The sequence below is a fragment of the Notolepis coatsorum genome (assembly GCF_963971535.1).
Source record: "Notolepis coatsorum genome assembly, chromosome: 5".
Lineage (NCBI taxonomy): Eukaryota > Metazoa > Chordata > Actinopteri > Aulopiformes > Paralepididae > Notolepis > Notolepis coatsorum.
This window is the reverse complement of record NC_140169.1, coordinates 137,541,772-137,613,860: the sequence shown is the minus strand read 5'-3', so window position 1 is coordinate 137,613,860 and position 72,089 is coordinate 137,541,772. Positions and strand designations below refer to the sequence as shown.

General features: G+C 44.9%; 3 protein-coding genes and 1 pseudogene across 5 annotated transcripts in view; 1 reads left to right on the top strand and 3 right to left on the bottom strand.

The window, feature by feature from the left end:
• LOC311228769 (flap endonuclease GEN homolog 1-like) overlaps positions 1 to 1,858 on the bottom strand; it is a 6,986-nt gene extending 5,128 nt beyond the window's left edge. The window contains exons 1-2 of the mRNA XM_084314709.1: positions 1,765 to 1,858; positions 1,098 to 1,276 (exon numbers count right to left, since the gene is read on the bottom strand). Coding sequence (XP_084170835.1) covers positions 1,098 to 1,258 — 161 coding nt within the window. The 5' untranslated portion in view covers positions 1,259 to 1,276; positions 1,765 to 1,858. The remainder of the gene's footprint in view (positions 1 to 1,097; positions 1,277 to 1,764) is intronic.
• Positions 1,859 to 6,382: 4,524 nt separating this feature from the next.
• Positions 6,383 to 7,612, bottom strand: LOC311229201 (vitamin D3 receptor B-like; the record flags this gene model as incomplete). The annotated part of the gene is made up of 1 exon (XM_084315271.1): positions 6,383 to 7,612. Exon 1 carries the CDS (start codon positions 7,607 to 7,609, stop codon positions 6,383 to 6,385), a length of 1,227 nt encoding a protein of 408 aa, XP_084171397.1. The 5' UTR covers positions 7,610 to 7,612.
• A 5,893-nt stretch (positions 7,613 to 13,505) lies between these two features.
• On the bottom strand, positions 13,506 to 14,711 carry LOC311228750 (vitamin D3 receptor B-like; annotated as a pseudogene). The gene has a single exon. The product of its transcript is annotated as a vitamin D3 receptor B-like (transcript).
• Positions 14,712 to 41,199: 26,488 nt separating this feature from the next.
• On the top strand, positions 41,200 to 70,275 carry cd164 (CD164 molecule, sialomucin). 2 transcript variants are annotated; one of them, XM_084315163.1, is made up of 6 exons: positions 41,200 to 41,401; positions 42,165 to 42,236; positions 63,515 to 63,589; positions 64,687 to 64,836; positions 65,306 to 65,389; positions 66,068 to 70,275. In XM_084315163.1, exons 1-6 carry the CDS (start codon positions 41,326 to 41,328, stop codon positions 66,232 to 66,234), a joined length of 624 nt encoding a protein of 207 aa, XP_084171289.1. In that variant the 5' UTR covers positions 41,200 to 41,325; the 3' UTR covers positions 66,235 to 70,275. The 2 variants fall into 2 exon arrangements, with proteins under 2 accessions (XP_084171289.1, XP_084171290.1); XM_084315164.1 differs by lacking the exon at positions 64,687 to 64,836.
• The last annotated feature ends 1,814 nt before the right edge of the window (positions 70,276 to 72,089 follow it).

Here is a 72,089-nt window from a genome sequence, read left to right as displayed (position 1 = left end):
CCCCCCGAGCATTTCCCCGTTATCGATCGCCATCTGGTAGATCGATATGTCCATTGGCTGATGATAAATCCCCTTATTGCATGGTGAAATCTGCGATCCGAAACAGACAATAGCTATCGCTTCAGATGAGTAGAAAACTACATTAGAGATCCAAAAAGAAAAAAAGACAACTTCTGCCACAGGGAACACTCTATTATCACGATAGCGCCCCTAAGAGGATCTGGCCGGTATTGCACCTTCTCGAATTCACAGACTAGGGTAGATCTGCAGTGCCGGTCGGCGACCTTGAACAGGTTATTAAAATAGAATAAAAGCAATAACAACTTGCCATGTATTTATACGTGATTCTGTCCACAACGCATGGATTCGAAACACGTATAAATACGTGCTTCGTCCCCAATGTGTTAAGGGGATGCAGACCAGAGAAAGACGTTTGTCTTGTTTACATCAGGGTCCCCCATTTTCAATTAATCAGGACCATAATGTTTTTATACCTGTATCACTGTAAATAATAATAATACAACTCTGTACATACATCTGATTATGACTATTAGTCAGTAGTACTCATTTATATATTGTATATCCAGTTTAATCACCCACGGTGTATGTATATTACTATTGCATTTTACCGTTACATTTGCTGGTTGGATGTCAAACTTATTTTCGTTGTACTGTACTTGTGCTGTATGATGTCAATACATTTGACTCTAATCTAATCTCAATGTAGCGTTATGACACCACCCAACCACCTCCAATGTACAGTCCCCCCCCCCCCCCACCCACCCAACTCCACCTACCCAACCTCCTCCAATGTACAGTTTCTTCGTCAAATTATCTCTTTTTTAGACTCTTTTTGTATCACAAACAGTACTGGATTTGTAAATCTGGTCATAAATGTATAGATGTAGCAGTACTGTCTATCTGTATGTCATATATGTCCTGATTAATTGAAAATGGGGGACCCTAATGTAAACAAGACGAAAGTCTTTCTCTGGGTCTGCATCCCCTTAACAATTGTGTGTATTGAGCTGTACTGTATTGTACCCATTCTGCAATCTGTTAATAAAGTTTTCAGTCAATCAATCAAAGACATGTACCGTAGGTGAGGCTTTGTGACTCTCCCCATCATTGCTTGGACGTTCTGTGCCTCGCAGACCCACAGGCTGAGGTCCACTGCCAGGGTCTTTCCCGCCAAGCTGTACAGCGGCACCGACTCACAGACTGGCCCGAGGATGGACCACAAGTCGTGCACACCCATTGCGAAGAACCCAGTGTGCTGTGTGTTGTAGAGAGCACACGTGCATTCATTATTCAATATGTATTTAATCTCGAAAGATCATTCATCATGGACTCTTTTTGTATCACAAACAGTACTGTATTTTCAAATCTGGTATGTCATAAATGTATAGCTGTAGCAGTACTGTCTATCTGTATGTCATCATGTATGATGAATTGAAAATGGGGGACCCTGATGTAAACAAGACGAAAGTCTTTCTCTGGTCTGCATCCCCTTAACAATTGTGTGTATTGAGCTGTACTGTACCCATTCTGCAATCTGTTAATAAAGTTTTCAATCAATTCAATCAATCAAGCAAATTGGGAGCAGGCTCTTGTTTACAATGTCGTCGAGAGAGGAACAATACATAATAACACACAATCAACATGACTCAGTCGCGATACGTGATGTTTTCGACAGTATTGATGATGAAGTAAATATATAAAATCAAAAACTGTAAGTGAACAGTTACTTGAACGTCAGTTTACCTGAAGTTTCCGTAATTCTGGCCACGGTTTTGCAGGAAATTATATAGTTAGTAAATCAAGAAGCTAGTTTAGCTAAGTTACTACGTTGGTCCCGTTTTCAAACGGTGGCGCCATTAGGCTACGTTCCAATTCCTCTGGGTTACTACTTCACCCCCGCTGGTGCTGGACACACACGGTGACATAACTAGAAAAGTAAACCACGAGCAGGTCGTGAAGACACACAAGCCGATGGGCTGCATCGGGAAAATCGTAAGCTAGCTCAATTGTTTACATACGCGATAACAACAAGGAAGAGGGCCAAAAGAAGGGTACATTTTTTTTAATCGAACGAGGCCAGCTGCATCCCCGGAGCTGTTCTCTCACGGGCAACTTCCGCCAGCCACACGACATTTCTGCCGCTGACAGGACACGCGCTGATTGGCGGAAAGTACGGAAGTATCTCTAAGTACGTCTGACGTATCTCGAAGTACGTCTGACGTTTCTCTACGTCCGTTAGCGAACGTTAATTGAACGTCAAAAGCAAGTACGTCTGCGCTGACGTGCGGTTGTTGAGTGATTGATTGAAGAGTTCCTTGTTCCATGAGAGGGGGGGGGGGGGCTTGTATTGATCAGGTTAGTAGATATTGTACCGATCAGGTATTACAGATCATATCCGCATGAAATAAACTAAAATATTAAAACCCATTTAGACTGTTTCTCATTCCTGTGTACAGTAAATGACCAAGTATGGTTTTGTCAATATTCCAATGTAGTTTTGCTTGTACAGTTGTACAGTGTCCCCCACCCACCCACCCCTCCTATCATAAACAATACTGTATTTGCAAATCTGGTATGTCATAAATGTATAGATGTAGCAGTACTGTCTATCTGTATGTCGTGTATGTCATATATGTTATGATGAATTGAAAATAGGGGACCCTGATGTAAACAAGACGAAAGTCTTTCTCTGGTCTGCATCCCCTTAACAATTGTATGTATTGAGCTGTACTGTACTGTACCCATTCTGCAATCTGTTAATAAAGTTTTCAATCAATCAATCAATTTATTTATCCTTTATTTATCCAGGAATGTCCCATTGAGATACAAGATCTCTTCTTCCAGGGAGTCCCGTCAATCAGACAGCATTTGCTCTGTACCTACCTGTATTCCAATAATGGATTTGTCCATACCTGAGATCCATAGATGTCCCTAGATGAGAGGTTAATGGTGGTACCCAGTGTCTCAAAATACTGAGGATAAGGTGTAACAAATACAAACATAGTTCAGTTATTGGGTTGTAATGCTAAAATGCGTTTAAAATCTAATGGCATTACATAACTATTTACAGCTTTTAGGTAACACAAGTGTTATTGATCTAAGCGATTTGATTTTATTTTATTACGGATCCCCATTAGCTGGTGCCATGGCAACCAGCTAGTCTTCCTGGGGTCCACACAAAAAAACATACAAAAACAATTATTGAAAAACAGAATTATTAAAAGCCAGTACTCAACATACAATACACAATGAAACTAACAATTAAGATGGCTAAAATTACATGCAAGCAAAGAAACAGAAAACAAAAAAACAAAAACAAAACAAAATGTGTTAAATACAATTTAAGATTGTTTTTAAAATTTAATATTTTTAAGAATTGCTTTTAGAATGCTCATCAATGTTACTAAAACATCAATTTCACCATACCTTTAAAAAGAAAAGAAAAAACACACAAAGTAATCAGAAGAAGTTTTGGATAACATGGCTGCAGCATACACTCATGCATGACATATATTAATTTCCTTCCGGATTATGGCTCCTTTGAGTTTCTTTTTGAAACTGTCCTTGTTTTCCGTCCGTATAAGTAATGGGATCCTATTCCAGTATGTTTTTTTTTTATCCACTTTTTCTCCCATTTTTCTATATTTTCTCCCATCCCAATTTCGTATCATCCAATTCAACCCTCCCCTGTCACGAACGCTGTTTCTTGCCTCCCACAAGCCGGCTGCAATGTGGACTAAGTCATACATAGCACAAGTCCCCTCCGGTACTTGAGGTAACAGCAGTCGCATCTTTTCACCTGCGCAGCTCGATCTCTCAGTGGCGAGGAGTAACGCGTGGGAGGCTCACGCTGCCCCCGACACTTCCTGATTCTACTGCGCAGGCGCACCAACCGACCTGTAGGAGTCGCTGTCCACAACGCCCGATCCCCACCCATCAGTTTCCCACCCCCTAATACGGCCAATGTGTATTAGTACGGACGACCAGCTAAACTGAAAGCAAATGTGGAGCGCTGGGCTCGAACAGGCAAGCCCAGCGTCTCCAGATTTCGTGGAGAGCGCCTTGCCCACTACGCCACGTAGCTGCCCCCTATTCCAGTATGTTATGGCTCTATACATTGCAGTTTTCTTTAGAGCGTTGGTTCTAGGCAGAGGTAGGGTGAAGCGACTACTTGAAGCATGTCTGGTATTATGGTCATGTCTATCATTGGTGGATAAAAGCATAGAATACAATTGAGTGGGTTTACCCAAGGTACAAATGTTCTTTAAAAACCTAATCAAACTGCATGCTAGTCTCTCCTCCACCCTCATCCACGACAGTCTAGCATGCATTCCCTCCACACTATTCCTTATAGAGCAGTGAAGAGTGAGTCGGGCAGCTCTATTTTGAGTGAGCTGGAGTTTACTAAGCTCTTGTTTTGACGCGCTAGACCAAATTGCTGGGCAGTAGTCAAGATGGGACAAGACTAAAGATTGTACTACCATTTTAATTGTTGTATTCGTTAGGAGGTAGGCATTTATTCTTATTATGGAGATGTTTCTACTCATCCTGGTAACCATGTTATTAATCTGGGTAGACCAAAGTAGTGCCTCGTCAATAGTTACACCCAACAATTTGGCCTCCTTCACTTGTTCAATACCAGCGTCTTGTAATGAGAGACTCAGTCTATGCTCCGACCTTAAGGCATATTTATACGTCAGACGTACTTCGAGATACGTCAGACGTACTTCGAGATACTTCCGTACTTTCCGCCAATCAGCGCGTGTCCTGTCAGCGGCAGAAATGTTGTGTGGCTGGCGGAAGTTGCCCGTGAGAGAACATCTCCGGGGCTGCAGCTGGAGGCTACTCCATTTCTTGGCCCCTAGCATTTCTTGGCCCCTAGTTTTAAATGTTTATTCCACCCAAATGCTACTTTGTCCAACTACCTCGTTTACTAATGTGCGGGCCGGGGCTCCACTTCACTGGTCAAACCACTTACTCGTGAGTAGTACGTCCGTCGATGAAGAAAAGCAAGGTCCACAGGGTAAAGTAAAGATAGCCAAATGGTTTATTTGCGAAGTCTCTCTTTACAGAAGTGGTCCTAAATCTACTTTCCTGAATATTCCTGTCAATACTACTACAAGTGGCTAATTCTCACCTCAAAAACCACCCAACCCAAAATAAAAAATAAAACCCCAAAAAGAAGATCTCAGTAAATGACAGACTAGATTCTGCCTACTGCTGTATAAACTCCCCAACATGTTTCCTTCATCGGTTCTGGCCAGTCAGGACAGCTAGCATGTAGAGCGACTGTGCGCGCAAAAAGGCCTTGGTGTGACGGTATGGTAGCTTTGCACCGGAGCTTATTTTCGGAGAGAGTAGTTGGACCCTTTGGCAACATGTGAAAAGGCGTTGCGTTTCTGACGCGGCACGATGCCTTTTTTTAGAGAGAAGTCACTGAGCGGAGAAATGATGGAAAATTGGAAAACGCGGAGACGTAAAGAACGACGACGAGTTTGCAGGCACTGTGTTCGCACCGACATACTGAAATGTCATATTGGTATGGTTTCTATGTTATGTGGAAGGAAATAAAAAACAAAATAAAAATACAAAATACATTTTTTTACTGCTTCACATTTAGAATAGAATAGAATAGATCTTTATTTGTCATTGTTGGTACAACGAAAATTTGTTAGGAACATCACCACTGGCATACAAACATAAGATATAGCATGTGCAAAATAATAATGTCAATAATAATAGTAATATAGTAATAAAGTATCAATGTCCTCAATATAACATACCATCATTGTCCCAAGTGCATTTAGGTCATGTGAATACAAAAAAACAAGACTCCCAAAGAAACCAAGAGGTAGCTTAAAACTGAATGGCTAAATGGATGAGTGAATGGATGAGTGAGTAATGTTTGTCATGTCCGGGTGGACGACACACTGTCCGGGGGCGTGTTAAGCAGCGGTTTTGTCATCTAAAAAAACAAGACAGAAACACTGTCATATATATATATACTGTGTATATATATAGGCAGAGGTTCTATGTATGGTTATAATTGGATTATGTGAAGTTCCCTTGTTTTGCTGCATCTCTCTCTCTCAATCTCTACCTCCTCTCCAGGTGACCTCTTCTGTCTCAGGTGTTTATACCTGGATAAACTCCTTTCAAACCAACTGACGCACACATGCATACACATGCACGCACACACGCACGCACGCACACACAACCACTTATGTCTCCCTCCTCCGCACCACCTGATTCCCCTGCCTGGCTACAGCCTCAGCGCCTTGCCTCCTTCTCTGACCCTCCCCCGCCTCCTCTCCCCGAGGCTCCTTCCCTCCTTCTCGGACCCTCCCTCGCCTCCTCTCCCCTAGGTGGCCTCGCTGCCGAACACCTCCAGCACCAGGGGCGTGAGCTGCATGCTGTGCTCGGGCTGGAAGGAGAGCGAGCGGTACTGCTTGGAGTGCTTCTCGTTCAGGCTCCGCAGGTCGGCCAGCTTCTGGATCATCTTGGCGTACAGCAGGCGCCCGCCGGGGTGGTGCAGCCGGATGTAGGCCTGCAGGGTCTCGGCCAGGCGTTCCTGGAGGGCCATGATGCGTGCGTGGTCCTGTACGCCCGGACGGTCTGGGGAGAGCAGGCAGATGGCCATGAGCATCACATGCTCCTCCTCTTGGAGGTGGAGCTTCTTCAGGCCCACCTGAAACTTCACCAGGGGCTCCAGCAGCTCCAGCGTCTGTCCCGCCTTGGTGACGTCGCTGATCTGGTATTTGAAGTCTGGCGCACCGCAGTTCCAGGACATGTCCTCCAGGCTGAAGCTCTGGTTGGAGCGCAGCATGATCACCTCGATGGCGCTGTACTTCAGCAGGGCGATCTGGTCCTCCTCCGTCAGGTCCCTGAAGCCGGGGATCATCTTGGCGAAACCGACGACTTTCTGGATGCTGTAGGAGACCAGGTCGGCCAGGTGGGGCAGCATGGAGAGGCGGGTGCCGTCCTCCTCACTGGAGTCTGGACTCCGACCCTGCTCCTCATACATCAGCTTGGTGTCCACGGATTCTGGAGAGTGACTGAAGGAGTCTGACGAGGGGTCGGACAGCGAGTGGACTGCACCCTCACGCACCGGAGGCCTGAAGCGGGTGAAGTCGGAGTAGGAGTCGTCGTAGGTCTTGTGGTGCGCCTCCACCAGCGTGGCGATGACCTGGCTCTGATCGTCCGTCAGTCGGGGCCGCTGTGCCTCCCTCACGGCCTCCCGCTGAGCCTCCTCCTCCTTCCTGGTCTGGATCAGGTCCTTCTTCCTCTGCAACTCCTCGTCGGTCAGAATTAACTCTTTCATCATGCCGATGTCCACGCAGCGCTTCAGCCGGCACGCCTGGCAGTGGCGCCGGTTGTCCTTGGTGATGGTGCAACTGCCGTTGAAGGGACAGGTGAAGCTGTCCTTGCCCTTCATGCTGCGTCGGAAGAAGACCTTGCAGCCTTCGCAGGTCATGGCGTTAAAATGGAAGCCGGTGGCCTTGTCGCCGCAAACGCCACAGATCCGCGGAGCATTCCTGTCAAACTCATCAGGGGCCACAGTGGAGGTACTCGCAGCCGTGGACTCCATCTTACTAATGTGCGGGCCGGGGCTCCACTTCACTGGTCAAATTACTTACTCGTGAGTAGTACGTCCGTTGATAAAGAAAAGCAAGGTCCACAGGGTAAAGTAAAGATAGCCAAATGGTTTATTTGCGAAGTCTCTCTTTACAGAAGTGGTCCTAAATCTACTTTCCTGAATATTCCTGTCAATACTACTACAAGGTAAGAAAACTGTTTTTTCCCAGTCTCCAAAGTCACCGCCGACTCCACACAGGAAAATTCCTTAGTAGTGCGCAAGCCGTAAATCTACTTGCTGGTTTTGGCTTCAGGTCCTTGTTGAGTCCATCCTTTCGGGTCCATCCAGTCCGGTCGAAAATGTAACTGCCACAGAGAGAGAATCGTGGCTATATATAGAGACCCAAACGTTCTAGAATGTTCGGTTATGACATCATACAGGTACATCACGAATGTTCCAGAACGTTCTATCATGATGTCACGCTTGAGTTCAAGAATGTTCTATGTTCTAGAAAGTTCTATTATGACATCGCCACAAACGTTCCAGAAGCTTCTATGTTCTAGAAAGATCTATTATGACATCACCACAACGCTCTAGAAGGTTCTAGGTTCCAGAAGGCCCTATTATGACAAATACGACGGTTCAATGACTTTATCTAAATCCAATCAATATTAAACCTTCACGTAATACAATAACCGAAATATATATAGCTTCGGCTCTTACACCGGCCCCTAATTGTCCTTCTAATCTAGAAACAATTAGCCACTACTAAACCCCAAGGAGCCGAACCAAACTCTGTGCCAGAGGTCACTAGTACATGGCACACCGGGGGAGGACAGTCTTTACCACCGCCTCATGCAGCCTCTTGGAGAAGACAGACCTTGGTGATAGGTCTGTCCAAAATGCTCGTCTTTGTCTTGACACGAACCCGACGCACGAGCCCATGCTGGTCAGGAACCACCTCGATGACCCAGGCTAGTACCCAGGTGTTGCGGGGGGCCGAGTCGTCGATGATCAGGACGACATCTCCCTCAGCGAAGTTGCGTGACACACGGGTCCACTTCTGCCTCGCCTGGAGCTGAGGTAGATATTCCTGCGTCCATCGTTTCCAGAATAGGTCGGCCATATACTGGACTTGTTTCCATCTCCTGCGGGCGTAGAGATCTTCTTTCACGAAAAGACCGGGAGGCAGGGCCGGCTTCGACTGGAGTAGCAAGAGGTGGTTGGGGGTAAGCGCTTCCAGGTCGTCCGGATCACTAGAAGCCTTGGTTATCGGTCGACTGTTAATGATGGCTTCGGCCTCACACAAAACGGTGTGTAGGCCCTCGTCGTCCAGCGTCTGCTGCCTTAAAGTGGTGCAGAGGATCTTCCTGACCGACCGGATCATCCGCTCCCAGACTCCGCCATGGGACCCTGTAGGAGGGTTGAACATCCATTGAATTCCCCTCTGCATTAGCATGGTCTCGATCTGGGAGTGGTTCCATTGTTTCATAGCTCTTCCTAGCTCGCTCTCCGCTCCCACGAAGTTGGTCCTGTTGTCTGAACGGAGGACTTTCACCTGTCCTCTTCTCGCGAGGAAGCGCCGGAGAGCATCGATGAAGGAATCTGTATCCAACGACGCGGCCACCTCCAGGTGGACGGCACGGAATGATCATAGCAGATGTTGTGATTCCTACCGCTGCAGGAGTGTTTGTCGCTCCAGGGTCTGGACGAGCCTCAGAGCGAGCTCCTTACCGACACCTGGTATGCCCTAGAAAAGTCCAAAAAGATCTGATTAGATTCAAATGTATTGTCATCATACAGCACAAGTACAGTACAACGAAAAGAGGTTTGGCATCCAACCAGAGTGCAAATGTAACAGTAAAGTGCAATAGTAATATACAATGTACAGGTGATTAAACTGGGTATAAAATATATAAATGAGTACTACTGGGTGTAGTGCTAATCTGATATATGTACAGAGTTGTAATACTAATATGTACAGTGATACTGGCCAGCAGCGTAACTAGTAAGAGTAGGTAAGGGATATGGTAGGTAAGGGATCAAAACAACAGCACTCTGTGTTCAGAAGCACAGTACTCTGCAAAAGGAAGCTTCTCTTTGGGTAGGAGGTGATTAGAACCAAGAGAAAGACAAGACAGTAGTCCACAGCCTTCTGCTTATCAAAGAGATAAAGCCTTTATTGACTGGCTAGTTTATTATAGAACAATAAAAGAAAGTCACATTATATACATGTTTTGTCATATTTTGTCTTGGTATACGCATATTGAAGTATGAGAAGAGACTGCTATATATTCATATTTCATATTGGTTTGTCGTGTATTTATCTAAATGAAACATGAAATATAGCAACTAAAACTGTACAAAATAATAAGACGGAAATGCTGATTTGACAGAAAGGAGCAGGAAACACCATGTTGGTTATCTCTGTGGCACTAGGCCTAATGATAGGAGGATTGAGAGGACATCGGCTCGCCCCTCACCCAGCCATCTGGCAGGAAGCGAGGTTTGTTTATAGTAAGTGGTAAGAGATAAAAGAGGAACTAATTATCTTAGAACAGGAAGACCAACTGAAAATTACAGTTGAAGTCAAAAGGGTTTATTGACACTAAGCTAAGCAATTTCAGGTTACAACACGGCAGCTGCTCACTAAGGTCCAGAGGTCAGAGAGATGACACCAGACTATTTGGAAGTCTCCCAAATTTAGACTGTGTAAACATTGTGTCGCAAGAACAGTAGGACGTGTCACTATTTGAAAGGATCCCCTAATAAGGTAATGGTTAACTGCTAAAACAGCCCGGCGGATTCTATTGTGGAAACGTTGTGTCAGCAGACCAAGGCTGACGTGTCACTCAGCGAGGAGATCCTTTGGCCAATGGAGAAGCCCGAGCCCTGGAAGACACGTCTCCGGGGGCTTTGGGGGAAGTTCCTTCTTCTTCCCTTTATAAGCAGGGCTGATGGAGATGGAAGGGGACCTGAGACACAGACCTGGAGATGGACGGACACAGACAGACCTGGAGAGGAGGAGATCCTGCCACGGAGAGAGACGAAATCAAGCGCTCCTTGCTTGAGCGCTGAGACTCACCCACCGGAGCTCGAGAGCCGAGCCGGAGACTCAGAGCCACTGACACCCGATGATAGACGATCGCCTCGCAGCAGGAGAGCCTGCCACGAGGGTAGACGAAACCAAGCGCTCCCAACCCGCTGAGGATCCGAAAGCAAGGTTGCCTTGGCGACCACCACAAAGAGAAGCCGCGTGTTGTCATGGGAAACCCGAGAGACAACAACACCACCACCGGAGAAACGGCTCTGATCGGCCCTAGCTGATCAGATCATGGACAAAACTGCCACATCAAAGAGACGATTAGATTACAGTAAAGATCTTGTACTGGTTTGATTCATAGCTGTGGTTTATTTAGAAATGGAAATAAACACACCAGTTTGTTTTATTCAGACCACCTCGTCAGCTTCTTTCCTTAATTGAACCGAACATCTGAAATACCAAACAATGCAGAGAGAAGAGTAGACTATACGATAACTGAACTTAGATAGAAATGAAGCAAAAGATACTTCAGGTTGATTTGGCTTCTGTATCAAATACACATGTTAGGAGTTCTTCAATTCTATCCCCTTACCTTAGGAATGTAATCACAGCCGAGAAGGATGGCCAGACCAACAAGATTCTCTCTGGAGAGATTTAACTTGGTTTGCACCCGAGATGTCCTGTAGCAGTCCACCTGAGGGTCCTGGCAGGGATGTTTTGTAATGATTAATTAATTAGAGCTGGGAAAATCCATAACTATTACTATTGTTATTAATGGGGGAGAGGTGTTTCATGTTTGTCCACAAGAGATCAGTAAAACTTCAAAATAACACATCAAGTTAGTTTAGACAAACAGACAAAGACCATCAGATCAGAATATTCATTTATCTGTAACCTGCTTAAAAGGAACACATCAACATGCCGGCTGGCAGCACATGCGTAGTCAAGATGGGACAAGACTAAAGATTGTACTACCATTTTAATTGTTGTATTCGTTAGGAGGTAGGCATTTATTCTTATTATGGAGATGTTTCTACTCATCCTGGTAACCATGTTATTAATCTGGGTAGACCAAAGTAGTGCCTCGTCAATAGTTACACCCAACAATTTGGCCTCCTTCACTTGTTCAATACCAGCGTCTTGTAATGAGAGACTCAGTCTATGCTCCGACCTTAAGGCATATTTATACGTCAGACGTACTTCGAGATACTTCCGTACTTTCCGCCAATCAGCGCGTGTCCTGTCAGCGGCAGAAATGTCGTGTGGCTGGCGGAAGTTGCCCGTGAGAGAACATCTCCGGGGCTGCAGCTGGAGGCTACTCCATTTCTTGGCCCCTAGCATTTCTTGGCCCCTAGTTTTAAATGTTTATTCCACCCAAATGCTACTTTGTCCAACTACCTCGTTTACTAATGTGCGGGCCGGGGCTCCACTTCACTGGTCAAACCACTTACTCGTGAGTAGTACGTCCGTCGATGAAGAAAAGCAAGGTCCACAGGGTAAAGTAAAGATAGCCAAATGGTTTATTTGCGAAGTCTCTCTTTACAGAAGTGGTCCTAAATCTACTTTCCTGAATATTCCTGTCAATACTACTACAAGTGGCTAATTCTCACCTCAAAAACCACCCACCCCAAAATAAAGAATAAAACCCCAAAAAGAAGATCTCAGTAAATGACAGACTAGATTCTGCCTATGCTGTATAAACCCCCCAAAGTGTACATGTTTCCTTCATCGGTTCTGGCCAGTCAGGACAGCTATGTAGAGAGACTGTGCGCGCAAAAAGGCCTTGGTGTGACGGTATGGTAGCTTTGCACCGGAGCTTATTTTCGGAGAGAGTAGTTGGACCCTTTGGCAACATGTGAAAAGGCGTTGCGTTTCTGACGCGGCACGACGCCTTTTTTTAGAGAGAAGTCACTGAGCGGAGAAATGATGGAAAATTGGAAAACGCGGAGACGTAAAGAACGACGACGAGTTTGCAGGCACTGTGTTCGCACCGACATACTGAAATGTCATATTGGTATGGTTTCTATGTTATGTGGAAGGAAATAAAAAACAAAATAAAAATACAAAATAAAAAAATGTACTGCTTCACATTTAGAATAGAATAGAATAGATCTTTATTTGTCATTGTTGGTACAACAAAAATTTGTTAGGAACATCACCACTGGCATACAAACACAAGATATAGCATGTGCAAAATAATAATGTCAATAATAATAGTAATATAGTAATAAAGTATCAATGTCCCAATGTCCTCAATATAACATACCATCGTTGTCCCAAGTGCATTTAGGTCATGTGAATACAAAAAAACAAGACTCCCAAAGAAACCAAGAGGTAGCTTAAAACTGAATGGCTAAATGGATGAGTGAATGGATGAGTGAGTAATGTTTGTCATGTCCGGGTGGACGACACACTGTCCGGGCGTGTTAAGCAGCGGTTTTGTCATCTAAAAAAACAAGACAGAAACACTATGTCATATATATATATATATATATTATATACTGTGTATATATATAGGCAGAGGTTCTATGTATGGTTATAATTGGATTATGTGAAGTTCCCTTGTTTTGCTGCATCTCTCTCTCTCAATCTCTACCTCCTCTCCAGGTGACCTCTTCTGTCTCAGGTCTTTATACCTGGATAAACTCCTTTCAAACCAACTGACGCACACATGCATACACATGCACGCACACACGCACGCACGCACGCACGCACACACAACCACTTATGTCTCCCTCCTCCGCACCACCTGATTCCCCTGCCTGGCTACAGCCTCAGCGCCTTGCCTCCTTCTCTGACCCTCCCCCGCCTTCTTTCCCCGAGGCTCCTTCCCTCCTTCTCGGACCCTCCCTCGCCTCCTCTCCCCTAGGTGGCCTCGCTGCCGAACACCTCCAGCACCAGGGGCGTGAGCTGCATGCTGTGCTCGGGCTGGAAGGAGAGCGAGCGGTACTGCTTGGAGTGCTTCTCGTTCAGGCTCTGCAGGTCGGCCAGCTTCTGGATCATCTTGGCGTACAGCAGGCGCCCGCCGGGGTGGTGCAGCCGGATGTAGGCCCGCAGGGTCTCGGCCAGGCGTTCCTGGAGGGCCTCGATGCGTGCGTGGTCCTGTACGCCCGGACGGTCTGGGGAGAGCAGGCAGATGGCCATGAGCATCACGTGCTCCTCCTCTTGGAGGTGGAGCTTCTTCAGGCCCACCTGGAACTTCACCAGGGGCTCCAGCAGCTCCAGCGTGTATCCCGCCTTGGTGAGGTCGCTGATCTGGTATTTGAAGTCTGGCGCACCGCAGTTCCAGGACATGTCCTCCAGGCTGAAGCTCTGGTTGGAGCGCAGCATGATCACCTCGATGGCGCTGGACTTCAGCAGGGCGATCTGGTCCTCCGCCGTCAGGTCCCTGAAGCCGGGGATCATCTTGGCGAAAACGACAACTTTCTGGATGCTGTAGGAGACCAGGTCGGCCAGGTGGGGCAGCATGGAGAGGCGGGTGCCGTCCTCCTCACTGGAGTCTGGACTCCGACCCTGCTCCTCATACATCAGCTTGGTGTCCACGGATTCTGGAGAGTGACTGAAGGAGTCTGACGAGGGGTCGGACAGCGAGTGGACTGCACCCTCACGCACCGGAGGCCTGAAGCGGGTGAAGTCGGATTAGGAGTCGTCGTAGGTCTTGTGGTGCGCCTCCACCAGCGTGGCGATGACCTGGCTCTGATCGTCCGTCAGTCGGGGCCACTGAGCCTCCTCCTCCTTCCTGGTCTGGATCAGGTCCTTCTTCCTCTGCAACTCCTCGTCGGTCAGAATGAACTCTTTCATCATGCCGATGTCCACGCAGCGCTTCAGCCGGCACGCCTGGCAGTGGCGCCGGTTGTCCTTGGTGATGGTGCAACTGCCGTTGAAGGGACAGGTGAAGCTGGCCTTGCCCTTCATGCTGCGTCGGAAGAAGCCCTTGCAGCCTCCGCAGGTCATGGCGTTAAAATGGAAGCCGGTGGCCTTGTCGCCGCAAACGCCACAGATCCGCGGAGCATTCCTGTCAAACTCATCAGGGGCCACAGTGGAGGTACTCGCAGCCGTGGACTCCATCTTACTAATGTGCGGGCCGGGGCTCCACTTCACTGGTCAAATTACTTACTCGAGTCGTGAGTAGTACGTCCGTTGATAAAGAAAAGCAAGGTCCACAGGGTAAAGTAAAGATAGCCAAATGGTTTATTTGCGAAGTCTCTCTTTACAGAAGTGGTCCTAAATCTACTTTCCTGAATATTCCTGTCAATACTACTACAAGGTAAGAAAACTGTATTTTCCCAGTCTCCAAAGTCACCGCCGACTCCACACAGGAAAATTCCTTAGTAGTGCGCAAGCCGTAAATCTACTTGCTGGTTTTGGCTTCAGGTCCTTGTTGAGTCCATCCTTTCGGGTCCATCCAGTCCGGTCGAAAATGTAACTGCCACAGAGAGAGAATCGTGGCTATATATAGAGACCCAAACGTTCTAGAATGTTCGGTTATGACATCATACAGCTACATCACGAATGTTCCAGAACGTTCTATCATGATGTCACGCTAGGGTTCCAGAATGTTCTATGTTCTAGAAAGTGCTATTATGACATCGCCACAAACGTTCCAGAAGCTTCTATGTTCTAGAAAGAACTATTATGACATCACCACAACGCTCTAGAAGGTTCTAGGTTCCAGAAGGCCCTATTATGACAAATACGACGGTTCAATGACTTTATCTAAATCCAATCAATATTAAACCTTCACGTAATACAATAACCGAAATATATATAGCTTCGGCTCTTACACCGGCCCCTAATTGTCCTTCTAATCTAGAAACAATTAGCCACTACTAAACCCCAAGGAGCCGAACCAAACTCGGTGCCAGAGGTCACTAGTACATGGCACACCGGGGGAGGACGGTCTTTACCACCGCCTCATGCAGCCTCTTGGAGAAGACAGACCTTGGTGATAGCCTGATAGGTCTGTCCAAAATGCTCGTCTTTGTCTTGACACGAACCCGAAGCACGAGCCCATGCTGGTCAGGAACCACCTCGATGACCCAGGCTAGTACCCAGGTGTTGCGGGGGGCCGAGTCGTCGATGATCAGGACGACATCTCCCTCAGCGAAGTTGCGTGACACACGGGTCCACTTCTGCCTCGCCTGGAGCTGAGGTAGATATTCCTGCGTCCATCGTTTCCAGAATAGGTCGGCCATATACTGGACTTGTTTCCATCTCCTGCGGGCGTAGAGATCTTCTTTCACGAAAAGACCGGGAGGCAGGGCCGGCTTCGACTGGAGTAGCAAGAGGTGGTTGGGGGTAAGCGCTTCCAGGTCGTCCGGATCACTAGAAGCCTTGGTTATCGGTCGACTGTTAATGATGGCTTCGGCCTCACACAAAACGGTGTGTAGGCCCTCGTCGTCCAGCGTCTGCTGCCTTAAAGTGGTGCAGAGGATCTTCCTGACCGACCGGATCATCCGCTCCCAGACTCCGCCATGGTGAGACCCTGTAGGAGGGTTGAACATCCATTGAATTCCCTTCTGCATTAGCATGGTCTCGATCTGGGAGTGGTTCCATTGTTTCATAGCTCTTCCTAGCTTGCTCTCCGCTCCCACGAAGTTGGTCCCGTTGTCTGAACGGAGGATTTTCACCTGTCCTCTTCTCGCAAGGAAGCGCCGGAGAGCATCGATGAAGGAATCTGTATCCAACGACGCGGCCACCTCCAGGTGGACGGCACGGATAGCCAAGATGCAACCCCACCTCTTCACTACACTTCGGCCGCGTTTGACTTCGAACGGCCCGAAGTAGTCCACCCCCGTGTTTGTGAAAGGGGGGTCGTCTGGCTGAACCCTATCCTGGGGTAAATCCGCCATCTGCTGCTGTCCAGCAGCTCCATGTGAGCGTCGACAGGTTACACACCTAGAGAGGACTCTTCGTATGGCCGCATGAGCTCCAGAAAGAAGCATTTCAATCAGTCCAATCTCTATTTCTCCTTATTCCACCAGTCACTCAGGCAGACCAGCTTGCTTTATGTAGCGGTGTCTACTTATAGTGCCTATAATATTTTTCCCGTTGGGTGCCAGACAGGGCCAAACCCTGCCAATGCAAATCAACTGCTCCAGTGGAGTTGCTCAGTGGTATAATAAAGGTAAATAAAAAAAAAAAAAAAAAATCTTTTTTTTAGATGAATGCGTTAATTATATTATCGCGCGATACTAGTATCGCGTTAACGCAGCACGTTAACGCCGTTAACGGCCCAGCTCTAATATATATATATACACAGTATACATATATATATATATATATATATATATATATATATATATAGCAGGGTGGATTATCTGCTTCGTGGGAACGGGTGTGCACAGTCACTGGGTAGCGAGACACAGTAGATATCTGGCTAGCTGCACCTCCGTCTTTGGGTCTGGAGCGTCAACTGGAGGCTGGCAGTGGGAGTGGATGGGGCCCGGGATTTACAAACCTGGTCCGGTACTCTGGTCTTCCTCTCCCTTCCAGGGCGGTCAGCAGTACTCCCCAACACGCTCTCACTTTCCCCAATTACTCCTCTAACCCTCCCACACCTAGTGACTGAATTGTAAATAAATAACTTGGTTCCCCCCGCAAGCAGTACCCTCCCTCGTGGACACTAGAAACCTTACAGTAGGAAAGGGAAGGTTGAATAGGAAGGGGTTAATAGTATATATGTTACCCACACCAAAAGAGTTAACCCTAGGCACAGGAATGGACACGCACACAGAACCCCATTTAAGCCTTTATATTATTTTGTACTGTTACAAGGATTTAAGAAGAATGGTCGTCTAGAATGAGGTCTTACCCAGCTCTGGTTGTAACTCAATATCTTATAGACACGTATATTATACAGAAAAAGAAAGCAATACGCTTGGACCAGCACTCACAGATTCTGGTATATTTAATGGCAGCCTGAAACAAACATGTTTCGGAACATAATGATGGCTAGCCATCAACACTGAGGAAGGAACATTATGTTCCGAAACATGTTTGTTTCAGGCTGCCATTAAATATACCAAAATCTGTGAGTGCTGGTCCAAGCGTATTGCTTTCTTTTTCTATTATACTCCACGGGATTTCAGCACCCAGTGTTATAATTTGTGAGCGCAGTCTATCTTGACTTTACGTATATTATACACCCACCTCTGGGTTAGTACCAGGGCTAATATACGTCAATGTGTTGGACTCCTCACCCACGTCTGGGTCAGTACCCGGTATAATACCTCTTATCAGGCTTTAATTATATGGCAAGCATAATACCTCCCTAAGGCTTTGCTTATGATGCGCCAGGTCTGTAACCTCCCCACAGGGAAAGGGTTAATTAAATGGGAAAATACTATTAAAGAACAAACACATTATCACACTCAAAGAAAATGAAAAGAAATCAAAAGGTGGGCCCACAAATACCAAACACAGGTCCTATATTAATGCCGGCATATATTGTTTGGGGTTCCCCTTATGAACTGTAGTTAGCAACGTTAACTTCGCCCGCAGGCTGCACCACACTGTGTACTGTGTAATAGCTCCGGAGCATAGATGCTCAATTGTACTCAACCAAAATGGCGGCCTTGCCGCGCCACCGTCGTCCGGAAGGCAAGATGGCGTCGAGCGCTCTCGGCGAGGGCGCTAGCAAGCGGGGCTGGAGCAGAGGGCAGTGTTGGGCTGAGAGCGTGTGCTGGGTGGTGGCAACCTCTGTTGGCCTTTGTTCTAGGATAACTCGTCTTATATCACTAGGGATATTCAGGGGGAAACATGCAACACGCTTCTACGGTTACAGTTATAGGATAACCCGTCGCTCGCTCCGGCGGGGCTCTCCGGTGGTTCTTTAACGGGGCTATTCCAAAGCACCTCCCGTTGTAGCTGCGACCGTTCACGGCGACGTCCCAAACCGAAGAGGCTCGCCTTCCCTCTTCCGTCCCCATTTACTTGCTCCCCCGGCTCTCTGGTACGCTCTCTGCCTGCCACCGCCACATCATACATCAATATTTGAACTCCAGTTGATTCCTCACACAGTATTAACTTAAAATAGCAATACAAAATTATATTACACAGCAATTGTGTGAACATTAAGACGTTTTTAAAGAATTCATGATTTCGATTGTGGCCATTTTGGATACATTTGTATTAAATTCAACTGGTTTCTTGACACTCAAGCCCAAATTGTTCTATAGATCCTTATCTTCAAATTAGAAGTGAAAACGAAACTTTCGCATACATTTTAAATTACTGAGTGTCCAGGCACCCCACTATCAGAAAAGTGTGTGGTTTTCTGGTCAGCAGGAGATGTGCATCTCTGGCAGCTTATGGTCAGTGGCATTGTTCGTCAAATAGTGTTGAACTTGAGTGTTACACCCTGAGTGCATAGTAGACATATTAGCATGGTAGGTAGTAGTATACGGATAGTAACATAGTACATAGTAGTAAGGTACTAGTAAAAGACAGTTATTTATATATATATTATATTGTAGAAATCGTCGGAATAGAGAAAAACGCACAATTTCTATCAGTTGACAACACAAAGCCGTGTGTCATTTATTTCGCAGTAGCACAAGTGACAGCTGTCAGAACTATGCCGGGCTAGCTTCTGACAGCTCATAGTAATCAAACATTTATCAATGAAACCCCACACAGGGCGTCTCCTCTCAGCCCAACCCCAAAACCAACCTCCTTAAAGTGACAGTGCCCCATCAACACATCAAAACAATACCATGGGGAATTATGGCTCTATAGAACCCACTACAATATAAATATTATATTTATTACGAAGGTTATTTATTTATTTGCATCTCAGATATTTATTGAAGAGGTGTGTTTCTATATGGGTGACATGTCATGCATATGGGCATTCGCATGCAGTCACCAGGTCTCCACCCAATCCAATGCCTATATAGGAGATTTCCCACGACCTGTTAAGACGGCACTCTCTTACGTAAGACAGCACTCTCTTACGCCACCATCGATAAAACACCAAAAGAGCATCAAATCACTGACCTCTAAGACCATCATTCAGATCATAGTACCAGTTAGATTAGATTACATTGAAATGTATTGTCATCATACAGCACAAGTACATTACAATGAAAATAAGTGGGGCATCCAACCCGAGTGCAAATGTAACAGTAAAGTGCAATAATAATATTAATATAGTGATTAAGCTGGGTATAAGATATATACATTTGCTCTACTGAGTATAATGCTAATCACATGTATGTAGAGTTGTAATATATTTAAATGTTTCAAAAATGTTCTTATGTACCGCAGTTGCTATTGCATGCACATATTTGTGTTTTATTACACAATAAATTATTATTTATTACACGTATATGTACATACATACCAACTATTCGCCTGTTTTATTCTCCACCCATCCATAGCAACACTATTATCACCGACATCCAAGAAGGGGGATCCCCCTTTGAACGGCCCTTCTAAGGTTTCTCTCCTCCACATCGCCTGTGGTGCTTTTTTCCTATTGCTATAGGTTTTTCCTTACCTTCGCTGGGGTATGTCTGGGAGTGTTGCATTTATTTATTTTACATTTATTTTGGATTTCATGGTGGGTTTTTTGTTCTTGATTTATTGGGATGTTTCTTCTTGAATAGTTTAAAGAAGACTTGTCCGGCCCATGGGGACATTAACTTGTGATTTCGGGCTTTACAAATCAATTTGATTTGATTTAATATGCATTTAGATGTCCAGTGATACAGGTATAAAGACACTATGGTCAGGCACTCTACTACTGGCTCCTGAGCAGCTAACACTGGAACGGTTAAAGCTGAGGTGCCTTGCTCAAGGGCACAGCGAGCAGGCACGTCCACACATAGAGTCCAACGGGTGCACAAGCACCTGCCCTTTTGTGCCTCATAAAAAAGTGCCCTTTTTATGCAGATTATTTTGACCATATTTTCTTTTTTACCTCCATATAGAGAGAGTGATCTGAAATCTGCTTGGGTTGGGGGTGCAATTCCTAATGTAACGGATGTTCTGTATGTGCTCGTCTAGATCTTGCGTTGTGTTCTTGGGGCCCCTTTGGGCGTGATGTGTGGTATCACAGTAACAGAGGAGATGTTCAGTTGTCGGCATGAAACGGCCATTTATTTCTGGTTCTCCACCTGTACAAAATAGTTGGCAAGAATACCACAAGAGAATATCGTCACGCACAATTCCCACTGCTGTCGACATTAGTCAAGTCTCTCAGGTTGAGCGCCTGGTGCAGACTGCTTGCTTACGTCACTACATGAACCGCGTGGCCTAGCCACATTTCACACAATAACCTAGCATATTAAACCTGCTAGCATGAAACGTAATGACATGAATTACAACCAAATATAATAATGAATTGACATTTTAGAAATACACATACCTGTACAAAATAGTTGGCAAGAATACCACAAGAGAATATCGTCACGTACAATTCCCACTGCTGTCGACATTAGTCAAGTCTGTCGGCAAATAACATTGAATTGGTTATCTGTGACTAACTAAAATATCCAATTGTGCCTCTAACTAACCATACAATTTGTAACAACAATATCGAGCTATCATTATTAATAATAATAATAATAATAATAACCATTAAATTCTTGTTCTGAATATATACAACATAATAACACACCAGGTGCTGCACGCCAAACGGACAACCTCTCAGTTTGAGTGCCTGGCGCAGACTGAATCCAAACCGGAAAGGATAACCTTTAGCAGCGCGCTATATGAACCGGAAGGAAAAGCTCTTGACCGTGAACTTTCTTAAAGTGACGGTTCATATAAAAGCGTTCGGTATAAATAAATCATAATAAACATAGGATTTGGTGACATTTCAAACCTACAAAATAATAAACAATGTACATTTAACACTTGTTACACTAACAGGCTCAACCATATGGATAAAAGTTCCCATATTATGTGCATTACACAAACTAAAAACAGATATTACATTACATTACACAAACTAAAAACAGATATTACATTACATTACACAAACTAAAAACATATCTATAGAAATATCTAGTATAAAGCATTTGTCTCTGTGTGCACCTACCGCATAGACTTGTCCTGCGTATGCAGCCACTCTCAGTCCCCAACGCCTGCTGCTCATGGGGGCGATCAGAGTCCACTGGTCGGTGTCTGGGCTGTAGCACTAAAAAAAAACTCTGTGCCGTCCCAGCCACCGACACAGTAGACCAGACCGTGGAGATAAGCGGTGCCGTGGCCGGCCCGGGGTAGACGGTTTCTGTTGCTAGGGAACAGTTTGGACCCAAATGTTTGAGAACCACTGTACTAGGGAACCTAGTGTTGTTTTAATGTAATGCACAGTAATACAATTAGTTTATTTTTATTTTTTATAAATGTTTTTTTTTATTTTCTTTTCATACATAAAACAGAACATAACAGTACAATAATAATAACAATGATAACAGCGACTGTTGTGAAGGGCCAGATTAAACCGAATATATATATTTATTTATATATATATATTTAATTGTATTTGTATATTCTCTAATATTCCCTGATATCCCTTGTATATTCCTTGTACAATATGCATTGAATATCCATTCTAGCCTACTGAACATCCCATAATAGTCTCCATTCTACTATTGGTCGAGACCTTGGTGCCAGGCTGCCATACCCCTCAGACCCAGTTCAAACGTACCGCTCCACATGTACGAACAAGTCCTAGTTCCGCGTAGGAATCTGGCTACCGCACCACTAATGGGACTATTTGTTCATAGTGCGTATATATACTGCGCTACTAAAGTAGGACTTTCTTTTCAGTCCAGTTTCTTACCCTCCAATAGAGTCACAGACGTAAAGCCTCCCCGCGACGCCACGTGTGGGAGTAAGGCCAAGTTCGCCTACCATCGGTATTGAGACATCGTGTATATTAATATTTGAATAGTCATATTTGGCACTATATCGTCGAGTTGGACGTAGTCTATTAAGCTAATAATAGTCTGTTAATATATAGTGCTTCGTGCGGTGAGAATACTACCGTAGTCAGTACCCCATCGTTTCGGGCAGAGAACTGGCTGCTTATCCAGGGTGGTTGACCCCACGTGAAGCTGCACCCGAGGAGCCCCAGAGCCGACGAGCGAGTGGACCTGTATACCGGATTATTCTACCGACGACAGCCCGCCTTCCCAGGCACGGATTATGCTTTGTATACTTTGATTATTCCATGGATAAAGACCCCCGACACTGCCGTGTGTTGGAACCCCCCCCCCCCCTGGAGAGGACGCAAGGTGAGGAGACGCTCTGCAAGACGAGGTCGCTTCACGTCTCTCCTCGGCCCACAAAGAGTCCACCTGCTTTCATCTGTGGTCCAAGGATCGCCGGCGCATTGAACGGCAGTACAGTGGGTTCACCTGGGATACCCTTGGCCGGATGAGGCAGCCGGATTCTACCCCCCCCCCCTCCTACTCCTGTCGGCTTACAAGCGACCGGATTAACCCCCCCTAGTGTGTCCAGTATATAATCATTAAAGTATCATTGCTGTTATTCCTTAAACTATTCCAGGTCGTATATGTACCACCTGCGCCTTCAGAGATTGGACATTCTCTATTGATATACCGACGAATACTCTTGCCATAAAAGTGCATACTAATTCCATTCATAAATGTGATTGATTTGATTAAGTGCTTGCTCTACACACCATCGCTGTGTAGAAATAAAGACCTATTTCTAATTCGTACATTTGTGTTGGATCCGTTTCATATACGTGACAGTGTTCATCATAATATATTTATGCCGTGTACTGGGTGGCCGAATATTAAGTACAAAGGTAGTGGTAGTAAGTATCATATCTAGTAATACAGTCAGGGAATTGTACCCCTCAGTTACAATTGGTCCTTCGAGCCGGATGGTAATCAGTGTAATATTAATATAGTGTTATTAATATTGAAATGGCCTATGATGAACACTCCACGAAACGATCCTCCTAACCAACGCCCGCAGCGCGAACGACGGCTCCCTCAGTACTTAGAGGCTTACGCTGTCAGTCAACAACCTAGTCTTCTACTAACAGTAAACGCGGTAAAACTAGAAAGTAAAAGTATGTCTAACCCCAACGCCCAGACTACCCCGACCATAGAGGCCCCTACGGGCTCTAATGTAACTGACCAAGTTCATGGTGGGGACCAGTGGGAACCAGACATGACTTCACACCCCGCCAGTACTGAAGAAGTATTCCCCGATGAGTCCCGGGAGGAATACAACGCTACCGAGACAGAACTCGGCACGGAAGAAGACGGGGAGAGCACCGTGGAGATAGAGCTCCAAGGCTCCGCAAGGAGTACCCCGAGGGAAGGCTCCCCTATACAACCGCCTTCTCCCAGCGAGGCAGAGAGGACCCTACAGCAGGCCTTCCTCATCAGCCTGAACGCCGCTGCTGAACGCGACCGACTGCAGATCCAGCAGCGGAGCGAAGAAGAGCATATACGTCTAGAACTAAGACGCATTCAGAGAGAAGAGACTGTGGCCCGAGACCGAGCAGACAGCCAGCGAGCAGCTGCTGGTGCTCTACGGGACGCAGAGCGCGACAGACAGCAAGCGCAACTAATAGAACAGCTGATCAGACGGACAACACCCTCTCCCTCCGCCAGAGGCTCCAGGAACTCGTCTAGACACACCTCCAGGGCGGCATCCCCTAGCCGAGTAAACAACCCTGAACTTGACCAACAGACGAGGTCTATACCCCCCACAGACCACCTCCCCCCACCGGTCCAAGCGAGACCTAGCAACCGGGAAGGAGCAGCATATCCTGTGGAGAGGCTAAACCAGAGACTACAAGCACTGGATGACCTAACTGAAGACGAAGAGGAAGAGGAGGAGAACCACGCCCGACGACAGCACAGTACTCTACCGGACCAGGAGGTCCGGTACAGCCCAGGCTACACTCCCGCGGAGCTGCGCTACAGACCCCCGACTCTATACACGGGTGAGCACGACGCACGACCCGCACCGAGGAACAGCACCTGGACAAGCGGGCCATGGTACACTGCCGGTACCAGCCCATACCAAGGAGCGGGAGGAGACTCGCCTAGGAGGCCTCTCCCCCAACGCTCGCCGATGTATCCACAGTCAGCGTCATACATTGGCACGCCTATGGTACCCGACTTCGCCCAAGAGAACCGGGCCCAGTATACGGAACTCCGCATGTGTCTGGAGACCATGTTGGTGGATGTATTGGATGAACGCCATAAATACGCCATCCTACTGAAGCACTTAAAGGTACCCCGCGCACATAATATAGCGCTCGCCTACGCGACTTCCACCACCCCATACACAGCAGCGCTGGTAGCATTGGACCAGAGGTATGGGCGCATATGGGATTACGTGATCCAGGAGATCCGACACATCGACCGCTTACCCCCAGCAATAGACAATCGAGCACTGGACGACCTGTCCATCAGAGTGCAGTCCCTGGTAGGGATGTTGGGAGCGCAGAGAGAGAAGGGGAGGCATGAACTTTACGCCAACTCAAATGTGGAAAGGATCTTGGAGAAGCTGCCGCCCGCTCGACAGGAGCGTTTTAGGCGACAGAGGGACCACCGAGACCCGAATGGCCCCGAACCGAACCTCCTCGATCTAGCAGACTTCCTGGCGAGAGAAGTCAGCAGCCTACGGCTAGATACATTCGGACGGAGCACCCCTGGCTCCAGAGAAGGAACCAGACGACTAAATGATGGAAGAAGATCGGTGACTGTGATGCACCAATCGGAGTCAGTACCGAGCAGCAGGAGCCACAGTACCCCCTCCAGAACGGAGAAGTGGAAGATAGTGTGCCCCTACTGTGAGAAAGAACACTGGCTAGCGCAATGTGACTCCTTCCCCAAGCTGAACGCGGAGGAAGCAAGTCAATGGATAAAGTCCAACAAGCGCTGTTTTCGCTGTGCGCGCTCACACATGGCAGCCGAATGCCGCTTAAAGAAAAGGTGCACCAAGTGCGATGGAGCCCATCTGGACATACTTCACGACAGTAACAGACGGCGCCCTTCACCCGCACCATCCAGCCGCAAAGCGAGCGTCATGTACATCGATCCCGCCAGCAGCAGTGGAGCCCGAGTACTCCTAAAAGTAGTGCGTGTGACACTAAGCTACCAGAATAAAGTCCTGGACACTTACGCCGTCCTCGATGACGGGTCAGAGAAGACCCTTCTGCTCGCCTCCGCTGCGGCCCAGCTAGGGCTGCGGGGAAGCGAAACCCAAATGACAATTCGGACAATAAGACGAGATTTGAAGACGATAAAGGGCGAGAATGTCTCATTCTCTATCGCAGCAAGCGGCCAGCCTGAGCGACGGTACCAGATTACAGACGCTTTCACCAGCCAAGAAATAGGACTGTCGCGGTACACATACCCCGTCGCCAAGCTGATGGAGAAATATGCACATCTGCGCAAGTTACCGATCCCGCTCATAGACAATGCTATGCCGACCCTGTTGATAGGCTCCGACCATGCAGACCTCATTGTCCCGATAGACCGGGTTCATACCGTACCCCGAGGCTGTCCTGCAGCAGTCGAGACCCGTTTGGGATGGACTCTCCAAGGCCCGCTCGCCAAATCTCTCAACCGAAGTACAGCCACTAGATGTCTCCACTCCCGAGTCACAGAGGGAGAAACCGCACTCCTGCAACACGTAGAGCGGCTATGGACCTTGGAACAAATGCCCTTTAAGAACGGAAAGAAAGACATTCGCTCTAAAGATGACATTTACGCCATTCACCTCCTCGAGACAGGGACCAAGAGAGTCCCGGTCAACGGCGTGTTGAGATACGCCACGCCACTCCTGCGGCGAGAAGGAATGCCTACTTTCCACGCCAAGACAGACGCCACAGAACGGTACCTGCTGAACACGGAGCGGCGCTTAGCCAAGAACCCCGCCCAAGAGAGTGTATACCGCGCTGAGATTGAGAAGCTCATCACAGCGGGACACGTCACAAAGATGGACATTAAAGAGGCTGACCAGACCACTGAATCGTGGTACGTGCCTCACCACAAGGTCCATCACAACGGTAAAGACCGCATAGTATTTAACTGCAGCTACCAGATCGGATCCCAAAATCTGAATAAAGAGTTACTGCCCGGTCCCACACTCGGCCCCTCCCTACTCGGCGTTCTACTCCGCTTCCGCCAGGAAAAGGTGGCCATCAGCGGGGACATAAAAGGAATGTTCCTGCAGGTGAGATTAGTAGAGGCGGACAAGCCCCTGTTACGGTTCCTATGGAGAGAGAAGCCAGGAGATGAGCACCCAGCCATCTACCAATGGGAAGTCCTCCCCTTCGGAACGACGTGCAGCCCCTGCTGTGCTACATTTGCACTACAGAAACATGTAGCAGAGGACCCAGCAGCGGACGAAGAGGTCCGACACAGCGTAAAGAACAGCTTCTACGTAGACAACTGTTTACAAAGCCTTTCAACCCAGGAAGAAGCCGAGGCTCTCCTGATTAAACTCCGCGCCTCATTGATCAAAGGCGGCTTTGATCTCAGGCAGTGGGCCAGCAGCGATCCGCAAGTACTGCGCAGCCTCTCCTCCGAGGACAAGGCAGCCAGCAGCGAGACCTGGATGGCTACAATCCCGGGAGAAGCCCAGGAGATGACCCTGGGATTGGTGTGGCGATTCAAAACAGATTCGCTTCACTACAGACACAAGCCCCTGACTACGGAGCAGGGAAGGCCGGCGGCGGCGCCGACCACCAGACGGAGTGTGTACACAACACTCGCCCGACAATATGACCCGCTAGGATGTATTCTACCGTACACCACCAGGGCAAAAATGATTGTACGAGCATTGTGGGACAAGGACCAGGGCTGGGACGACCCCATTCCCGCACACCTTGCATCCACCTGGAGAGAGTGGGAGATGGAGCTCCACTCACTCCCAGGCGTTAATATGCGCCGAAGCTACTTCCCACCCACGGTGAGGCCAGAGACATGTAAAATGGACTTACACGTCTTCAGTGACGCCTCAGAGGTCGCATACGGATCAGTAGCCTACTTGCGGGCCCAAGAGAAGGGGGGAGAGATCTACACAGCATTTGTCCTCGCCCGCTCGAGAATAGCCCCACGCAAGCAACAATCTATCCCACGTCTAGAGCTCTGCGCAGCCCTAGCCGGAGCGCACCTAGCCACGCTCATCCAACGTGAGCTCACCATACCGGTGTCTAGAACAATCCTGTGGTCAGATTCCACGACGGTACTCGCCTGGATCAAATCGGACTCATGCAAGTACAAAGTCTTCGTGGGAGTCAGAGTCACCGAGATTCAAGACTTAACCGAAGAGTTAACCGGAGAAACAGAGTGGCGCTACGTTGATACAAAACAGAACCCAGCTGACGTCATCACCCGGGGGATGCCCCTAGATGACCTCACCCGTCGCAATGTCTACAGTGACGGCCCCGCATTCCTAAGACTCCCGGAAGGACAGTGGCCCATGCCTATCCCGAGGGAAGCAAGTCCAGAGGAGGTGGAAAATAAGAAGTCTGTGTTCTGTGGATTGAGCACCGTAGCCTCCACCGACCCTAACATAGACGATTGCACGTCCATAGAGAGTGCACAACAAAGAACATTCCTGCGGTACCACCCGGAGTGCAAGTCCCCCGCTGATATGTCAGCAGCTAACTACGAGGAAGCAGAATTGCTTCTACTGCAGCGAGCCCAGAGAGACTCGTTCCCCGATGAATTGGCCTGTCTACAGGGAGGAAAGCCCGTCCCATCCGACAGCAGATTAATTCATCTGGCCCCCGAGAGCGACGCTCATACCCTCATCAGAGTGGGTGGTCGCCTACGCAGAGCCCCCAATCTACCGGATGACATTAAATACCCGATCGTATTGAACAGCCGACACAAGGTCACAGAGCTGATTATAAAGAAATACGATGAGGATGTACATCACGCAGGAGCAGAAAGAGTCTTCGCGGAAATCAGACATCGTTACTGGATCCTACAAGGAAGAGAGGCGGTACGACGCTTCCAGCGAACATGTCTAGACTGCCGCAAGTGGCGCGCGCAGCCCAGCATACCAAGGATGGCTGACCTTCCTCCATGTCGCCTCCGAATCGGTGACAAGCCATTCCACTCAACGGGTATGGACTGCTTTGGCCCGCTGCACATAAAGAAAGGAAGAGGAACCGAGAAGCGGTGGGGTATTGTATTCAAATGCATGACCACCAGAGCGATACACATCGAGCTTCTCCCGACCATGAGCACAGACTCATTCCTTATGGCCTTCCGTAGATTCACATCACGGAAAGGAAGACCGTCTACCCTATTGTCCGATCATGGGACAAACTTCAAAGGCGGCGAAAGAGAGCTGAGAGAGAGCTTCCAAGCTATGGGCCCAGAACTTAAGACCCACCTCGCTCCAGCACAGGTTGATTTCCAATTCAACACCCCAAACGCACCCCACTTCGGTGGCACTTGGGAACGAGAAGTGCGCTCCATAAAGACAGCCCTGTACGCAGTACTTGGGGCCCAGACTGTGGCGGAAGAAGTCCTAATGACAGTCCTCACGGAGATTGAGGGAGTACTTAACTCGAAGCCCCTCGGATATGTCTCCAGTGATGTGGCGGATATCGACCCAGTTACCCCCAACACACTCCTGATGGGGCGGCTAGATCCTGCATTACCCCAGACCATGTACCGGCCTGAAGAAGCGAACGGCCGACGAATGTGGAGGTACAGCCAAGTATTAGCCGACAAGTTTTGGAGCAGTTTCCTACTGCACTACCTACCGTCTCTACAGACCCGCCAGAAGTGGGTAAAGGAGAGAGACAATTTGACAGAAGGAACAGTCGTCATGATTATTGATCAATCACTGCCCAGAGCTATGTGGCCGGCCGGCCGCGTAAGCAAAGTGATCACCGGTGCCGACGGCAAGGTCCGAGCAGCTGAAGTGCTCGTCCAGGGTCGCACTTACACCCGTCCCGTGGCGAGGCTCATAGAGCTGCCCCGACTCCCAGACACAATCGATGATGACCATGACCCTATAACCCTATGACTTTGTGAAGTTGACTGACCCCTACAGTAAACCCTTATGTGTAAATAGACAACGCGATTAATCTGTCTCTGTTTAACTGATTAGGTCTGGGACCAATCAGGGGGTGGCTGTTGTGAAGGGCCAGATTAAACCGAATATATATATTTATTTATATATATATATTTAATTGTATTTGTATATTCTCTAATATTCCCTGATATCCCTTGTATATTCCTTGTACAATATGCATTGAATATCCATTCTAGCCTACTGAACATCCCATAATAGTCTCCATTCTACTATTGGTCGAGACCTTGGTGCCAGGCTGCCATACCCCTCAGACCCAGTTCAAACGTACCGCTCCACATGTACGAACAAGTCCTAGTTCCGCGTAGGAATCTGGCTACCGCACCACTAATGGGACTATTTGTTCATAGTGCGTATATATACTGCGCTACTAAAGTAGGACTTTCTTTTCAGTCCAGTTTCTTACCCTCCAATAGAGTCACAGACGTAAAGCCTCCCCGCGACGCCACGTGTGGGAGTAAGGCCAAGTTCGCCTACCATCGGTATTGAGACATCGTGTATATTAATATTTGAATAGTCATATTTGGCACTATATCGTCGAGTTGGACGTAGTCTATTAAGCTAATAATAGTCTGTTAATATATAGTGCTTCGTGCGGTGAGAATACTACCGTAGTCAGTACCCCATCGTTTCGGGCAGAGAACTGGCTGCTTATCCAGGGTGGTTGACCCCACGTGAAGCTGCACCCGAGGAGCCCCAGAGCCGACGAGCGAGTGGACCTGTATACCGGATTATTCTACCGACGACAGCCCGCCTTCCCAGGCACGGATTATGCTTTGTATACTTTGATTATTCCATGGATAAAGACCCCCGACACTGCCGTGTGTTGGAACCCCCCCCCCCTGGAGAGGACGCAAGGTGAGGAGACGCTCTGCAAGACAAGGTCGTTTCACGTCTCTCCTCCGTGGACCGGATGACGCCGGCCCACAAAGAGTCCACCTGCTTTCATCTGTGGTCCAAGGATCGCCGGCGCATTGAACGGCACTACAGTGGGTTCACCTGGGATACCCTTGGCCGGATGAGGCAGCCGGATTCTACCCCCCCCCCCCTCCTACTCCTGTCGGCTTACAAGCGACCGGATTAACCCCCCCTAGTGTGTCCAGTATATAATCATTAAAGTATCATTGCTGTTATTCCTTAAACTATTCCAGGTCGTATATGTACCACCTGCGCCTTCAGAGATTGGACATTCTCTATTGATATACCGACGAATACTCTTGCCATAAAAGTGCATACTAATTCCATTCATAAATGTGATTGATTTGATTAAGTGCTTGCTCTACACACCATCGCTGTGTAGAAATAAAGACCTATTTCTAATTCGTACATTTGTGTTGGATCCGTTTCATCTACGTGACAGTGTTCATCATAATATATTTATGCCGTGTACTGGGTGGCCGAATATTAAGTACAAAGGGAGTGGTAGTAAGTATCATATCTAGTAATACAGTCAGGGAATTGTACCCCTCAGTTACAGCGACGACAACAATAATAACAGTAACATGAATCATAATGACCTTGACAAGAGACAGACAAACAAGAAAAAGTAAAATAATAAAAATTAAATTAAAAATAAATGTGGCTCAGGCACTAGCAACCATGTTTGTGTATCCGTAATACAATTAGTTACCTTGGGCAGCAGCAAAGGGATGTGTGTTTTACGCTCCTCACGGGAGTGGTCGATCCAACGGAGGACAGCCTCGAACACCGTCTCCTCGCTCTTCACGTTCAGGTCATCCCTCTCGATGATGTCCACCAGTTGCTGCACCTGCGGGACAGCTCCACAAACTCCTGTGAGACGCGCAGCATCTCCTCAAAGTGGCACACGATGAAGAGATGGGCCTTGCGCATCAGGTCAGGGCAGTTGTAGATGTCTGCGAACCTCCAGATGCCGACACAGTTTTCCAGAGACAGCTGGCCTTCTAGGAAGTCAGAGCACGCTCCTACTATGCCAGTGACGAGAAGCTGGTCTGCAGCCACCAGAAGCTCTTTCACGTTCTCTGCTGTCACCAGCACAAAGCGTGTGTAGGCATACTCTATGATGAGCTGCATCATACCCGGGGACACCCCAGGGATAGTGTAGACGAGTTGCTCTGAGTCGCTCCAGCGAGAGAAGAGGGCTCTGTGGGACGCAGAGTATAGAGATATCTGATGAGTAAACAGTAAGCAACATTCTGTCCTGTGTAGTAATTAGGGCTGACCTTTATTAGTCGAATAGTCGACTAATCGGTCGAAAGTAGCCGTAGTCGACTGCCAACCTCTTAGAAGCGTGGCTAACGCTAATGGCACGCATACCAGAGGCCAACTGCCTAAGAAAACAGGCTCAGAGGCACTGAAAGAGGATTTCACCCATCTAATGAACACACTAGACTAGACAAATATCAAGATGTATCCATCAGTGGACCAATTGCATGCTTTTGCAGAGGACAAGAAGCCTTCAGTCGACTCCTTCAGATATTAAGCACCCCCCACAGCCCAAATGGAATGATACAAAAATATATATATTTAATTTTTTTTTTTTTTTTTAGTCGACTAATAGTCGACTAACGGCAAAATTTGGCCAATCATTGTCGACTATCCAAATCCTTAGTCGGGGACAGCCCTAGTAGTAATATATTTTCACTGTAGAAGTATAGGGTCTTAGCACAGTAGAAGTATAGTATCTTTTTACAGTAGAAGTAAAGTATAGTATCTGTTTACAGTAGAAGTATAGTATCTTCTTACAGTAGAAGTATAGTATCTGTTTACAGTAGAAGTGCAGTATAGTATATTTTACAGTAGAAGTACAGTATAGTATCGGTTTACAGTAGAAGTACAGTATAGTATCTGTTTACAGTAGAAGTATAGTATAGTATTGGTTTACAGTAGAAGTACAGTATAGTATCTGTTTACAGTAGAAGTACAGTATAGTATCTGTTTACAGTAGAAGTACAGTATAGTATCTGTTTACAGTAGAAGTACAGTATAGTATCCGTTTACAGTAGAAGTACAGTATAGTATCTTTTTACAGTAGAAGTACAGTATAGTATCTGTTTACAGTAAAAGTACAGTATGGTATCTGTTTACTAACCAAGCTAACCTGAACCAAGATAACCTGAACCAAGCTAACCTGAACCAAGCTAAACGTACCTGAAATAGGCGCTGCAGCAACACAGGATGTTCTTGTGGGAGTTAAACTCAGTGCTGTTGACTTTAATAACCACATCACAGAACCTTCCCTCCAGACGCAGCTCATTAAAGATTGTACAGGACATTGTTTCCTTTTCCATGTGGGGATTTTAAATTGTATCTACAGAATATATTCAAGCTTACAGACAAGTAGCCGGAAACAACAAGTGATATCTTCACTTGGTCTTCTGAGATCTGAGATCTTCTTCTTCTTCTTCTTCTTATTTGAATTTCCGGCAGTGTAGACGCATCGTGGCGTATTACTGCCCTCCACAATTCTTGCTTCGCCCACACTTGAGAAAGTTTACACTCCTCTTCTTCTTCTCATCTTCAAAACACATTTCTATCGTCTCTGTCTCCTTCTTCTCTGCTCCTCTTGTCATACAATCACAATACAAACATCATCTCCTCTCTTGGAGGGCCCCCCCAAGAGGGGGAACCCTCCATCTCCAATATATACTGTACACAAATGTTCTAGAATGGTCTATTATGACATCATACTGTGACATCACAAATGTTCTAGAATGTTTGATTATGACAACATACTGTGACATCACAAATGTTCTAGAATGTTCTATTACGACATCATACTGTGACATCACAAATGTTCTAGAATGTTTGATTATGACATCATACTGTGACATCACAAATGTTCTAGTGTTTCATTATGACATCATACTGTGACATCACAAATGTTCTAGAGTGTTTGATTATGACATCATACTGTGACATCACACATGTTCTAGAATGTTTGATTATGACATCATACTGCGACATCACAAATGTTCTAGAATGTACTATTATGACATCATACTGTCACATCACACATGTTCTAGAGTGTTTGATTATGACATCATACTGTGACATCACACATGTTCTAGAATGTTTGATTATGACATCATACTGTGACATCACAACGGAATATGTTTGAGTTCCATTTGAATAATTTAAATAATATGTTGAAAAAAGATCAAATAAAATTATTAAAAAACCTACATAAAACAATGATACAAATTATAATAAAATATTTAAGTAAAATGTATAGAAATAAAGAAAGATAAGACAATGAAATAAAGATAATAATTAATTTAAAAGCTATTTTAAAAAGGTAAGTTTTGAGCAGTGCCAACCGAGTATGCTGTCCTTACAGACTTGGGGTCTGTAGGGTAAGCACTTATTCCCTCCGTCCTGAACATTTATGGAGATGTATGGGCCTTTTAAGTCAGTGATAAAAGTGTCTTTCAAGGATAAGTGAGCTCCTGCACTGATTATTATAGTTCAATATTCAATATTTGATCACCAAAAAAAAACCCAAAGCATAAAAAGGGCCCCCAAAAATAGCACAGGCCCAGTGCTCTTTTCAGCCTTTGAGCACCTGCCCCTCTAAAGTCCTGTGCACGTCCCTTAATGGGTCCATAGCCTGAGGTCTTATCTAGTGTACAGGTCCAAAGTTGATAACAATACCACAGAAAATTTGTGTTTTACGCATGTTTTTCTAATGGTCCAAAATGGCCAATGCATTCGCACTCGCAGGAGAGTCTTTTAGAATATTCTTCTTTCTGTGGAAACATCCCTCATGTCATATATCGTCATTGAATTGGAAACACGAAATTGGGATGAAAATAAGGAGAAAAAGTGGATACAAAAAAAAAAGAAGGTACTGAACGAGATCAGTGGCAGTTTTTAATGTTTGGTCATTATTAGCATGGTGTTATTCACTGTCAAAGATGCAAAGAAAAATCATAATTCATATTCTCCTTTGTTTCATCACAATTTAAGCAAGCCTAGTAATAGACACAATAATTCTGACACTGTGAATACATTCCCTGAGGTCCGTACATGTCCCTAGATACCAAGAATATGCAAATGGTCTGAAATAGGTCTCCAAAGGCGCACACACAATGAAAAATACTATCAGATTGAGATTCGAGGGGGGACAGTAACAAGGTTGTTGTGTGAGGCGAGGCAATATAATAGGCATCATATCAAATTATTTTTGTATGAATTTGCTTACTATCTCTTGTAATCAAATCTGATTGAGCAAATCTTAATATAGTACATTAGAATAGTTAACATAAAGTAGGTACATGACTGTTAGAGACAACATATAGAGCAAACACTGTGGCAAAGGATATTCTCTTTCCCCTAGCTGTTTATAGAGATGTGTGCACAAAGACATGTAAGAACGTCCAGGGCCACTGTTGTGCTATAGATAGATCATAGATAGATCACATTCAGCCACTAGATATCGCACTAGAGCACCAGCATATCATTTATCCAATCAGGTGCATTCAAGGATACATGCATGCACCATGTAAACAACAACATTCAATTTGGACCCGCCAACATTTAAAAAATTATAAATTCATGAATCAGTCATTTTTGGAGGGGAAAGCAATACTTTTTACGCAGAGCCATCTGGGAAGTCATCCTTTGAAACGGTTTGTAACTTTCACAACTTGTCGTCTTCTCGCTGTCGTCGTCACACTTAAACCGTGCCCATAGCTGCCAGTAGTTTCTCAAAGGACGCTGAAGCCAGCTGCCATGCAAGGTTAGCTAAACACTGGTTTAACAACGGTTGCCAAAGAGACCATCAGCAGACAGCGGTCTGTTGCACAACCCGGCCTTCTGCTCCATCGTGGCAGTGAGGGAGGGCCAGCTGTGCTGTTGAATCTTGGTGAAAGACTGTCACTGCGCTCGGAGCACCTGGTGTGACTGTCACTGGGAACCAGGTGTGCAGGACAGCTGGGGCATCAGCAAGGGGCACTGGGCCCTGAAAAGGGTAAAGATAAAGATATATAAAGATTTATTGATCCCCTTGGGGGAAATTCATAGCAGTATGTGGGGGGGGGGGGGGGGGGCTACAGGTATGGACACGGTAATAGTAGAAGACATAAATACAGGCAATACAATTATAGTAGATTCAAGATTCAAGAGTTTATTCATCACAGGCATACAGTGATATGTGGTTGGCCATGCCTGCTACGATTATGTAGTAGAACTAGTAATAATAATAATAATAATAATAATAATAATAATAATAATAATAATAATAATAATAATAATAATAATAATAATAATAAGATAACTAGAATAGACATGGTAAATAGACATGTTAATAATCCTATAATAATAAAATAATGGGACAGTAGAAAAGAAAAAATAGGCAGTGTAGACAATATAATTAACTCTGAATATATGCATAATGAGCAAGTAGGCAGTGTGATCAAAGGTGCAGATGAGGGTCTGTATGCCAGCTATATTATACATTACAATAATTATGGTTACAATAAACACTAGAATCTAAATACAGTATATACTATGATGAGTAAGTAAAGTATACAGTATACACAGGTGCAGTTTACATATAACTGGCGTTTTTATACGTCATACGTTATACATTGTATAGTCTGTGCAGTTTAGGTGGGAGTCAGACACACTCAGGGATCAGACATTCCTTCCCAGTAGTTCTCGAGTTCTGCTGGCGTTAGTTCTCTAGCTGCTGGCAGCGTATCCCTGCCCACTGTTGTGGAGCCTGATGGCCGCTGGTATACAAAGGACTGGCGAGGCGGTTAGTGGTGTGTCGGGCGGGTATGAGTCTGTGGCTGAACGTGCTTCTCATCAGGACTAGCTCCTCATTGAGGGGGTGGGGGAGGGATTCTCCAGGGTAGCAGCCACATCCTCCTCTCCGCCACCACCTCTAGTTTGACCAGCTCGACTCCCACCACGGAGCTAGCATTCTCATTAGTCATCGTAGTCACAGTCAGAGGTACATGTATGTACTGTAGGTAGGTATTTCTGTGGATGGGTGGAAGTAATGGGTAGCAGAACAAAAGGTACAGCCCCCTCTTTTGGGTGCCAACAGGTGAAGCCTCAACTAGGTTGTCACATAAAATTCAGTAGGCAAGCTAGCCCTCTTGCTAGCTAGTACAAGGCAAAGCTGGAGGGCAGAACCTATACATATAGATGCATAGAGTGTGCACTTATTAAGTATCCTGTTCCTCACGGCACAATGCCATTTGAGTCAGATGATCTTCTACGTGTGTACTGTGTATGGGAAATGTTCTGTTCTGGAAATGTACTGTTCTCACATGATACCCCCACCTAAAGGTTCTGATTTATTCTGCAATAAGGTTACTGGTATCTGTCACTCTTTCCACTGAGTGGCAGTAATGCGTAAAGTTCAGTGTCCTCCTAACCACTGTTGAATGTCAAATGAGGAAGACACAGCGCAGTGGGAAAGCTTTGGCTTTGCTGTAGGACCTGCCCCCTCAAGCTTTATTGTGTTTGAGCCTGTAGAGTTACGCGCTGTGTGCCTATCAATATGACAGGCAGGCTCAGGGGTGTAGCATGGAATTCTGGGCTCTGTGCACATCCAATCCAATCCAATCCAACTTTATTTATATAGCACATTTAAAAACAACAAGGTTGACCAAAGTGCTTCACAGTCAATCAATAATAGTAAAAACACATAGGCTAAACACAATACAATGCACACAGAAGTACAAACAAATGACGGCAGCAGCAGCAGCATTTTAAAATGCTACAGAGAACAGATGTGTTTTAAGATGGGATTTAAACATTGGGAGCGTTGGGGCCAGCCTAAATGGGGGGGGGGGGGGCAACTCATTCCAGAGTTTGGGGGCTGCAACCGCAAGCGCATGGTTTTTTAGCCTGGATTTGGGGACAACAAGGAGGGACTGGTCAGCAGACCTCAGAGACAGTAATGGGGTGTAGGGGTGCAGGGGTGCAGGATCTCTCTGTGAGGTAGGGTGGGGCCAGACCATTTATTGCTTTATATGCAAACAACAGGATCTTAAAATGGATCCTAAACTGCACAGGCAGCCAATGAAGGGAGGCGAGGACAGGAGTGATGTGCTCCCGTTTGCGTGTCCCTGTCAACAGCCGAGCAGCAGCGTTTTGGACCAGCTGAAGACGCGACAGCGAGGCCTGGCCAATGCCAACGTAGAGCACATTACAGTAATCCAGCCGTGTTGTCACAAAGGCATGCATAACTCTCTCAAAGTCCTTAACCTCTTAACCTGCGCCCCCAAAAGTGGCCATTTTAGTTTTCGTTTTTGAGGACTGCATACCGTTGCAAACCAAAATACTATACTTTATACTTATAGCACATGCATGAGCCTGGTCTCTTTTGAAAGATGACATTCTGAAGTTTCTGATACAATAAATATTGATATATAATATTCATTTAGTGCTAATGAAATAGAGTAACATAGGTCTGAACTTGAGTTGTAGGAAAAATTGTTACGTTTTTCTGTAGTAGTTAGTAGTCCAGAAGTAGTATTTCCAAAAAAATTGGCATGGCTGAAAAGACACCCTGGGTCCATAGCCTGAAGTCTTTTGTAGTACATGTCCAATTAGATTAGAAGCGGTTTTGGTAAAAGGTGAGAGGGCTCAGAAAACGATTTTCTCATAGACTTCAATGCATTTGACAGAGAATTATCTTCCTGTTTTGGCTTGTGACTTCTCACCTAGATCCCTGATTCGCTCATTCCCATGTGGGGTACCATTGGAAAGCCCTACTCATTGGTTACAACCCTCTCCAATAATTTTCGAGATCGCCAAATGATTGACGGAGGTAGAGGCTCGAGAGTCGGGAGTGGTATTTGAAAAAATAAATGGTCTGCTGTGTACTTCTGCGCACGCCTCACATATCGGCATGTACGGATTTTGTCGCCTGAAACGGCTATCGACAAATAGGGCTTTAATTCGATATATATATTGTATTAAAAAATATGCACACCCGAGCCGCTAGAGTTCGCCAAAGTGCCGGTGGGCAATTCGCCCACATGTGGGCCCCCAAGTGTTAAAGAACCAGTACAATTATGTTAATTCAGTCAGAAAAAGCGGAATGTTAATGTCAGCTGTGTAATTTTTTGAGCTTCAGATGTACCATTTGTTTTGTTATAACTGTTTTACTGCACCCTCTCTGAGCACAGCCACCTCTCAGTATATGTTGAGGGGGCGTGGCCCTCTGTTCATCAAGTTAGTATCATAATACATGAAGCTTTGAAATTCAAATAAAATTCATGGGACCAGTGCGTGATCGGCTGCTATGGGAGATTATCATCGGCTAACCTGTGCTAGATAAATAAACTGTCACCGTTGCTGTGGATGTTTTTGAACCACTAAAATTAACTAAATTGTAACAAATTAGTTTCAGTTTTGTTTGTGGACTAGCTATCTGATATCCTTTGCCACTACTGACAACTGACTACCGACTGAGGGAAGCAGATTGGATTTCTGAAATGGCTTGATTCTGTTGATATCCAGGGGGATAGTGATCAACAGGCTTTAGGATTTAGGAAAACAAACAACTTTTCTAACATTTTGGGACATTTTACATCAACATACCTCCTATTATTAGATTAAATTTAAATGTATTGTCATCATACAGCTCAACGAAAAGAAGTTTGGCATCCAACCATGTGCAGATGTAACAGTAAAGTGCAATAGTTATATACAATGTACAGGTGATTAAACTGGGTATAAATATATATATATATATATATATATATCAAAATTAGTACTACTGGGTATAGTGCTAATTAGATGTATGTACAAAGTTGTAATATTAATATGTACAGTGATACAGGTATAAAGACATTATGGTAGTAGTCATACTGGCCAGCAGTGTAACTAGTAAGAGTAGGTAAGGGATATGTACAGATAAAGATATAGTTTCTACAGATATGTAATAAGTATTATGTGCACTGGTATGTACAGACAGGTGTGGATAGATAAATATATGGTGAGAATAAATATATATATACAGTATATATATAGCATTATTGTACATGCTATCATACATAGTTATATGGGTTATATGCAGGTGTATAAGGATTATATGCAAATGCATATATACCTGCATATAGATATGGATATAAATATATATATATATGTGCGGTAATATACATGTATAAATGTGAATATGCAATTATTATAGAAATTCTATAATATTATATTTACATTCTATAATAGAATGCAACGAGATTGGGGGGAAAAGATTTTCATTGTACTGAACCTTTAAGCCTCTACAGGAAAACCCACCCTTTTTAACTTGGGGCCCGGGCCCTGGGTCATCTTTTCCACCTTTCCACCCACTTCTGCAGCACCCCTGGGCAGGGTAGCTGCTATTGGCTTATCCCTAGTCACCAAAAGTTAATTGATGATCTGAAGAGGTTACAAAAACGTGTTATTTCACAAATCCCTTGTGTCTTTTTATAGGTGATTAATTAATGATTTTTTTCCTGATGCATCCAGAAGAAGAGGGTGTTTCTGAGGGAGAACACCTGATAGGCCCCCAAGCCCAAGGCAGATGGAGGAGGAGAGTGTCTTTTTCAGGGTTATTGGGTACCGCATAGGGCTATTTGGACAATCATAATTATAACAGAAAGGGAATATGAAATTGACATATACTTTGATGATTAGAAAACCACATGATAGTTGAATATCACAACAACAACAACAACAACAACAACGACGCTCTCCTTGATTTCACACCACCCCTCCCTCCCGCCTGTATATTTTCCCCAACAGAGTTTCACTTCCGCGTTCGGTTTGCGCGATCTGATTGGCCACTGACGTTTCTCTCAGCGCCAATCACGTTACTCCTAACAAACTGGTTAAGCTTGGCGACTCTTTCGAAGTCGCTCTCTTTCGAAGTTGGTTAAGGTTAGGGTTAAGGAGGGTTAGTTGGTTAAGGTTAGGGTTAGTTGGTTAAGGTTAGGGTTAGGGTTAGTTGGTTAAGGTTAGGGTTAGGGTTAGGGTTAGGGTTAGGGTTAGGGTTAGTTGGTTAAGGTTAGGGTTAGGGTAGGCTGGTAAAGCTATGCCTCCTAAAATGTGAATCGGAAATACAGAAATACCGGCTACAGGCTTTCCGGTTTCCGGGCACCCCCTGGTCTGTTTATAGTCCCCAGCGAAACAAACAACAAGCAGGTCTGTCAGCCTGTCAAGGGAGGCGATAACGAGGTTGTTTCTGGGGGGAATACATTTTCATGAGCACCATGTTGTGATTTCAGGGGCGGGACTTCCTACCTGATTCCCACTTTCGGCCGTAGTGCTTTACCAGGCTGGGAACGAGGTTAGGGTTAGGGTAACCATATAGATATCTATGAGGGTAACAGCCTGCTGGCGCGATTGTTAGGAGTAACGCGATTGGCGCTGAAAAAAACGTCAGTGGCCAATCAGATCGCGCAAACCGAACGCGGAAGTGAAACTCTGATGGGGAAAATATACACGCCTCCCTCCCAGTCAGAGTGCCACGTGACCTGGCAAAGGAGGAAGTGGCTAAACCAGCAGCAGCAACAGCAGCGCGCCGAGAGACAGACACCTCACACTCGACTCGACGACTCGTTGCGAATACGTTCTCAAGTACAACAACAACAACAACATTAACGGAGCAATAATAATAAACAAAGACACCGTCATGTACTCCAAACTTGTTCTGGTCACACTGGTTCTTGTGGCTTTGGTTGGCGTGTCGACGGCGGCGGCAGACGCAGGTAAGTTTGCCACCTCTCTCTCTCTGGTGCTGCTGCTGAGTTAGCAGCTACTAGCTTACTTACACAGCGAGCCGTCTCTCGTATTAGCAGCTCGTCAATTCAAAATGTGTCAAATGTTTATTTATCCGCCCCATCATCACAAAGACAGCAGTGTGTATTTGATAAGGCACTTGCTCACTTTGACCGATACAAGAGAAGAAACGTGACTCTGATTTAGTCAGAGCTAGAGAGGGCTCTTGTTATTATGAGCCCCGGTTAACGTTACATCTCAATTTAATTTCCACGTTGACCAGTGACGTTATAGAAGGCAGCTAACCGTCACTGGTTAGCCCGCTACTAGCACTAGCTATGCAATATGCACTGGATTTTTTTTTGTTTTGTTAAAATGACAATGTCACAGTTAGTTTATAACGGCCTAAGGTGCAATGTCGTTAGCAGTCAATAGTTGAATTCTCCAAGGAGAACATTTCTTCTAGTTGTTGTCAGTCAGAGACCCTACCAGATGGTCAGTGAAAAGGCCAGCCTCTACTGTGCATAGCTTATGTAATACATTACAGCAGTGATTCCCAGTCAGCCTGGCATCACATTTGAATTTATTGCCTTGAGAAACTGTACAGTTTGCCTAGAAATATAGAGTGGCGTCCGTTTGACAGCACCGCTTAACTGTATGACAACTACAGTTTCCCTTACTCCTGATGTGATCCACCAGCTCTATACAAGCTCTGTACTTGATAACTACATCTGATTGATGTTTCCTTTTCAGATGAGTGTGTTGGACGAACATGTGAATTATGCACAGGCGGTGAATGCCGATGGATGAGTTGTAACGATACATGTGAGTATCTATCTAAGAGTATGACAAGTTGTTGAGAAGCATATGATGAATTGAAAATCGGGGACCCTGATGTAAACAAGACGAAAGTCTTTCTCCGGTCTGCATCCCCTTAACAATTGTATGTATTGAGCTGTACTGTACTATACCCATTCTGCAATCTGTTAATAAACTTTTCAATCAATCAAAGCATAGGTTGGGCTTTGTACAGCCTAAATTCCCCCAGGCTACTGAATTGATGGGCATGATTCTTGGCTATGGGGGGAATGTAGGCACGTTAATCATGTTGTCCTTCTGATAGATGATTTCCCAGTTTCTCAAAAGACCAAGCAGAATCTTGCGGAACCAACATTATGGATTAGGAAAAGGTGACTCAAGGCAGTAAATCATTGGGTACCCTTCTCCTTTCAGTGTCAGATCCGGGATGGGGGGGGGGGGGTAATTTCATAAGCAGTGACCACTTGGATACTTTCTTTATCAATGAGACGCAATACAATCCTGTACAGTTAGAGGATAAAGGAATGTGTCCTGGACCTTGAGGTAGAAAACTATGCAAAGTGCAAACATGTAATGTCACGATGATAATGGCAATGTTATATCTCTGAATAGAAGTACTGTGATTATTGTGTTTCCCACTGCTTCTTAAGTTATCTGTGGTGTTGGCTGGCTGATGTGCATTACATATAATAGTAAACAGTAGAACATACTGTACATCCCCCCACGAGAAGCTCTGTTGATACGTTATTGTGTCAATTTGGGAATAAATGTATGTATATACAGTATAGGGGTTATATGCAGGTATATTCAGAAAAAACCCAGATATACTCATAAATGTAAATATGTGGTATATACAGCACTGTTGTACATGCTATCATCATACAGAGTATATTGGTAGACTATAGTATGAAGTGGGTAGGTAAGATTACTATGATTACAGTGTAGGGCAGTTGTAGACACTAGACAGTGAAAGCAGTAGGTAGGTGTAAATTGAGTATAGGCAACAGAGATCAGAATGTTGATGCATGAATGCTGTTGTAGAATGATGTTAACGTAGGTATGGGAAACAGTGGATTATGAGAATTCTCCCCAGTTTACATGCACAGTAGAAGGCTGATGTTGATATACAATCTAATGGTGGTGGTTGTTTTTCAACCCGGTTGTCTTTTACGGTTGGCGGTATTACGCGTCAAACATTTACAGGGGGATGCACCTTCCTATATTGCATGACATAGACTGTTGCCCTGAGTCAACCTTTAGTCTTATTCCATCCACTGACCATCCCTATGTCTTTAGTAGGTCACGGCTCTATCATGCTGTGGAGAGAAGGAGCTCATTGTTTGCATGTCGATGTTATCATTATCAGGAATTGAGGTTACAGGTTCTATGGCAAGGCCGAGATTGTTGGTTATATAGCCTAACGTACTTCTATCTTACCGTAACTAACAGGTGTGTCATTTCCTTTTGAGAGCTGTCTGTGTCAAGTCTTCACATGACTTCTGGTTGCCAACCACATACCTCCCACTGCCTCACTGAGGTACCAATGCCATGGGGGGAATTGAAATATAGCCTAATTCATTACTGATTTGGGTCTTTCGATTTGCATCATTCTCCTACTCGAAGAGGCTCAAATTGAGGCTGAGCTGAGGTCCAGTATTGATAATTATCCCTTGAATATGGGAAATGATGATTAATGGTGAACGTTAAGAGCTTTAGAGTGTGTATTCATACAAACAGATACAGGGTTCCATGGCATTGTTGACCATGGTTTTTACCGTCATCCACCATATATATACATATCTTTAAAAAAAAAAATTAGCTTATCAAATAAATATTCCTTGCAGCAGTATTAAAAAGTAAAATAAAATGGACAATTTTGAATGAAACCATGACAATTGTATTACAAGATAAAGAGGACGTAAAAAAAAAAACGTCATATCGCATTGTAATTTGTACTGGAGAACTATACCGTCAAGTACAGTTATTACGTCAAAAACACTCCGAAGAATATTGTGTGACACAGGATATTTTGGGCATATTGCCCGGCCCTACGATGAAGATGGAAAGCAGGGGAAGCTAGTGGCTGTGAGGCAGGAAGATTGCAATATCCTCATGCTGGAGGACTGAGGGAAGCAGAGGATGAGTGCAAGTGAAGAGGCTTATTGAATTGCTTTTTATTTTGAACATGTAACAAATATTAAGCAGGGAAACAAAAACAAGAATAACCATTCAAATAAACCGAAAACACAATATAGCAGATTCTCTATACAAAGGAAAGAGAAAGAAAAGAGGGTACGGATGAGAACCAGGAACCTCCGGATTACACCGGTTCCTGACAGGCAGCGAGCGAGCGAACTGGAGATTAAATCGCTCGCGACACTGTCCTGATATGACGCGGCGCGTGTCCGAGTGTGTCTGTGTGTGTGTTTACCTGGAAGCACACGGGGGGAAAGCAGCCTGCGATTCTTGACCAATAAAAAGTGTTTAGGGGCGGGACTCGGCCGCGTAATCGCTCAACTAGAGACACAGCGAGCGAATATTTGAGGGGCGGACGACATCGCCGCTCAGTTCGCTGTCGCTCGCGGCAGGTCAGGATAGTCTGATTGAAACGAATACATTTTAATCATTTTCGCAATCTCGCTCGCGTCGCTGCCTGTCAGGAAGGGGTGTTACTGCTCTACCTCCCGAGCCACTGTCGCCCCCAGTAGTGGTAGTAGTGTAGTAATAGTAGTGGTATAGTAGTAGTTTATCTTTATCTTTTTCTCCTTTGTCTATGTTCATTTACTGTCCTGTATGGTTATTTGTTGTTGTTTTATGTCAGGTGTTGCTCGAAAAAGAGCTCTTTGAGCTAAAAAAAAAAGTAGTAGTAGTCATCACACACAATTCAATATGCACAATCATTCCAGACTGTCTGTCAACGGTCTTTGATTTTGGCAGTGACTGAAAAGGTACAGGCTGAAGCATAATGCTTATATATGCCTGTCTTAAAATCAAATTTAGCCACCAAAACAAAATTATTCACATTTGTAACCCTCAAAAATAGCTATCCAAACAATTTTCTTGAAAATCAAGAGAATTACTCATTCCTAAATGTATATCATCATTGTTCCACAAGTTAACCCCAACAATAGAAATGCATCTCTTTTTAATCCCTTTCTGAGCTTTTTGAACAGTAAACTTACATATGTCTCTCAAATCATACTTTTATTTGACCCCTCTGTATCACAGTCCAGGAGTAACTTTGCTTTAGCTCTGTACATTATTTAATAATAAACTAAATCATAAAATTTCATAACCTCAGACTTTATAAACAGTGGATTTGTGTGGTCATAGCATCGGCCTTATAAATGCCCCAGAATGGCCCACTTTTTTTTTTAAGATTTATTTTTTAGCATTTATTGCTTTTCATGGTCAGACATGACCGACAGATGAGGAGAGGATGAACGGGAGAAGAGGCGGGGAAGACATGCGACAAATGTCACCGGGAGCGGGAAGCGAACCCGGGACGGCCGCATAGGTGTGTGATGCACTAACATGGTGCGCCACGAGGGCCCCCCCCCGGAATGGCCCACTTTTGCAGTAAGACTATTGGACTATTTCATCAGGCTCGGCCTGTCTGATATCAACATGGCTAGAGCATTGATTCACTGTCCATTAGTGTGACGAGGCCCAGATACTTCACCTTGCATGGGAATAGGCCTGTTGGACCACCACTACTACACCCAGAGGGAGCTTTGAGCGAGAGAGAAAGAGAGCCCCACACCCGCCTCCTGCATTGTCTCCCAGAGAAATAGGACTGGCCTGGATAGTATATCGGGCATAAGTGTTCCAACAGGACTGGCCAGCTGACACTCCGGTTTCCCTTAAAAGATGGCATCATGGCAATCTTGTCGTCTCAGCAGGGAGGGGGGGGGGGGGCTTTGCCAGTACATGACACAAATTGGAAATAAAAACAAACCCCACAGGTCATTCAGGTTAGGGTTGATTTGTAAACATAAGTGATAAAAGGTTTAGCCTTGATAGTCTTGTGCTTTTTCTTGTGGAAACGGGTGGATTACGCCTTAGTTCACCAGGTGTTGATGTAAACAAGCTTATGACTCGTGGACTTTACATGAAGATGGGTGTCAGTTTTAAATATATGCGAGTACTTCTTGAGGGTCAACATTCATACCTTACCTCCACCACAGCAACTCCCACTGCACTCGATGCCAGAACTAACGACTCCAACCACTATATATTACTGTAGAAGACAATAGGCAACCACACCAGCACAACACACAACACACACACACTAGGCCAGTGCTAATGCTTCTCACAAGCTCAACAACGGATCACTTATTAGTTATGAACTCAGCAGAAACCGGACAGGTCAGCAGCTGGCTTAGCAAAAGCAGTTGTTCTGAAGTACTACAGACGATCTGAATAGCTGCAGTGAAGTACAGACTAGCTGAATAGCTGCAGTGATGTACAGACAATCTGAATAGCTGCAGTGATGTACAGACTAGCTGAATAGCTGCAGTGATGTACAGACAATCTGAATAGCTGCAGTGATGTACAGACAATCTGAATAGCTGCAGTGATGTACAGACAATCTGAATAGCTGCAGTGATGTACAGACTAGCTGAATAGCTGCAGTGAGGTACAGATTGGCTGAATAGCTGCAGTGATGTACAGATCTGAATAGCTACAGTGATGATGTACAGATTAGCTGCAGTGAGGTACAGACTAGTTGAATATCTCCAGTGAGCAGTAGGGTTGGGCATCGTTTGGATTTGAACGATTCCGGTTCCGATTCTCCATATCGATTCCTGTTCTAAACGATTCTCGATTCCGATTCTTTGAGGTGCAGGTCAAAACAGGTCACAGCTTATTTCGAAGGAGATTTTTATTATTATTTTTTATTTCAAAAAGAAAATCATACTATTCACATTTTCAGTTGACTTGATACAGTTTAATTTGGTTGCTGTACTGTAACCAGGGTATTAATTAACAAAGTAAAAAAAAAATCGAAATTTAGAACCGGAAGTTAGAACCGGTTTTCGGTGCCCAACCCTAGTGAGCAGTTTACCACACTGTTGTTACCAGATTTCTCTTTGGTTTAGGGGTCTTGTGTAAACAAGGCCGTGGCGTCGGAAGCGGCAGTAACACGCTAGCTTCCAAGCACTTCCGTGAGCACAGGCCAAGGCTGTGACAAAACCTTCTGAGCAATGGTAACCTGCAGGTGGTTTTCTTAGCCAATCCTGGCACTCAATTGTCTCCTATTGGTCCTGTCCTGAGCTAACAATAGTGGATTTATTTAACTTATGTTGAAGATGTCACCATCATTCTGGAATGTGTGCGCGGCGGCAGGTTTCACCTTTCACAGCTGCCCGTCAGGTCAGGCCCCGCCCCCTCTGTCCTCCTCAGCGGTGAACCCTCGATAGTCACAGCTGCAGACTAACTGGTCAGGTCAAGCCCCACCCCTCTGTCCTCCATAGATATACCAGTACATGTTTAAATAAATAGCAGTGTGGGATGATTGGATCATACACTTGTTCCAAGTAGTGGCAAAGATTCAATTGTTACTTAGCCGCTAGTGTGGAAGAGATTATTAGGATAAGTAAGGTTTTCACTACAGTACAGTAGATCTTTGCTAACCTGAACCCCCCCCCCCCCCCCCCAGGAATCCATTTTGGATTATTCAAACGTATTCAGAATTTATAAGTTTTTGCACACATTCCAAAAGGTCCTGTATAGTTTTGTGTGTCTGTGTGCAACCAAAGACTTTACATGCAGCAACATGGGTTTGTTTTGCAATGAAAACATGGCTGTGTGTGTGCGCGCATGAGTGAGACAATAATAATAATAACTACAACATCAATAATTTATGCAAACAAAAAGCGCAACATGGGTTTGTTTTGCAATGAAAACATAGCGGAACACCATGTGTGTGTGCATACATAGTGATGAGAGAATAATAATATATGCAAACAAAAAGCACAATATATTATATTTTCAATATAAAACTTGGGGAAATGTTAACTTTTTGTAAATGTTCAGCACCTTTTAACAACACTGTAATAATACTGATCATTTTGGTCACTATAAATGTGATATGAAATTTCCACACCGTTACATATCTAATGTTAGTACCTCTCATCATATCTGATTCCAGATGACCACTTAGTCCAGGGGTTCCAAACCTTTCTGCTGCCAAGGCACCCCTGTGTCCAATAAAAGATTCCAGGGCACCCCTATATACGATAAAGACTTTTCCGGTCCTGTCTTTTTTGCTACAATGATGACAAAAGTGCTTGCTTTCAAAATAAGGTCTAAATGGCTGTTTCAGGTCTAAATGTCTTAGTACTCAAACCTAAATTCCTTAGCAACCCGTGTTACCAAGTAAACAAATCACAGAACGATAGCCAGTTAGCCAGCCAGGTACCGACGTTAGCTCTCAGAACGATTAGCCAGTTAGTTAGCCAGCAACCAGCCAGGTACCGACGTTAGCTCTCAGAACGATTAGCCACGTTAATTAGCCAGCAACCAGCCAGGTACCGACGTTAGCTCTCAGAACGATTAGCCACGTTAGTTAGCCAGCAACCAGCCAGGTACCGACGTTATCTCCCGGAACGATTAGCCACGTTAGTTAGCCAGCAACCAGCCAGGCAGAGATGTTAGCTCTCAGAACGATTAGCCACGTTAGTTAGCCAGCAACCAGCCAGGTACTGACGTTAGCTCCCGGAACGATTAGCCACATTAGTTAGCCAGCAACCAGCCAGGCAGAGATGTTAGCTCTCAGAACGATTAGCCACGTTAGTTAGCCAGCAACCAGCCAGGCAGAGATGTTAGCTCCCGGAACGATTAGCCACGTTAGTTAGCCAGCAACCAGCCAGGCAGAGATGTTAGCTATCAGAACGATTAGCCATGTTAGTTAGCCAGCAACCAGCCAGGCAGAGACGTTAGCTCTCAGAACGATTAGCCACGTTATTTAGCCAGCAACCAGCCAGGTACCGACGTTAGCTCCCGGAACGATTAGCCACGTTAGTTAGCCAGCAACCAGCCAGGTACCGACGTTAGCTCCCGGAACGATTAGCCACGTAACCCTCTGCTGGCGCGTGCTGTGCACTACAATCAACTCTGTCTGTAATAGCAGTCTGTGACGTCACGGTATTGAGAATCATACCGGCGGGATCTCGAAATACCCTGGTATACCGTAATACCGTCATACCGCCCAAGCCTATTTCAGACCCTGTTAGTCAAGTTGAACTATCGCTCTGGGGACGCTGATTAATATAACAAGCTACAACAGTCTGCATTCCCTTAACAATTGTTTGTATTGAGCCGTATTGTATTGTACCCATTCTGCAATCTGTTAAATAACGTTTACATCCATTCATTCTGCTAGCATTAACGTTACTTCGCTGCTAGCCACAATGCTATACTGTTATACTGGCATATCACATTAGCATGTAAGCTAACAAAATCGGCTATATTTTTGTGAGACTAAACTCCGCTCTTGGTGGTCAATTGTGTTGATGTTAGTTTTGTTTCATCAACAAATCATCAACAAATGAGGCAGAACACAGTGAATGTATCCGTTTTTCTTTATTGCGCTTTATTTCTTGCTGAAAAATAAATGCTATGTGGCTAAATGGCTCATGCGAGGTATAAAGATGGTGGCTTTTGAGATTTTGAGCAGGATGTGGAGTGTCTCGTTCAACCTTTCTGATTGGTTGAAAATGGCCTTCATGTATGAACTACATCGCCACCTACTGCTTTGGCATTGTACTACATGTATATAGTAGACGAGACAAAACGACGAAACGTAACCTGACCCGACGGGGTCGGTACCGACCCAAAAATGGCATATGGTCATAAATCAATATTTTGTGTGTTGAGTGTTGCATATTTTTTGCGATTTTACGTTTAATCAAACGTTTTCAAGTATTAACATCACTAACATGTCACAAAAGCATGTAGAATGTATATTATCATCTATACGTTAGTTTAGCAATAGGTTAAAAGCAGGGTTAGAAATTAACATTTTTGGCCAGATAATGTTGATATTTAAACATTTAAAAACATAATACATGATCATGCAATTTAATTTGTGTGGTGTGTTACAAGAATACATAACAAAGGGCGGCTACGTGGTGCAGTGGGCAAGGCGCTCACCACGAATGCTGGAGACGCTGGGTTCGCCTGTTCGAGCCCAGCGCTCCACATTGCTTTCAGTTTAGCTGGTCGTCCGTACTAATACACATTGGCAGTATTAGGGGGAGGGAAACTGATGGGTGGGGATCGGGCGTTGTGGACAGCGACTCCTACAGGTCGGTTGGTGCGCCTGCGCAGTAGAATCAGGAAGCGATGGGGGCGGAGCCCCTCCAAAGCCCAGACCCCTGACGCTGAAAGATCGCGCAGCGCAGGTGGAAAGATGCGACTGCTGTTACCTCGAGTATCGGAGGGGACTCGTCAGGGTTAGAAATAAAAATAAAAATAAAAAATCAAGGGCTTTTTTTGCCCCCCTTAATTGATTTTCGGGGGCTTTTTTTTGTATTTCGGGGGCACTGAATTTTTATGATGAAAATTAACATAAGGATTATAAAACATTGTTGACACTTTTTTTTTACAGTCTTCGTCCCTATGTTTGATAATGTAATGTTAATGTCTCCATATATAGGGCTCTACGCTAACCTTTTTCCCAAGGAGCACATGTGCTCCTAAATAAAATGTTAATAAATAAAATCTAAATAAAAAATTAGGAGCACACAAAGAAATTTAGGAGCACAGTGAAAATTGTTCAAGTAACACAGTTTATTAACTATTTATCACATACATATTATACTGTGCGTGTGCACACTATGAATTGAAAATGGGGGACCCTGATGTAAACAAGACGAAAGTCTTTCTCTGGTCTGCATCCCCTTAACAATTGTGTGTATTGAGCTGTACTGTATTGTACCCATTCTGCAATCTGTTAATAAAGTTTTCAATCAATCAAACGCAAAGGATATCGGTTGTCAAGCTGCTTTTGTATGTTGTAGTGTTGTTATGATACCAACATTTTGACTTTGATACAGATAGGAAAGGTAATGGAATATATTATTAGATGACAGAACTTTGAAAATTCTTTATACAATTATTTAATTCATTATGAAATAGAAATTCCGTTTTTGGGTGGAACGTTTGTTGCAAGGAGCTAGGGAGGCGGGGACCGCTGCGTGTTACACACAACACAGAGAAATGTCCAAGCGTCTAGCTGCTTCGGTGCGTCGTTAACGTTAACGTCGGAAGAAATTCCCCACTAAGCCCTAAATTCAGAGCAGAGCAGTATCCTAATGACTTTTATGCTTCAGTCGATAAGGTGTTTTGCGAATTCTGTCAACATACCGTGGGGACTGGACCCGCAAAAACACGTGCGAATATCACTTCAAAAAACCATGTCAGCCGGATTCCTCTTTCTCCTCGTCTCTCTTTTGCTAAAAATTTAAATTAATGGGCTTCATGGCTGGCTGATTTTTTTGCGTTGTCTGATTCTGAATGTATAACTTGCCTAAGCCGGTACCGTGACTTTGTTTTCGGGCGCTACTGTGATTGGACGTTTATGCGCCTTGTGTAATGTGGGACTATTAACAGCGGAGCTGTTTTGTAATCGTCACAATTTTTCCGGGTCGCGCGCACACACATATTATTAGGGGCAAATACAAGGGAAATGCTCGCACTGTAGATCATATATATAATTAGTAAACTGTCAGGGGCATTTTCTGCCCCCTTAACTGATTTTCGAGGGCATTTTGTCCATTTTCAAGGGCATTTTGCCCCGAGCCCCCGTTAATTTCGAACCCTGGTTAAAAGTGCCATTAGATAGTTTTAACTTCTCGATTTGCTGAAGTCTATTACAAGACTGCGACCATTTTGGAAAATTTGAATCATGGGAATTGTAGTTTTTTTGCGGCCATTTTGTCGAGGGGATGCATAGCTGTGGATCAGCGTTGGAATTATTCCGAACTACACTTCCTGTCATACTGTGGGGGTTCAAAGTTCAGCGTTCTGAATGAATTATTTCAATAACTGTTATTATTCGGGATAATAAGCCACAAAAGGTAATGTTTTTGACAAATATTGAAACGCAGTTAGTTTATTCTCCCTATTGTTAGCATGTAGCAACAATTAGATCTGAAATTTGTTTCAAAATGGTTGCACTGTGGTAAAAATAAAAAGGTATAGTAAATTACAGTAGATATCATTATCTGTTCTTATGCACGCCTGGTGATACTAAATCCAAATTGAACGCGGGCATTTGAAAGATAATATATGTATATATATAAATGTGCGAATTGGCTATAATAAGGTAATTTATACGCATCATATTCTATATTCTATAATAATATTTCAAATGGCATTGGTCCGGATGGGAGAATTCAGTACTGTATCTACAGAACCTTCTGTTTAATCATCTTCCCTTTATTAATTTCCTTAGATTTTTTGTACACATGATTTCAAGAAGGTACTGAACAAGATCAGTGGCAGTTTTGTAAGTTTGGTCATTATTATCATGGTGTTATTCACTGTCAAAGATTCAAAGAAAAATCATAATTCATATTATCTGTTTCATCACAATTTAAGCAAGCCTAGTAATAGACACAATATTTCTGACACTGTGAATACATTCCCTGAGGTCCATAGATGTACCTAGATACCAAGAATATGCAAATGGTCCTTGTAGAAGTGGAGCAATATTCCATTTACCTAGGTATATATTTTAGGCGAAAATATTCCATGAGGTTAACTCTTACTTGCCTGCCAATATGCAGCGTTCTGAAAAGCGAAATGAAACGCAATGAAATGGCCCTAGTGTAACCGCACTTACCGCAGCCTTAGTCAACACAGTATTTAGATTTTTGGAATTTTGAATCGGCTGCTCTATTTACTACTTTCCGTTCAAATACGTCAGCATTTTTAGGTCAACATTGGCACTCAGTGGGTGTGGAACTTCTTGCTACTCTGTGCTGCCTGCCGGTCGTCATGACTCACAGGTTGTGACTTACTGCATCACCGTAGCCGGCTCGTGTATGCCACAGAAGAGGCCGGAAAACAAATAGTTATTACTCATCCTTTGGCAGTTTGGTTCAACTCTTAAATTGTTTTCACCTGGTTTGTTTCCCCCACATGCAAATGATGCAATAATGCAGAAGGACCTGTTTTACCAGATACAGCTTGTCCAGATACAGCAGTTTGCTACATATGTTAGGTTCATACAATTGTTTGACTGCCTTGAAACAATTGTTGTTCATGAAAATAAAAAATAAAAACACAAACCTTTTGTTATAATAATGGTGATTTATATAGCGCTTTTATCCAAAGTGCTTTACAATTTTGTTCCTCACATTCACCCATTCACTCACACATTCACACACCGACAACCATGCAAGGTGCCACTGAACCTACTCATCGGGAGCAATTAGGGGTTAAGTGTCTTGCTCAAGGACACTTCGACACGCTGCCCGGTAGGAGCGAGAATCCAACCAGGAACCTTTCCGATTACCAGACGACCGCGTTACCTCCTGAGCCACTAATCACAGCCACTGAGCCACTAATCAAGAGCAGAAAAAAATAAAAGATTCCCTAGTACTACTAGGTAATATGAATAGTATGAACTAGGTATATGAACAGTATGATCTAGGTATTTGAATGAATAGTCAATCGTTTCTTGTCAGAGGGGGCTCTGTCTCTAATGAAATAATAACTCACTGCTGTTGTCACTTTAGCTAAATGGGGAAATCAATGGTTCAGTGAGTCTGTATCTCGTCTCTACTGTTGAGGCGTTATGGAGCGGGAGAGACCTGCCGCTTGGTCAAAGTCTACTGCTATCCCAGCGCAGTTAATCAGTAATAGGAGAGATGAGATGATGCAATGAAACGCTCTACACCTTGACCATCAGGAATGACTAGTCAGGCGTTTTAAGTTCAGGTTTTGTTTTATTTGTCACGTATAAAAGTACATGTACATTACAGTGAAAGGCTTGGTTCTGTGTGCTTCATACAGTAAAAAGAATAATGTCCAAACACTATACAAAAACAACCTAAAGTACAGAATGAAGTACAAGATGCAAACAATGAAGTACAAAAATACAAATTAAAATGGGGGAAGACTAATTGAACTGACACGGATGCCTGTGAATATTAGTGTTGGGTACCGAACTTGGTACTTTTAAGGGTACCGACCGAATGACATCGGTACTGCCGAGTACCGATTCACACTAGATCAATCGGTATCAAATTTGGGTACCTTTACATGTTTAGTATAAAAGTGTAATACTTGACAAGAGGGAGCCTTTTCCACAAATATATTACTGACCCATCTCTTGGGTCTTTGGAAAGACCAGACGGGGTCAGAGGAGTTTGCTCAATTATTTACTGAGGATGGCCAGATAATGTTGATATTTAAACATTTAAAAACATAATACATGATCATGCAATTTAATTTGTGTGGTTTGTTACAAGAATACATAACAAAGGGCGGCTACGTGGTGCAGTGGGCAAGGCGCTCACCAGTCCACGAATGCTGGAGACGCTGGGTTTGCCTGTTCGAGCCCAGCGCTCCACATTGCTTTCAGTTTAGCTGGTCGTCCGTACTAATACACATTCGCAGTATTAGGGGGTGGGAAACTGATGGGTGGGGATCGGGCGTTGTGGACAGCGACTCCTACAGGTCGGTTGGTGCGCCTGCGCAGTAGAATCAGGAAGCGATGGGGGCGGGGCCCCTCCAAAGCCCAGACCCCTGACGCTGAAAGATCGCGCAGCGCAGGTGGAAAGATGCGACTGCTGTTACCTCGAGTATCGGAGGGGACTCGTCAGGGTTAGAAATTAAAAAAAAATTTCAAGGGCTTTTTTTGCCCCCCTTAATTGATTTTCGGGGGCTTTTTTTGTATTTCGGGGGCACAACATTTTTAGAATGAAAATTAACATAAAGATTATAAAACATTGTTGACACTTTTTTTTACAGTCTTTGTCCCTATGTTTGATAACGTAATGTTAATGTCTCCATATATAGGGCTCTACGCTAACCTTTTTCCCAAGGAGCACATGTGCTCCTAAATAAAATCTTAATAAATAAAATCTAAATACAAATTTAGGAGCACACAGAAATTTAGGAGCAATTGTAACAAGTAACATGTAATCAAGTAACACACACACACACACACACACGATGTGTGACATCATGGCTTGGTTTCATGTTTTGAGGTACCTTCAATTATCTGTAAATAATACATACATACTCTATCTAAATAGATTAAATATTATTGTCCCTGAGGGCAAGTTGTGTTGTTGTCTTGATATATCTACAAATAGCAGACGAATAACCGGTTGCCTCTGGATCAATGAATGTCTAATATTGAATAATATTATTAGCTATTTTATTTTTAACATCCCTAATTCCAACAGTCAAGAGGCTTGTTTCAAATTGATGCATGAAAAACCCCACACACGCAACGTTTGAGTATAGGCTCTGGCCAGATCGATCAATGAAATACGTTGCACACTCAGCGCTGTGGAATGAAGGAAATGCGCATCGGGATCGGATTTGGATGTTATTCTTTGGAGTTGTGTTACAAATGGAACGGTCTTTCCCCGCCGAACACAAGTTACTTAACGTTACACAGGTCGCGCTATGCAGATGCTTAGCTTGCTAACGTTAATATAAGGGCCAAACTTGATTTAACAAAACAATAAATCTATAAGCCCTTGAGGAGGCTGCTACCGGCTAAAAACCTATAATTGACGCGTCTGTGGCCGCTGTTGTAACCGTCTGGTGAAAGGAATGAATGTCCACAAGGTTCGTTCCAATAACACCCCAAATGGGTTTATTTACCACACAAACGTGATAAAACGCAATTGCCAAACGATACCTTTCAAAAGAACAAACAAAACACTTTACCCTACAAACAAAACGATAACAAACAACGTGCCGTGTCGACGTGACAACTTGACGACTTGACGTCCTGACGGTCAAAAACTGTTTGGCTCTACCGGTAACCAAACGCACCTGCCTGTCATCAGTCCCGTTACTCATTAAGTAGCTACGTATGTCACCTACTGGTGAGCAACGGGAACTGATGCCACAAACTCAATTTGGCAGGCTGGCAGGCACAATGTATTACAGGCAGAATTTATCATAAATACATAAATCCAAACAAATGCATAAAATAAAACATATGGCACTACAACCATGTAAATTGGCTCTTACACGCCGGCCTCTAATTGTTAAATGTCATAACATATAACAATTATAACATAAAATGAAAAACAAAAGAGCCAAAGTGTGCCATATAACCACAAAACAAATCAATGCCATATAACCACAAAACAAATCAAATATTTGAGACTATCGCCTCGTGCAAAACAAACTTCCAAGCCCGGTCAATGGTCATTCCAAGATCAATGTCTTGGCCTTTAAGCACCGAGCACCCCAAGCCGTTCTCGTCTGGGAAGGCCTCTAAAAACTCTGCCGAGGAGTTGCAGAGTTGCAAATGTCAATAAAATCTCCCGCCATCTTGTCCATTGGCGCTCAATGTCATTGGGAATGTTTTCATCCCAGCTGCACACTCTTCTCCACAGTTTGAGCAGCATGGACTTGGCAGGAAGTGATAAAATCTCCCGCCATCTTGTCCATTGGCGCTCAATGTCATTGGGAATGTTTTCATCCCAGCTGCACACTCTTCTCCACAGTTTGAGCAGCATGGACTTGGCAGGAAGTGTAACTGGGCCAAGGAAACTCAAGGGATGGCACACCGAAATCTGGTTGTTCAGCGAAGTTCCCAGGTTGCTCAGTGTCTCTTCCAATCTGCTCACAGAAATCATATTGACAGTGGCCACTGAAATCCCATTTTCAGGACCGTTATTTTCTTGCAGGGGGCCGTTGACCACCCAGCCCAGAACAGTTCTCATAGCATACGGACCATTTCCACGGCCGTTGATCACCTCCCAAGGTTCCAATAACCTGGGAGCATTGGTACCAATCAATAGATCAACATTTGCCTTTATGCTGGGAATTTGGACATGGGAAAGGTAAGGCCACTTCAGCAAATCTTCCTGTGATACAACATTGTCACTTGTCACAGGCATTTTCCTTTGTGAAAGGACTTCTGGGAGGCTATAGAAAGTGTCCCCATTGAGACCAGAGACCTCCAAACCTTTCAGTGAGGTACTTGATACCACCTGCTCCTGGCTCAAAGTGCGCAGAAGGAAGCTAGTCTGTGGTCCAGTCACATCCAATGCACTCATTAAATGTTCAGAACAAAATGTTGCAGAACTGCCAGGGTCGAGAAAGGCGTATGTTTGCAGTATCTTTCCATTTGTGGACTTGACTTGGACTGGCAGAATGGACAGTTTACAATTTCCTCCGCCGGCCCCAGTAAGACCACACGTCTGCGTGGCTATAGTGACACTTGACTTGACAGCTGAAGTGACACTTGCAGATGAATTAGGCTGCTGGTATGTGCTGAGGTAAGGCCTGTCAATGTGAAGCATGGTTGGATGTTTTTTCTCACAAACCTTGCAGGTTAGGCGCTTGTCGCAACCAGCACTCATGTGACCGGAACACAAACATCCGAAACAAATCCTATTTTGCTTTATGAAGATAATTTTATCATTGTGGTTCTTGCCTTTCAGCCGCGGGCACTCTGACAGAGAGTGATCCTGAAAGCAGCATACACAAGACTCCGATTTCTCCATTTCAAAATCCTGCCCCCTATGGACAGAGCCTGAATTGACTTTGAAATCATGTCCCCTATGGACAGAGCCTGAGTATGCTCCGCTATCCTGTCCCCTATGGACAGAGCCTGAGTCTGGTTTAGAATCATGTCCCCTATGGACAGAGCCTGAATTGGCTTTGGAATCATGTCCCCTATGGACAGAGCCTGAATATGCTCCGCTATCCTGTCCCCTATGGACAGAGCCTGAATTGGCTTTGGAATCATGTCCCCTATGGACAGAGCCTGAATATGCTCCGCTATCCTGTCCCCTATGGACAGAGCCTGAGTCTGGGTCCTTGGAGTCCAGACGTGTGACAGTTGTAGCAAAGCTGTTGCCTTCAGCTCTGCCAAACTTGGACTGAGGCTGGAACTTGCTCCTGTTGCTCAATCCATCCTTTATGGTTGGTTTATCCTGGATGTCACCGAACTGTGGGTCAGAAAGGATCCTGACCTGACGTTCCACGAATGTGACCAGATCATTAAAAACAGCTCTATGATGTCGTCGCTCAAGTAGCTCATAAGCTGTTGTCCTCCATCTTTCCCTAAATCGGTAGGGCAGCTTGGTTATAATCATGCGCATGTTGGTAGGCATGTCAAGCTCCTGCATGTGTTGCATCTCTGTCATCACGTTGCAACAGTTGCGCAGGAACAGAGAATAGTCCTGTAGTGCATTTACATCTTCAGCCTTAACTGCGGGCCAGGCCAAGGCCTTTTCGATATATGACGTAGCGATCTTAAATTCATTCCCGAAATGTTCTTTCAGGAGACCTTTGGCCATGTCATAACCACGGTCTGGCATCATGTGCTGACAACTCCTTACCAGCTCACGTGGTTGTCCTTTTGTGAACTGTTCCAAAAAATATAAACAATCAGCTTTGTTGGCCTTTGCTTCAATATTGTGCTCAAAGGATCTTATGAAGCTCCTGTAGTGAAGCGGGTCACCATCAAAGGCAGGGATGTCTCTGGATGGTAGAGACATTGTGAGCTGTTGTTGCACAAGAGCATAAGTGATTTCATTCTGCCGTTGCAGGACTGTACTCAAGTCTCCTTGAAGTGGTATTTGACACGGTTGATACAGTTGTGGTTGCGCAGCAGCTCCACCTTGTGGTGGCATTTGAAAAGGTTGATACAATTGTGGTTGGACAGCAGCTCTACTTTGTGGTGGAATGTGGAAGAGGGGTGGTTGTGCAGCAGCTCCACCTTGTGATGGCAAGTGGAAGAGGGGTGGTTGTGCAGCAGCTCCACCTTGTGATGGCAAGTGGAAGAGGGTTGGTTGTGCAGCAGCTCCACCTTGTGAGGGCATGTGGAAGAGGTGAGGTTTAACCTTTGGCTTGACAACAGGCTCTGGCATAGGAGTGCTGAATTGCTGTGCTGCTGGATTTAGCACAGTATGGCTTGAATGAGGAGGTCCAGTGTGATTTCCCACATGCCTTTGGCTAGAGGTTCGTGACCGTCTCCCTGCATCTGACGTAGTATGCATAACAGCCAAATGGGCAGTGGATACAGCCAACTCAGCCTCCATTTCAAGCTGCTCCTTTTTCCTCCTTAACACTTCCTTGCTCCTCCTTAACTGTTGCTCTTGCTCCTCATTATTCCTCCTTAACTCTTCCTCTTGATCCTCCAGAGCTTGTCTCTCCTTTAAGTATGCTGCTTTCACCAGCAGTGATGCTCTTTTAGCCTCTGCTATGAGGCGTTCAGAGCTGGCACTGCTACCACTCTTTCTGCTGCCTTGTGAGCGTCCAAAGGAGATATTTGAAATACTGTCATTTGGTTTCACATCATCAACCACTGTTTGTATGTTGTCTGGGCGCACGTCCTCTGTGGGTGCACTGACAGTGTGCACCTCCCTTGTGTGCACATCCTCTGTGTGCACAGCCTCTGTGTCTACACAGACAGTGTGCACATCCTCTGTGTGCACAGGTTCTGAGTGCACTTCACCCTGGCTATTTGTAATTGCCATATTTTGTGCCAGCCAACTCTCAACAAGCATGTGGAAGCTTTCCAACGTGTTTATTCTTGACCCAAACCAGGCAGTTTGTAATGTATTTTCGTCCGGGGACATAGTTGACGTATTCATAAATTCATTTTGTACAGATTTGGCTGTCTCACACAGCCTTACATATTCACATAATACATCTTGTACCCCTGTCACGTCAGCATTGTGCATAAATACCTCCATCATTTTGTACAACTTTTGTGCCTTATTTAATATATCTGATCTTTTATTTTCCAATTTTCCCAATTTTTCCATTACAGCCTTTAAGGTCAGTTTAATTTCCCTTTTTTCCATTGTGACAGTTTTCACAGCCGCCTCTGCACCGACGAGTTGCTCATTATTAATGTCTTGATTGTCATCCGCAACGCTCATGTTGACAATCAGCAGTGAAAATGATTGAAGCAATAACGTTATGCCCGGCGCGCACGAAGGGATTCAAACAGTCAACGATAGTTGTGCGTGGCGCACATAACGGATTATCATTCAACGCCAACGGTGGCGCGCACAAACAAATCAAAGTTAACGGTAGACTGGTACGCGCAGTCTATTTTCAGCTACCAATGCATTGGACTTTATGCTCGCAAAACGTAAGAGTTGTGTGCACACATTTACCATGGCCAAAAAAAAGGGGTAGCGCTACCTTACCTCGGCTTGTAGCCTACCACGGAAAATGTTGGCAGCTGACGTTGGGTACCGTTGGTTGTAGTCGGAGCTCTGATGAGTAGGTTGACGATCAGCGCTTCTCAGCTCATGGCTATGTTGACATCCAACAGCTGGAACTGCGCAAATCCCACGCAGTCCTCAACGCATCAGCTCCGCGCGCGCATCAAAGCGAGGCTGAATGGCTCCCCGCTGTCCTCAACGTTTCTTGTTGCGCAAAGCTTAAACCTACTTTGCTCGTCTTGCTGTGGTTCTGGCTGATCCACTTTACTGATGAGCAAGTTTTTGACTTGCTTTGCTCTTGGTGTGGTTCTCAATCCACCTTTATACTAAAGAGCACGAGTTTTTGACTTGCTCTTCATGTGTTCTCAACGAGCACTAGTTTTTGACTTGTATAAGGGCCAAACTTGATTTAACAAAACAATAAATCTATAAGCCCTTGAGGAGGCTGCTACCGGCTAAAAACCTATAATTGACGCGTCTGTGGCCGCTGTTGTAACCGTCTGGTGAAAGGAATGAATGTCCACAAGGTTCGTTCCAATAACACCCCAAATGGGTTTATTTACCACACAAACGTGATAAAACGCAATTGCCAAACGATACCTTTCAAAAGAACAAACAAAACACTTTACCCTACAAACAAAACGATAACAAACAACGTGCCGTGTCGACGTGACAACTTGACGACTTGACGTCCTGACGGTCAAAAACTGTTTGGCTCTACCGGTAACCAAACGCACCTGCCTGTCATCAGTCCCGTTACTCATTAAGTAGCTACGTATGTCACCTACTGGTGAGCAACGGGAACTGATGCCACAAACTCAATTTGGCAGGCTGGCAGGCACAATGTATTACAGGCAGAATTTATCATAAATACATAAATCCAAACAAATGCATAAAATAAAACATATGGCACTACAACCATGTAAATTGGCTCTTACAGTTAAGATAGCAGTGTAATGCTTGATGAAAGCAGAGCGCTCTGTCTGTGTTCGCATCCTCAAGTGCCTGTAACATGCAGCGGGCCCCGCCTCCCTCCCTCCTTGGAACAAACATTCCACCCAAAAACTGAATTTCAGTCCAGTTTCAATCTGAACTATTAACAGCGGAGCTGTTTTGTAATCTTCACTCGTCTGTCTCGCACACTGCAAGTAAATGATTTTTCCGGTTCGCACACACGCATATTATTAGGGGCAAATACGAGGGAAATGCTCGCACTGTAGAGCATATATATAATTATATATATAATTAGTAAACTGTCGGGGGGCTTTTCTTGCCCCCCTTAACTGATTTTCGAGGGCATTTGGTCAATTTTCTAGGGCATTTTGCCCCAAGCCCCCGTTAATTTCGAACCCTGGGACTCGTGCTATGTATGACTTAGTCCACATTGCAGCCGGCTTGTGGGAGGCAAGAAACAGCGTTCGAGACAGGGGAGGGTTGAATTGGATGATACGAAATTGGGATGGGAGAAAAAATAGAAATGGGAGAAAAAGTGGATAAAAAAAAAAGAATACATAACAAAATGTTCTAAATTCAATCTAAATGTTTTTAAAGAACACGCCAACATTTGGGGAAATTAGCTTATCGTCTTCTCCAGAGAGAGACAAGAAGATAGATACCAGTTTTCTCTCTGTGCGTTCAGTAGAAAGCTACCTGGCCATGTCGGCTTCCATTCATTGTGCTAAGCTAGGCTAACATGCAGCCAGATAGATGGCGTGTTCCTTTTAACATAAACAAGTAGGCCTAGTTTATCTCTCAACGTATGGATTCAGAGAACAAGACTCTTAATCTGTGACAATCTCAAGATGCACAGCCCGGAGCTCAAACCATGAATCGGAGAGGCTCTCGCATCCCAACGAGCTGTATCTGACGACGGAGCTATCGAGTCTGACCTAGAAAACCACTGTTATCTCAATGTTAATTTTTTATCTGAGCAAGATGGCGATAGCACACCGGCTGTCAAAGAGACAGTGGTTGATCTCCCTTAAAGGAGCTCTAGGTGGCAGAGTGCACCACTGTGAAGGAAGGGTGTGCTGCATTTACACAAGACAAAATGAGACAGCACGTGACGGCATGCAGCACAATGATAGTTTTAACTAGATGATCTTGTTTTCATGATCGTGGGAAGAAGAATTCGTAATTGAAATTGCAACTCGATTAATCGCCCAGCCCTGCATCAGGATGCCTCTAAAGCCACGGCCCGCTAGGTAGCTAGCAGGCAGCTATGTGTTAGCAGCAGCAGGCCTTTTTATACACAATAAGCACGCATGTCACTGGAGGGTTTGATAGACAGCTTGCTTGTTCCAATTATTTGACTTGGTCTTTCGTTTGATTGGATGTCGTTGTTTTAGCTCCTGCCCCTACCGGAACAACAGAGTATTGGAGTTACTGGCTACAACTTAGAGCCTGAGGCTTGGACAGCAATAGTACCCACTCTTAATTCAATCCTCACATCAAACCAAAACAAAGAAATGTAAACAAAGTGCAGTACCAAGAGGGGATTTTTTTTTACCTAGAGGCCGCTGTTTTGACGGCGTTAAAAAGATTCTACCTTTAATTAAAACCGAGCTGTCCCGAGGGTATAGCCATGACATGAAGGCTGGAATGAAGTAGTGTTTTTACGTAAGACTTGGTCTGGTTATCACACCGATGCAACCGATACCCAGGGCTATAAGGGCTACCAGGGCTATACGGGCTGGGTATCGGCACTGATTCGATTTGATTCAGATTCAGCATCAATTTAGCTAGGCTTGACAGCGCTGGTTCTGGAGGGCTGCGACCTGTCATTGTTGTCAAAAGATGTAAATTTGGCGAACTGAGTTTCTGTAGCAGTTCAACAGAAACCGCGGCGCAAGGCAAAAATATATTTATCAAATTCTTCTGTCCCTACAGTGACGGTGTCTCCCTCATGTGTCAATGTGATGAGTCTGGGTGGAAACGCCACCTGCAGTAATGCTAGCTGCTCAGGTAAGCATGATCACGTCAGGATAATGAAACCTTTAACAGGAAGGCTCCACATTTGGAAGCATAGTATTATTTGACAGTTTCATGTGGTGCTTAGCCGTGTTAGCTGGTGTGTCTTTTTGTTTGACCATTTCTTCCTTGGCTATCCTATCTTTAAACTTTTTTCCTTCTTCTACTAAAATGCCTTTCACTCGTTCAGTACCCCTGACTTGCTATTGCTTTTCATCCTTATCTTATCCTAGACGTACCTCTTGCCAAAAGGTCTGGAGAGGTTCTTGTAAAAAATTGGAGTTGGAAATGGGCAGTGATGTCATAAGTTAAACACACATTTTGCTTTGGCAAAGCAAAGAAGGAAACTAAACTAAACTGTGTGTGACGAGAATTGCTCAAATGTCATTTGAACTCTGAGCCAATCAAATTTCAATCTATGGTTAGGGGAACACGAGTAATGGTTTCCCGGATCGAGTACTCGTATGAATTACTTGAGTAGTGCTCCAAGTAATTGTTGTTATAGGGAAATACATTTTTACAACGCATCTTAAAGCACATGGCAGCAGGCAGCAGCACAGAAGTGCACAAACACAAACCGCTGTTTTTATCTTTTAGATAACGCCAAGCTAGCTTAACTTTCAAGGCGACAACGTTTTCGCGGCACGCTCTCACACTCCACAGCTAACCAGTGTTGTCTTCCCGCAACACCACCTCGCGGGATTTCGGAGTGAGATTTCTATTTCAGTGACGCAAACAAGCACTTTTGGTGATCATTATTTTTTAGCACCCTCAGAAACCACTCAAGTTCAGTTGAAACGGGGAGTAATGGATTAATCACGTCCATCCCTACTATGGTTCCCATCAATCCTCCCGTTGTTCCACTTCTATACGACGACAAATTCCTCCAGACATGGCGGCAGGAGTTTAGCCAGGAAGGCTTGTGCAGGTGTGGGCCAGAATCTCCACCTTCCCAACACCTTCCATGAGCACGGTGCAGGATGGAAATGTGTAAAATAATACCCTAATAATCCACCTAACATTGTTCTTTTGGTGGCTTCTATCTTTCCTCCTTGCTTACACCCTGTCCCGGTGTTGGTTTACCCTTCCAGTTACCCCCTCTGATCCCCCGATTGCAACCACCCCAGCTCCCACCACTCTTCCTCCCCCCACCTCTGCTCCCGTCACCACCCCCACCGTGCCCAGCGTCACCACAGCCGGTGTCACTAACACCAGCACCCCTGCGCCAACCTCAGCCTCAGGTAACCGCTCCGCCAAGCAGCCTCAGCTACTACCAAGTCTTGTGTTGTCCGCTGGGTAAGGGTAATTCAAGATGTTGTCCACTGGGTAAGGGTAATTCAAGATGTTGTCCACTGGGTAAGGGTAATTCAAGATGTTGTCCACTGGGTAAGGGTAATTCAAGATGTTGTCTACTGGGTAAGGGTAATTCAAGATGTTGTCCACTGGGTAAGGGTAATTCAAGATGTTGTCCACTGGGTAAGGGTAATTCAAGATGTTGTCCACTGGGTAAGGGTAAAAAAAACTACTAAGTCGCTTTGGATAAAAGCATCAGCTAAATGATTGCATTGTAAGATGTTTTACGCTGGGTAAGGGTATTTCAAGATTTGCTTTTGAACAGTCTTCTTGGGGTTTTTGAACTGCGTAAGTCCAACCGATCGAGCGGTGAAACCGCTGATGACTTGACGTGTTACTTCTGTGCCGCGGCTTTAGGGAACGCTACGGACGCCCCCACACCGACCCCTCACAACACCACCACGGTGTCCCCTCCTCCGGCCACGACGGCTTCCTCCTCGAGTAAGTGGACGACGCCAGGGCTGATATTATCGTTGGAAATGGGGGATGATATAAGCCCCTCCCTCTCTTTTTTGATCTTCCGTTCACAGCTGTTGTTGAACAGTCGTGATCGGAGGATGGGGAAAAGAGGGCGGAGCTTGAGATGGGTCATTTGTTTATCGTCTTCCAATGCGATTATATTTTGATGGAAGTGTGATATCCTGGTACACTATTATGTTGTGATGGAACAAGTGTGACATCCTGGTACACTATTCGTTTTTGGTTTGATGTCTCACTTCACATTGCGATGCGGTTCAATGCGATGAGCCTTAGTATTATTGGATGTGTGAGTTTGCACACATTGAGCAGATGTAATTAATAATTATATACATATATTGAGAAAAAAGAGTTGGTGTGGTGATTGGTAACATTAATCTCCTCCTTATTGCCCTGCTCCAATCAACAGTATTGTATGAATCTTGTGGTCCTCTGCTAGCTCAATGGGATAAAGTGTTTGGCGCTCGTGGCACGAGGTGTTAAAATTCCCACTGGAGCCACGCCAACTGAAAATATGTATGCAGTTATTCCATTGTAAAGCGCTTTGTGTCCTCCTAGTACTAGAAAAGCGCCATAGTCATTTATCCTAAAAAGCTGTAAGATGGAGTAAAGTGTCTCTCGATCCCCCCCCCCCCCCAACAGACGTCACCACCACACCAGTGGAGCCCTCTCCCGCCCCTCACAAGAACTCCACGTTCGACGCCGCGAGCTTCATCGGCGGGATCGTGCTGGTCCTGGGCCTGCAGGCTGTGATCTTCTTCCTGTACAAGTTCTGCAAGTCCAAGGACCGCAACTACCACACCCTCTGAAGCAACTACCACACCTTCTGAAGCAACTACCACACCCTCTGAAGCAACTACCACACCCTCTGAAGCAACTACCACACCCTCTGAAGCAACTACCACACCCTCTGAAGCAACTACCACACCCTCTGAAGCAACTACCACACCCTCTGAAGCGGTCGCACCACACCCTCTGAAGCGGTCGCAAGCGGTCGCACCACACCCTCTGAAGCGGTCGCACCACACCCTCTGAAGCGGTCGCACCACACCCTCTGAAGCGGTCGCACCACACCCTCTGAAGCGGTCGCACCACACCCTCTGAAGCGGTCGCACCACACCCTCTGAAGCGGTCGCACCACCTGAAGCCCTCAGATCCACAACGTTAGTTCTCCTCACCCCGTGCCAACTAGAACTTTCTTATAAAATACCCCCCCTCACAGCACACACGCACATACATACATACATACATACATACATACATACATACATACATACATACATACATACATACATACATACATACATACATACACACACACACAATTATACACAGAATTCCCCACACGATAGTCATGATTGCCTCAAACAGTGTTTTCAGTCAGTGTGCCTCAGTCTTGATTGCACTACCTGCGCGTCACGTCTCTCTTAGCGCTGCAGCTGCATCCTGTGCGCAGGCCGCCCACGCGTGTGTTTCTATGTGCGCTGCAATCCACTCCGCGCTGTCAACCAGTGCAGCCTAAGTGGTCCCCGCTGCTGTGGCATTTAAGCCCTGTTGCACGGAGCATAACATTGCCACATAAAGCCCCCTAATCAAGCAGTTAGTCATTCTGCGCCGGACCATTTTCCAACGCTGCTGACTGGAGCGAATTCACTTTATTTACGGCCCCTCCTCGTTTTAATGTTTCACCCGTCAGTTTTAAGAATGAATAGGGGCTTTCTGCCGACGCTTGCTCTGTAACTGCTAGCGTTTACGCCCCCTATTCGTTTTTGCTTTGGAAACACTGTTTGAGTTCCATCCCAGTACTTTGAATACGACGTCTGTTTAAAAGACACGCCGTTGCTTTTAGTCCTTTATTTTGGAGTCATAGTCGGGACGCCCCCCCCCCCCCCCCCCCCCCCCACCACCACCTCAACCGGGTTTATGTTAATCTTAATCATTGAGATACTAGAGAAAGTGAATAAAAGCAATGCTCCATCCCAGTCGGATAGAGAATGGAAGCCTTGTGGATGACGGTTCCACTGGCTTGGCGTTCTGGACAGTGCTGGCGCCCCCCCCCCCCCCCCGTCGACTGGTCCGGGTGAACCTTTGATCCAGTACTAGACTAGCGTCTGAACGTGGCGCAAACCAACTGCCAATAGAGAAACTCAGTGCAATAACCCACGTACCAAGTTCAAACCCCACCCATCTTAAACCAACGTCGACCCTCACCAGTCGGGGTCACTTAGCTTGCGATGGCCTGCTCAGGACGCCTCGCATCTCAACTCGAACGGGCACCCGCTCGAAACCCGGGGTCGAGAGGAAAGATTGTAGTATATATGAGAAATCTAAATAATTCACCAGTATAAACGATGTATAAAATAGGAGAGTGAGGATATGGCATGGTCCTCCTCGGTATGGACGACGATAGCAGTGAAGTGCCTTTAATGTAAAATGTCTAATATGACTTCAAAAAGGGGGGGATTTGGAAGATGAGTCTCTTCCTCACGGCGGATGCCAGCGTTGGTGTGCGTGCATGTGCGTTGGTGTGTGTGTGTGTGTGCGTGTGAGTGTGAGTGTGTTGTTTGAGATGTAATATGAAAGCAGCGGTATCGCGGGGCTGATATTGGTTAACAGAAGAGAGTCTAATATCCCAGCTGGACTGAATAGTCTTTTATTATCGAAAGAGTACAGTAGATAAACTAGCCACTTGTTGGCTTGGACGAATGAAGACTTGATATATATTATTGACATGGGATTGAAGTTTCCCCTAAATGCAGACAGGGGGGGTGTTGTCTTTTCTTTTTGTTCAATGCATGAAACCTTCGGGTCTTCTCGTTCTATGGCCTTGTAGTATGAATATATGTAAGAGGAACGGTATTAAGTTGCTTTTATTGTTCTATTGTTGGGTTGGCATGGGATTAATACAAAATCGGGCCTTTTCCGTTTGAGTTGATTGCCCCCCCACCCCCGTATTGAGCCGGCCCACTGGAATGACCCTCTGAAAACACGGCGTCTGTGAGAGTTGGATGAATGCAGAGAAGCAACAAGTAGGCGACCGTGTTAGAGCTCACACGTGAAGTCCTCTGAGACGGCCTGCTGCTAGCAGAGTGATTTATGTCCCCTCTTGTACATAAGACACGTCCCGTCTTTCAGTTTCCTTCTAGGTTTCGACTTGTGTCAAAAGGCAAGATGAAGGATCTTTTTTGAGTGTTCTTTCAAATAGCTTTCGCTTGCTGTGGCTTGTCAGTGTCGACTTCTGTTTTACCTTTACCTTTTCTTTTTTACGTTTATTGCATGTCAGATGCTTGGAATGGTGATGTTTCCTTTCTGTTGCATTATGCTCTTAGGGATTCAGACGTATGTGAAAACCACTTGATTTACTTAATTTTAAATTTTTTTATGACTATGCTAGCAGAAAGAATGCCTTGAAACAGTGTGCATTAAAGCCAAAGTCCTCAGTCTTGGCGTGTAGAAAACGGAGCGTTGCACTGACTAAGCTTAGTTTTGTACCTTTTTTTCTCTTCTCTTTTCTCTGCCCTTTCTCAATGTTTTCAAGTTTCTGCCAAAAAAATCTACGCTTGTATGAGAAGTCATTACCTAATATCTACCAGATGATGGAGGAATAATCACCTTGTTTTTATATGACCGCAAACAGTATATATAATTTATAAGTGCACATGTGAATTGTTTGGCCTGTTTGGCGTCTGATTTAGTGTTTGGCTTTTGATCATCAACACGTCTTTTTCCCCAAGACTTAACCTACACCTCACCTGGTGGCATTAGGCTACAGTCCAAAGACCCCATAATATGGCGAGTCGTAAGTCGAGCTCTAAAGCGGAACTCTGCCTTAGTTTCACCCATTAACTCGGTCCCCCTCTGGCTGCGTGTTGGGAGTCCCTTCTCCCTCCAACCAGAGAGAATTAATCCGGTGTTGCCCGACCGTTATGCGGCAAACTGCTACGCGGTCGGTCACTGAATCCAGTCGGAATGCGCTCTGCTTTCGAACATGGTATTCCTTAGGAATGCAGCATCATGGGTTTGGCAAGGTAGTGTCTCCAAACATCACCGGTATCCATAGATACAGATAGACGTCCATTGTGCTCTCTCTCTCCCTCTCTCTCTCTTTTCAGAGCTTATTCTATATGTCACCAAGTCTGTCCCCTGCACCTCTTCTAAGAAAAGTGCCTTATTCAGTTGAATTTCCACACAGTTTTTATTTAGTTTTTTGTGCGACACCCATTAGAAATAAAAGGGACTCTGCACTTTCAGACCCCTGTAAAAAGAATATTTTTCTGTATTAAATTGTGCTTTGAATGTTATCTGTTTTCCTCTCACACTCTGCCTAAAACCACGTGGACAAGAAGTGGTCCGACCACAGACAGAAAGGCCACCTCTTATTGTAACGGCCACAGAATCACAAAATTCTCACTCGGATTACAATGTTCCATTCTTGTATTGAACGTGATTTGTCTTGTTGTCACAGGTTTTCTGTCAACTTTAGATTTTTTGCCAGTTCTATTATTGCCATGGTTCTACAACAGTTTTGCAGTATGGAAATCTTAAGAACAGTGATTGGAAGGCTTACAGATTCCTTTCTTTGTATTGTTTGCTTTCTTACTGTGTGGATAACATTTGCCAGTTTTTTTTTGTGAATGCCATGAATCTATTAGGTATGATTGCTCACCACACATGGTAAAACACATGGTAATGTGTGGCCGCCTGCAGGTGCCACGAAGCCAACCGTAACAATGTTTATGTTGTCCATGTTTTCATCTGGAACTTTGTTTTTGCCCTTTTCTTTTTTTCTAGTGTTGCCTTTAGTTTGACAATGTTAAATGAATAAAGTTTGAATATTGTTAAACAAGTCACATGGACTCTTTTGTATTGTTGTTATTCTAAAAAAAAAGATTTTCTTTTTTATATAATCAGTATTTTACGACAACCTGGGCACACCAATTATCTCCAGTGAAACAGAAACAAATAAATAAATGAAATTAAAAAGAAAAAAGACCAGGCGATACAAAAACGAACAAACAAGGCAAGCAAATCTAACAATAGCAGTACATAAACTCACATGATCTTGCACCAAAGTCATACAGCACTATGGGATCCCATCCGCGTTCAATAAAGGGCATACCATGAGCCACAGTTCTGACAAGATATTCACTGCACTGCATGATCATATTTATGGACCACATACAAACACAATTACACTCCCCAAGTCACATGGACTCTTGTCTTTCATTCTTGGCAGCAGTGTAAAACTTGGCAGCAGGGTGTAATTTACATGACGAATCATAACTGGGACAGTAATGCAGTCAGGCCTCGGTCTCATCTCTATGGTTACAACTTGGAGGGCTAGCTGCCCAGACAGCAAGTGACCAGGTTCAGAAAGGGCTCTGGTTAACACTTTCACTGCCACACGACAGAAGGTTAACCCTTTACCGTCGGTTGTGTGATAGTAAAGGGTTAACCTGTGTATTGTCGCAGTGAAAGGGTTAAACTGTTGAGTTCATGTTATGTCAATGAGCATGACCGTCTGCAACATCACATAACTTTCAGATTCAAAGTTGCCAGTTTACGGCAGGGGGTGCAAGCACCAGAGGTGTGGTAATCAATAATCAGAAACGACTTCCCCCGCCCCCCCCCCCCCCCCCCCATTTCATTCATGATGGACATAATACTGATCATATGCATTTGGATTTTTAACTAGCTTGTGTAGGGACGAAACACCAATCGATTTAACGTTATTAGTTTAGCGCCTTATAACTAGCCTTGCAGGAATTATCCCAGATCATTCCGATAAAACTCATATTCATCACGGTATAAAACGGGAACGTATTGATGAAAAAGTTATTTCTTTATGGCATATTGAACGGAAGGTTCATACTGTCAATTGACAATGACATTGGATGCATAGCTATAATATAAAATATAGATTTAGCTCTACAAACAACGTGATGCACAGTGAACGTTTGTTATGGGAACGCTCGCCTTCCTAGAATGGGGCCCATCTAATGGCTGGCCGTGAATGTGTTAATAACACTCACTCCCATTACACATCAAAGAAGCCCCATCCGTAGAAACATTTAAGTCCCACCTCAAAACCCACCTGTTCAATCTTGCATACCCTCACTTAGGGCTGGGCGATATAACGATAACGATAAATATCGCGATATATTTTAATAATCGATATATATATATTTTTTTTTTTTTGTGACCTGCAACAGGGCAGTTTTAAAACCAGAGACAGTGGACAGACTTGTCTTTCTTGCCTGCAACTTAAAGTAATGGTTTTGCTTGTCCAAATGACAATACTGACCAAATTGAGATTTATTTTTCTCTTGTCCATTTATTTTGTTTGCTTTCTAATTTAAAATACAGTTTGAAACCGTCTGTACACAGTAGGCTATGTGTGCTAGCAGAGCTAGACTCTAGTCACGGTGCACATGTGCGGTGGTTTGTCCACCAAAAAAGCGCCAAAAGATCGAAAAGAAACTAGCAGAGCCAGAACTGTTCAACTCCCCTGGAGCCACAGCCAGCAGAGAAGCCGGTTTACTTTAGCTTTTAAACCAGCTGCAGCCTGAGAACTGGAGTGTGAGGGGGTGTAACACTAAAGATGGCGGCAACGACAAAGAATTGCTGCAAAATAAACATACATCTGTTGTTTAATTTATTTTAA

Excerpts from the sequence above, each read along its gene's own strand:
- cd164 (XM_084315163.1), top strand. The coding sequence starts at position 41,326 with ATGTACTCCAAACTTGTTCTGGTCACACTGGTTCTTGTGGCTTTGGTT. Across the intron at positions 42,237-63,514 it reads GATGAGTTGTAACGATACAT|TGACGGTGTCTCCCTCATGT; the intron begins GTGAGTATCTAT and ends CTGTCCCTACAG. Across the intron at positions 64,837-65,305 it reads TGCGCCAACCTCAGCCTCAG|GGAACGCTACGGACGCCCCC; the intron begins GTAACCGCTCCG and ends CCGCGGCTTTAG.